The 72,089-nt window shown below is 37.0% G+C and overlaps 3 protein-coding genes across 7 annotated transcripts; 2 read left to right on the top strand and 1 right to left on the bottom strand.

Moving 5' to 3' along the window:
* Positions 1-5,886: 5,886 nt before the first annotated feature.
* Positions 5,887-18,790, top strand: si:ch211-195b13.1 (STKc_SGK domain-containing protein). 2 transcript variants are annotated; one of them, XM_056254540.1, is made up of 12 exons: positions 5,887-5,985; positions 14,168-14,243; positions 15,174-15,281; positions 15,401-15,458; positions 15,549-15,632; positions 15,718-15,849; positions 15,945-16,057; positions 16,171-16,294; positions 17,004-17,099; positions 17,375-17,530; positions 17,619-17,708; positions 18,266-18,790. In XM_056254540.1, exons 1-12 carry the CDS (start codon positions 5,952-5,954, stop codon positions 18,431-18,433), a joined length of 1,239 nt encoding a protein of 412 aa, XP_056110515.1. In that variant the 5' UTR covers positions 5,887-5,951; the 3' UTR covers positions 18,434-18,790. The 2 variants fall into 2 exon arrangements, with proteins under 2 accessions (XP_056110515.1, XP_056110514.1); XM_056254539.1 differs by lacking the exon at positions 5,887-5,985 and adding an exon at positions 13,380-13,531.
* A 7,052-nt stretch (positions 18,791-25,842) lies between these two features.
* On the top strand, positions 25,843-51,428 carry eya3 (EYA transcriptional coactivator and phosphatase 3). Of its 4 annotated transcripts, none has more exons than XM_056254537.1 (18): positions 25,843-25,954; positions 30,752-30,875; positions 31,454-31,503; positions 33,849-33,952; positions 38,607-38,690; positions 38,793-38,859; positions 41,046-41,155; positions 41,758-41,837; positions 42,437-42,617; positions 43,414-43,583; positions 45,619-45,702; positions 45,819-45,908; positions 45,989-46,047; positions 46,219-46,379; positions 48,832-48,946; positions 49,682-49,803; positions 50,393-50,493; positions 51,340-51,428. In XM_056254537.1, the coding sequence occupies exons 2-18, from the start codon at positions 30,843-30,845 to the stop codon at positions 51,418-51,420; spliced, it is 1,692 nt and encodes a 563-aa protein (XP_056110512.1). In that variant the 5' UTR covers positions 25,843-25,954; positions 30,752-30,842; the 3' UTR covers positions 51,421-51,428. The 4 variants fall into 4 exon arrangements, with proteins under 4 accessions (XP_056110512.1, XP_056110510.1, XP_056110511.1 ...); XM_056254535.1 differs by having other exon boundaries at positions 38,790-38,859; XM_056254536.1 differs by having other exon boundaries at positions 38,604-38,690.
* A 3,391-nt stretch (positions 51,429-54,819) lies between these two features.
* Positions 54,820-62,796, bottom strand: LOC130087782 (XK-related protein 8-like). Its single transcript, XM_056254259.1, has 3 exons — positions 62,306-62,796; positions 60,810-61,003; positions 54,820-55,562 (listed from the first exon to the last, which is right to left on the bottom strand). Exons 1-3 carry the CDS (start codon positions 62,728-62,730, stop codon positions 54,820-54,822), a joined length of 1,362 nt encoding a protein of 453 aa, XP_056110234.1. The 5' UTR covers positions 62,731-62,796.
* Positions 62,797-72,089: the final 9,293 nt, after the last annotated feature.

Genomic DNA, 72,089 nt, shown 5'->3' with positions numbered 1-72,089 from the left:
GCCATTGCAAACAAGTAAAATTGCATTCATCGTAATGTTTACAATGCTTATGCACTTATTACTATAAATGAATACATATTTCATTTTAAAACAAAACATGATTATACACACATACATTATTTTCTAAGTGTCCAAGTACATTATTTCCTTAACATAATTTGATAAATTCATGACATACATCACTTAAATCTATAAAACCTATTTAGTTTAAATTAATTTTTAGTACATTTAGATAATACATATTTTATGTTTTGTTATCTTAAACCCCCCAAAATGTCAGGTTGTGTAACTGTCCGCACAAATTAACAGACTAAAATACTAATTTAAATGGTGTTTTAATCATAAAAAAAATAAAAATGAAATTCTATGGCATCATTTTAACCTTTCATATAAACAAATGTTATACATTTCAGTAGATTTATAGCTGATAATTGAAAACCTTTTGTCTAGCAATTTGTATGTCGGGGGGGCACAACTGCAAACATGGCTCTCTTATTATGGTAATTGCAGTGTGCATGATAATGCATTGTCCAGAGGAGCCATAATGATCCTTTTAGATCTCTATCAAATACTGGTAACTGCTTTCAAGTATGGGTAGGTTGGTACACTTTCAGGTGAATTTAAACACTTAGAAATGTTCACAACTGAAACTTGTTCAAATACATTGTTCATGACACAAAAATATACATTACATCAGTTTTGAAAAGATTTTAGACTTTGTTTATTTGTCAATGACCTATATATACACTTTTGCACTGAATTAGCACAATGGGATTTATAAATGTCTAATAAACTGCACGTCAAGCATGTTGTCTGGCCTTTCCTCTATGTTGTCAGACACAGAAAATATGCTCAAGTCAGGAGCAATCTAAATAGAACTTGTGTGCTAATCATACTTAGGTGTATCTGCACTTTTTCCACAAAGACCAACACTGGGAAGTTTAATGTTTATTAAAAATAGGGAGCAAGTAAAGTCTTGCAAAATCCAAGGAGCTGAGACTGATGAGGGTACAGCGTCAGTGCAGGAGTCTTCAGGATCCACCGAATCCTCTTTGTGCTTCTTGTGTTGAAAGAGATAAAGGAAACAAAAACGGGATAAATTATATATAGGAGTTAGTATATAATACAGTTATGGTATTTATAATACCCCATTTAGCCTAGTGTGATTTGATCTAGAACACGGCTTGCTGCCGTTTTAAGCATGTTTTTAATCTTACTTATAAACTTCCATCTCCCTTTCCTATCAATACAAATCAGCTGAGCTAAATCATAATATAGACAGGTAATAGTCAACAGAAACACAATGAATAAAAAACGCCAACCATACGTTTTTCCTTACTCAAATATGAAATCTAAAATAAGGATTTTTCCCCGTTATTGCACATTTAATATGGATTGAAACCGATATTCTCATTTTATCAATTACAACTATCACACTCCCCAATGTTATATTTAACCTCTGTTTAGAAGTATTTCCCTCTTATTACACAACAAAGGATAAACATGCATTAATAGAACGGGTTTAAACATTAATATGCTGTTCGTGGTTTGTTATGCGGTACTAACTTTATCCAATGACCTTTATTTTACCTGATAACGTCCCCTAAAACTACTAATTTAGAGAGCAATAATCAACTAGCATGCTTTAATACAGTTAAACTTACAAGTTAATTGGATTCAGATGTACTGATAATATACAATCTTATTCTTTAAACGTCTTACCTTTTAAAAGTGCATCACAAACGGTCTGTTCTGCTCTAACTCTACCGCGCTGCTGCTACTTCCGGGAACTATTGAGAGGCTCCGCGAGCCGCCATTGCTGTAAAAAACCGTTCCATTGGAGTCAATGGAGTTGTCGCAACTCTCACTCTATATGGCTCTGCCCGCGCCCAAGGCCTGGCCGCCCCCCTTTCCCGCGATCCATTTATAGATATTAGAGAATAGAATAGGCTAGTATATGGGAATTTGTAAATAGGCCTATGCAAAGTACTTTTATTTTTTTAATCCGAAAACTCATAGCCTGCATATAATAAATGATAACTACATTTCGTTAATAAAGTAGGCCTACGAATTTATCAGTGAGGGGAAAGCGCCGTCCGAATTGAATGGTGTGTTCAAACCGAACGCGAATAGAGCGTCAAATACGCGTCTATCGCGTCTAGTTAGACGCTTGAATCTGCTCGAGTTCAAATTTTTCAACTTGCATTCGTGGAAGACGTTCGCGGCAAACGCGTCACCCATTTCGCGTCATTCGCGACGCCCGGCGCGAATGATGCGTCTACCGTGTCTTTGCATTGACTTTGTAATCTACTCGCGCAAATTATTAAATTTGCGTTCGGTGTGAACACACCATTAATGCATACATGCCAACGTCATGGTCATATATTTCGAAGAACACAATAAATACTCTGACTACCAGAGGTGGGAGACTCGAGTCATATGACTTGACTCGAGTCAGACTCGAGTCGCAATTTTCTGGACTTGAGACTTAGGCTACTTGACTAGATCTCTGAAAAGACTCGACTTGACTTTAGACTTGATCCTTGTGACTTTAGACTTGACTCGGACTTGTGCCTATTTACTTGAAATGACTTGTGCAAAAAAAAAATCTCAATTATTGTAATTTTTTGTATACGCCATAAGAGGGAGCGCGGGCGGTAATGCACTCTGTGTGTGCGGGTTGAGGGAGAATAAAGCGTTGAGCGATGTAGCCAATCACAGACATATGTGTTGTTTTCTTGAACGCAATGGCCAATCAGAAGCATTTACGATGGACTCCCCTCACCGCTCAAAACAGACTTTTTGTTCAGTGCTGAATTCTGTATGCTGGCAAATCCTCTAATTATAACAAACAAAGTGTATATATTATGAAACGTCATTGATAATAACAGATGTGTGAGATCCCGATGAACTGTCAGCTTTTTAGGAATTATTAAGGGAGCGCACAGTCATGCCAAACCAGCTGCTTGCTTTTATGTTATAACAATGGTTTGTGTGTTAATGCTTTAATAACAAATAATTTATCAGGAGCATTTATCCTGATGTGTATGGTGGCGACACGTAGGCTAAATTGAAAGTATTTGGATGTACAGAAAAAAATCTATTTGCGGGCGGGAGCGGGACAAAACATAAATGTTGCGGGCGGGAGAAAGTAATATAGAAAGTAGTTGAGAACGTCAGTTACAACGACCCACGTATTAAAAAATAGCCGGGTTTAAATAATTTAAATGTTTAAATTTGTTTTCTTAAAATTTCCATATAATATTTTGTGTTATGCATGGGATCAAATCACCTGGATATTTAGAGTAAGAACATACAAACTTTGGCATACAGTACTAATTTAGAATGCAATATATATATATTAGGGCTGTCAAATGATTAATCACATCCAAAATAAAAGTTTTTTTTACATAATATATGTGGGTGCACTGTGTATAATTATTTTGTATATATTTAAATACACACACATGCATGTATATTTAAGAAAAAAAAAATATTTATATATAAAATATTTATATTTATATATAATATAAATTATATATAAATCTATATACAGTATATACATGAAAATATTTCTTAAATATATACCGGTACAAGCATGTGTGTGTATTTATATATATAAAATAATTATACACAGTGCACCCACATATATTATGTAAAAAAATAAATATATATTTTGGATGTGATTAATCACGATTAATCATTTGACAGCCCTAATATATATATATATTTTTACAAGATGGGAAAAGTTTTATTAATTCTTGTTTACTTGTGTTCATTTAATTTATTTTTATATTAGAGCATTTAAAGTGCTTCTTAATGATATGATATTATATTTTAAGTTAATTTATTTATTTTTGTAACCCATTAGCCCTCTGTGTCTAAATAAAGTAATAAAAGTCCCAGAGTTAAAAAATGTGTAAAACTAGCCTGTGTGCGACTTGGTATGACTTGATGACTAAGTTGCGACTTGACTTGACTTGACAAAGAGTATGACTTGACTTGACCCTTACAACAGAATGACTTGACTTGACTTTGACTTGCAATGTTAAGACTTGGACTTGACTTGAGACTTGCATTTAGTGACTTACTCCCACCTCTGCTGACTACTATAAACACTTGACACTTGATAGCCTATTCAATGGAAGCACACTCGCTTAATAATTCAAAAATACTCTCGTGCAAAGTCACTCATTTCATACATTAACATGTAGACTACATAGGTGTTCGTAACACGTTTCTAATTGTTGATGCAAAATTCGTAGCAATTCTGAAATTCAGTTTAAAAGTTAGTTTCTTGACCAAAAATGCAATAAACGATTGAGTGTACCTTAAGTTAAAAAAAATTAAGCTTACCTCTTTTCAGCGTCTTCACATATGTGCTTCACAAAATGGCTCCAATTTTTGGCTGGAAAGGCATCACGGGAAATTGCATATCACGTGGCTCGTATAGTTACTTAAAATGTTATGCTCGATTTACTTAATTTTGAAGCAATTATTATAGTAGTTGACATGACTTATGTTTTTTCATTTTTTTTTATGCATACATTTAAGTTCACCTAGTTACTTATATTTTTGTGTTACACACATAATTTTTTGTGTTTAATCTAATTACTTTTATAAGTAATGGTTGTTCAGCCAACGAATCGTTTTTTCAAAAACCTGAATAAGAACATTATGAACAATGAACAAAATCCTAATTTATAGTTGTGTCGTCTCTTGCAACAGTTTGATAAGAAAGCTTTAGCTGAAATTGCTTAATGTCCTTCCTTTGATTCCAGGCTGAATTGGTCTGCAGAACGTATGAAGACATAAATATTGAGGTGTCCTAGAAAGGGCAGGCAATAATAAGGATATAATGGTTTCATTAAACTTCCAGTGTGCCATTAAGCCAGCAGTTTAGAAAGAACAGCAGATGCCATTTGAGGTGCTCTATATTACCCAAAAGCCCATTAACATAAAACTATTCTACAGTGGAGATGAATGTGCACTGGGCAGGAAATCAGTAATAAAAGTTTGATTGTCTCTTTAAAAATCTCTGGATCGTCTTCATGGTTTAATGAGGAAACCTTTAGGTAACCTTTACATGTGGAAATGTGCTTCTTTTCATTGAAGCACTTCCACATTTAGTTTTTTTTTTTTTTTTTATAAAGCTGAATGAAATTGTAACCATTTGATGTCATTAGGACATTGGAGGTCTTTGACTAAGTAATATATGTGTAATATTATATATGATTATGTATAATATATTATCCAGTGTATGTAATAAATGCACCGCCGGCCTATTTACACAAATCATCCTGGCCAGGTGTAGCTGCACATTTGCCTGACCTGGCAATTTCTAACAGCAAGAAACTAGAAAAACTTGCCAAGTCATTGTTTTTATTTGTTTTTTTTTATGTAAGATATTCCCAGAGCGTAGCAATGGACCTGGGAAGTCATTAGAAGCTTATGGCACAATTAAACTAGTGTAGAAGACGGTGCAGGTATTGCCCTAGTGACTGCTGTAACCTGGAAACTGGTTTCCCTATAGGGCGGTACCAGGACACTCGTGAGACGAGCTGCTATCCGACACCTGTCGCTTTGTTTTGTTTGCAAGACTCAAGAACAAGGGAGGCTGGAGATCCGTCACCAGTTTTTGGTTTCAGTTATCATTGAACTATGACAAAGACCAGGAGAGCAAAAAGAGAGGCGAAGAGATACAGAGCAAAGAGTGATGAGGCCAATAATTTGCTGATCTTTGAAATTGAAGCGATGAGACCGCCTCTAACAATACTGCAGCACTAGAGAGATTTAGACACACACCTACACACACCCGCACACACATACTTGTTCACATGCAAAATGTTTCAAAATGATGAACTGCTGAGAATACTGCGCTTTTAAAAGGATTTCTGTCAAAGCACAATAAAGAAGAAGGATCTACTTTGGACTGAGAGATACGCTGTTAAATGACGATGAAGACTGGGAAGAAATCATTCATAGGTAGGAAGTTTTTCAACTAAAAACTGACCAGTATCACCCTAGTTGTGACAAAGTTTGTAAATTTTACAGGTAACACTTCACAACACGGTTTCGTTTGTTAACATTTGGTAACTACATTAGTTAACATGAACTAACAATGAATAATAATTCTAAAGCATTTATTAATCTTAGTCCATGTTAATTTCAACATATACAATAGTTAAAATCTGTAGGATATCTGTTAATATTTTTATGGACCTAAGCTAACATGAACTAACAATATACAGATTTTGTATTTTAGTTCTAATAACTAACCTTAAAAAAAGATAAATAAATACTGTGACAATGTACTGCTCGTTGTTAGGTAATGTTAGTTAATGCATGTTAAGTAATGGGACCTTATTGTAAAGTGTTACCATTTTGCTTTACCTTTACAGAGTACTGCTCTGTCCTGTTTAACTATGTGAAATGTTACTTCTAAATCTCCAATTTTATGAGATTTATCAAGATGAAATTATATTTTCATTGATCTTTGAGAAAAGGAGATGTACTCTTTCAGAACCAAAACCTTCTTTTTTGGTTCAAAATGACCATTTATTGAAACTGAGCTGCAGAAACGTGTTATACTGAACTGCATCAAACATATGAATACATCAACATATCACACTCTTTTAGTAAATGGACCATTTATTTATATAAGGGTCAAAAAGAGTAGGCAATGGTCTTTAAAAAAACTGTAATAAAACTTGGTCCCACTTTATATTAGGTGTGCTAACATTTAAATTCATACATTTGATACAATGCACTTATTATGTATAAATACATATTTTACATTATACTTATATTATTAAAATGTACCTGCATGTAATTACATCTATAATTACACTGTTGTATTGTTGTTACCCTTTTAACCCACTCTTGAACCTAACTATACCTCCAAACCTGTCCCTAACCTTACCTGTACCTCACCCCAATAGCAGCAAACATGATTTGATATACAGCATAAACACAATAAGTACATTGTACTTATTCTTTATGTAGGCCTGAGCACATTGTATTTAAAGACACCTAATATACAGGTTGACTGTAAACTGCACTCGCTGTAACAAAGGAATTGTGATGCCGTGCGCCTATAGGGTCATTTGTTTATGCAATTTTTGCAACCCTGTTTCCAAATTTGTGGGACATGTCTAAATAAAGCTTAAAAGCTCTGTGTGATGCTTATGATCATGAAATAAACAACAATATTACATATTACAATATTACATTACAATATTTACATTTAAAACAATTAAAAATAAAGAACTATATGAGTAACAGGATAACAAACAAAAGGATAACAAAAAAATTGGCCTAAATTAAGCCGTCACTAAGTAGGGTTAGATAGTTGAGGACCAAACGCTTGTTTATATGCATTTACAAATATATATTAGTAATGAAAGAACAATATTTACAGTAACTTGTGTAACAGGGTTGAATAGTTGTTCTTGACAAATGCAGCTTACACCTCAATATTTAAAAGAACTATATAAAAAAAATGGAATGAGAAAATGTACTTCTCGTCATCTTGTAGAACAGATCTGAATAAAAATATGTTAGCTCTTAGGTGTCGCAATTTAGAATTTTTTTGTAATGAGAGAAAATCAGGTAACAAGGTTACAAATGCAGGACATTGCTAAATATTGGGTAACACTTTACTTGAAGGGGTGTACATAAGACTGACATGACACCTTCATAACCATGACATGACATATGTCATGAATATGAAGTAGGGTTTATGCATGTTTATGACAACTGTCATTAAGTGTCTTTCGCTCAATAATGACATTTTGAATGCAAATATGACATTGTTTAAGATGTCTTTGTTATGACATCTTGACATAAACCATAACATCATAACCTGTCAGTGTCTTTGTCAACTTGACATTAAATTAAGTTAAACTGTCATGTGGTTGGTTTTGACATTGGCTGTCATCAGTCCGTTATAACTGTGTCATGAATATTTTTCGTGACCTCAACAGTGGTACAAATTGAATTTGTCATTAAACAGTTATAATGGCTTCATGACAGCCAATGTCAAAACCAACCACCTGACAGTTTAATGTAATGTTAACCAGTAAAGCTAAGTGGTTTCTTAAGTTTGATAGTTAATCTGCTATGTCATGTTTATGACAGGTTGTGTTGTCTTAGTAATGTCAAGTTGTCATGACAAAGACACTGACAGGTTATGATAGGTCATAACAAAGACATCTCAAACAATGTCATATTTGCATTAAAAATGTCATAATTGAGCGAATGACACTTAATGACAGTTGTCACAAACATGCATTAAACTTCCTTCATATTCATAACATGTGTCATGTCATGATTTTGAAGAGACTAAAGCTCTGAGGAAAGACACACATAAAATTCCCATGTTAAATGAACCGGATGTTGCGGCAGACTTCTGTATTGTTATGTATTTCTGAGGGAAACTGAATATGAACTAGAGGGCAGGGCTTGATTTTCACACACCACCTCACCATCTCTCGCTGACAGCAGACTGAGGTGTTTGTTAAGGATGTTTTGCCCAAGCCGTCAAACTGACGTCATTAGAAAATAAACACCAGTCAAGGGAAGGAACTTTTTAGATTTCACTAGGGTGGCAGAAGTCATTGGATGTGTATATTTTTCATGCCAGGTTAAATAACATTTTCTCAAATGTGACATTTGCACCGCCTTTATAAAAAGGTCAATTGATATTCTGGATTTTGTTTGGAGTTCCTTCTTTCGCCCTCACTTTTTGTACCTATTATAAGTTTTTCATTTTGCAAAAAGGAAGCAATATTACCGATAAAATCATTATCACGGCACATATTGTGTTTAGTAGATCAGCTTTGCCAGTCCATCCATTCATTCATTCATCCATCACAACAGACATAATCCACTTTAGTCTGATTTAGTTGTCTAGGCTTTGATCTCTTTGGCTTTGTTTGTTTCATCTGTTACCTGGGTGAGCAGGATGCTCTGTTTCACTTTTACATTCAACCTACTTCATGAGCCTTCAACACATAAATACACATGGCTTAATTGTGTATAATTTATCAGCGCACTTTATTCCAATGTTTGATTATTTTTCCCTCATAAATGTCTTGTTTCATTTAGAAACAGGTGTATACATCACATTAGAAAATAAGGTCCCATTTTAAATTAGGTGTCTTTAATGTACAATGCACTTATTGTGTACATACATGTTTTTTTACATTGTACTTGAAATACCATGTAATTACAGCTGTAATTAGTTAATTTCTGTAATTACATCTGTAATTACACTGTTGACCCTTCCCTTAAACCTTAACCAACCCTACCCGTGACCCTCCTCAATAGCAGCAAAAGTGCTTTACAATACAACAACACATTAATGTACTTATTTTTTATATAAGTGCATAGTTAAGGACACCTAATATAAAGTGTGACTGAAAATAAAATTGGTTGTGAATGCTGTTTCATGTTAACTTCAATTCTTACCACTCAGAAAGAGAAACAACTAGTTATCTCACACATATAATCCTTTAAGGGGAAATACAGTAACGTGAAACCCCCAAACTGAGGCATTAATGTCACGAACACTGAAAGATTTCAGCAGACTTTCTGTTATAGCAGTGACTCAATCAGTGTCAATTGTTAACAAAGAAGATTAGCTTTGGGATATAATTATATTATTTAATGATATTATTTGGTGGAGAAAAAAAATGCTTAATCTATATAAATTAATATGTCATTATTTATATTTCTAAGTAACTATTTCAGGCCATTTTCAATAGATTTTCTCTAACACTTTCCAATAAGGTTCAGTTGGTTACGTTATGCATTAGTTAATGAATTACTGTAGGTATCATGAACTAACAATGAACAATACGCTTATACTGTACATTCATTAATTTAGGTTAATGTTAAATAAAATATTTAACAAATTAATTTAGCTATGATTTAATGATTATTTATTTATAATTGAATGATTTTACAACTAATCATTTCTTTAATTTAAATTTCTTTAATTTAAAATTGATATTAAATTAACTTATAATACATGTATAATATTTCAATTTGTATAAATTTACATTAAAGGACGAACATTAATTAACAATCAACAATATATTTATAAACTTACATTAACTGCTAAACGCTGTAAAATAAAAGTTTAGTGTTTTTAGTTAATAATACATAATGCATTAACTAATGTTATTGAACCGTATTGTAAATGGTTTCCATTTCCTCTTTGCAGCTATTTGATAGGCTATATTAAATTTATGGATCGTCTTAATGCAGGATTCACCCCAAAATGGCAATGAAGTGCTCCACCAATGGTACAGGCCTACTAATATTCATGTAACTTGTTTTCTAACTCATGTCGTGTCTCCATTGTAATCAACATAGTAAGCAATAGTTAACAGTTGAAGAACACCCACCTGCAGATGCCTCAATGCCCATTACACAGCTCCCATTGAGCTCCAAACACATTACAGAGAACAATACATAGATGAGGCATATGAAGGATGAGATAAGAGAGAGAAAAATGCAAATAGGGGGAATCACGAATCAATTTGTAAAAAAAAAAACACAGAAGTGAGACATCCAACATCAAGACCACGGGACTAAGCTAATGGCAGGTAGAGAAATCAATCTATTATACATGAGTGTGTGGGCATGACGTTGGCGCAAGAAAAGGCAATCGGCCCTGAGCAGTGAGAGGAGGTGCAGAAGTCAAGAATAAACTCCCCCTTCTCTTCAGATGATTCACTTCCTGCCCACCAGAGTGTGGCAGACGGTATCTGACCGAAAGACACTCGGCCTGTTATGCAAATGCACACTTTCAGTCGACCTGCGTCTCCACGGTAACGTGGCATGTATAGTAACAGGAAATAAATAGTAATAATTGGATCTCTGACAACTATGACAGAATGACTCATTCAAAGGACATTCGGTGAGCAGCGGAAAGACTTTGCCACCTGTGCGCTTGGCATATGAGATACTGTTACAGTAACACGGTTATGTGTAAATATGGGGAGGTTATAGTGGGAGAAGGAAGAGACGAGACGAGACAAAAAAAGAAAAGGTTTTAAAGCTGAACCACCAGATATAGTCACCTAATGGATAATATTGTTGTTTCTCTTACCTAGTATCGGCATAAACAAACAAATATTTACTTATTTGAAAGGGTATTAGGTTATTAGAGCTTTTGATTTGCCAAAAAAACTAGATTGCAAGTAATCATCAGTCTTTTTTCATCAGTACTTACAGTATATTGTGTTTATTTTCATAGAAGAGTAAGACATTTTGGGTATATAAAATATAGGAATACATCGAAATGGCTTGAAATCTTACATCTGTCTATTATTCATCTGCTGAAATACAGTGGAACCTGATAAGCACTATCTAGTATTCCACTGAATAACTTCCCCATCTTTTTGTTATTTGAAACCTGCTCCAGCTGAAATTCCCAGCATGGTTCCTCCTAACTGCTATCTGAAAGATAGGATGTTTGGTTGGATACAAAGCATGTAACTCTTAAGTCAGGTAATGTCATGCCACCCGATCCTGCTTGTTTAAACAGAACTTGGCAAGGCTCCTCATCTACAGGTGATTTTAAATCTCTCAAAAAGAACTTATCCTCTTTGTGTAAAATGAAAGGATTCCAGTGGCATTATGTGTAGACTGGATTTACAGATAGAACAGGTTATACATTCCAGAAGAAGTGGAAATGCAAATGTGCACCAGGGTTATTGTTGTTAAAGCAATATTTCTCTTTTTTATTTAGTTTAACTTGATGCAGGCTACTAAAATGACAAACATAAATATTAAAAATTGATGAAAACTATAGCCGTGTATATATATATATATATATATATATATATATAAGACTAATACAAATTACAGAATCTCAAAAAAAAAATCATTTAACTTTAAACTTAAAAAGAAAATGGAAAATATAAAAATAAACACAGAGATTTTAAATCCGTTAAATCCCCAGGGGGCCGCAAGAGTATAAGGTGGTCTGCAGAAAACTGTATGTTTAAAGTGAAAATATTAATATATAGGCTATGTATAAATCTAACTGTATATAATATAAAAATAATATTTATTTAGTAATAATATATATTTATATAAATACACATTAATACAGTTACATTACATATTCACTGTAAACATGTATATAATACAAAAAATATATTTATTTATATAATATATATATTTATAAATATACATATCACACAGTTACATTATATATATATATATATACACATTCACTGTAAACATACCCTTTTCTGCAGACCCCTTTATACTCTCTTGTGGCCCCCTGCGACCCCAATTCAAAATCCCTGGGTTATATCTTGTCCCCCTCCCTTGACTGACCGGACAAATTCTGTATTATAAGATCGAGGATGGCATCAGGTTATGACACACTTATATAACTTACAGGGTCAGTGGACCACATATGGAGAACAGGCTGAGAACTAAATGATGTGGCTCAGAGTATCGGTTTACGTAGCCTTGATGGCGCAGCCTCCTCACCCTTGACCTGGTCGGATTGCTTGAACATGGTGGCTTGTTCGCAGATGATGAGAATCTGTTAAAACACAGGCTTTAACAGATTAATATTGTACGTCATTCTCAGTAGGCCTAAGTAATGGGGAGAATATTTTAGCACATCTATTTAGCACAGGAATGTCTTCCATTAACCATAATCTCGTGCCATGTGCATGATCCAGCCCTAATTTCACTGAATGCATTTCATTTCTCATTTTTTACTGCTTCACTCTCTTCTTCGTCATTACTGATAAGGATTAGAAGTTAATCTATTACTCTGTGATGAGATGCGGTGAGCCAGCTGTGTAGCAATTTTCAATTGAGAGAGAGTCAGAAGCTGCGACCGAAATCGCCTACTTCCCTACTATATAGTAGACGAAAAACAGTAGGCCTACTATCATGTGACAAAAGCAGTAAGTCTATGTCCAAATTCACAGTAGCTACTGATAAAAGAATAGGCAAAAAGTACCTGGATGACCTTCTGCTTCCAGCGAGATTCTGGTGTGCATATGATACTATATAGAACATACTTTTTTAGCAGCCCTGAAGTAATAACTCATATTCAAAATAAGAACCTACTCGTGTGATTTGGTTCACTTGAATGGAAGCGCTTCCGCCCCCCTTGCATCGCCTCCTACCGGTGAAACAGAGATTCGTGGGATCCCGTGACATCACATTTTGCAAGTCTCCTCGGTTACCCAAGTGATGTCAGAGCCTCGCCTCCACAACCACGTGTTCCGTATAAAAATACGAGTCCAGCGCTGGCGGGGAAAGACAGTAGCGCTGCCCATCCAACAGCCTGCCATCAAAACCCGTTAGTGCGCTTCGTCAAACTCAAACGGTTCGCTGCTGGGAGATCAGCGCGTTGCAATAAAAGGCTTCTAAAGGAATACATTCATCCTGTGGATTTATTCTTATAAAATAATAGTGATGGCAGTTACTCAGGCTGGATGCGACTTGACATACTGCAAGATGAGGGGGATCGTGTCCGTTCTCACCGGTACGTCTCTCTCAACAGATTCGAGTTATTCGAGTTATTTTGTTTGAGTTATGTCTATAAAAGACTTTGCTTATTTGATTATGCTTTAGAAAAAAAAGATGCAATATGTCAAAAATGCAATTAAACAACTGTATTGGGAGAGAGAAAAAATGTCTTTAGAGGTGATAGCCGTTTTTTTGTGTTTGTACAGTCTATTTTAATTAGGTCTATCATTTATTTTTTCTTTAGTCGCATTTAAAAATATATATTGCATGCATTTTTATTCGGGTTTAATTGTTTTTACATTGGTTAAGTAAATTTGGTGGTCGGTGTTTCAAGAGAATGAAAGAAATGATGAAGTATCGTTCGTGATATGTGTACAATTACAGTGAGCAATGCGGTCTGTTGTGTAACACTGACACGTTCTTGACATTAAACCACATTCACACGGATCCTGAATCACAGCATGTATATTAGCTACATGATTTCTGGCATAGACCTGACGTGCAAATGATTATTTTGTGGATGTCGATTACCTCTAAGATTTTTTTAAGGGTTTCCCTTCTCATATTGGCATTTCCTTCAGTTCAAATGCAGGCTGTTAATGACGTCAGCTGTGGATTTCCTTCTGACGTAAATGGTTATTTTTCATTTCAGCTTTTATTAAAGAAAGGAAGATGGGCTTAAACGACTTCATCCAGAAGCTTGTTTCCAACCCTCCCATTTGTCAACAGTAAGTATCCCAACATTTAATTATATGAAAAAACAAAAAACAAAAAAAAAAACATGAGGCTGCATTTTTACCTACAATTAGCCTATCCATGTAGATTTTTGTACAGACAAAACACATAGGCTATTGAACAAATAAGAGCATATATGATTTCTGTGTTTCAAAGTCAGCAAGAAAGTGGTTCAGGAAATTTCCATCATTCATTCACCAAGGCAACACTGTAACCTCTGGTGTAACCTGTAATCCCATCATCGGACTTTAGCTGTACATTCTGCTAATTGAGTAGGTTAATCTGTACCGGCAAGATAAAGCCAAGCACAAGAATAGTGCTCTGCGAAAAGCAGCTGTCCAGGCCGCCGCTTGGCTGCAGTAAGCACCTTTGAGAAAATCCCTAATGTCCCCAGACGAGGATAAGGGCCTGATTCAATTAAGCGCGGCCCATTTGGTCTTATTCAGGTCGGACCAGTGGAAAATTTCTCACCGCATCTTTACCCTCCATATGCTCCACAATATTCATTCATGATGGAAGATGCTGGGGGTGTCCCTCAATAGATTAAAAATCATAATTTTGGGGCAGGAGGACTGATTTTATCTGGTTTCAATAAAATAGTATTTGATCTATATTTTAGTATATTTATGTAATGTAATATTCTTGCACCGATTGCTGCTGTCTTGTCAGGTTACAATTTTAATCAAGTAATTTTGAATGTTCCAAAACCAGAAATGGCCCATCATAAACTTCAACAACACTGCCATCTATCTGTGTGCAAAGGCATTACAAGAAATAAGTCATTTAAAGCAGTGGTTCTCAACCTTTTTGACTGCCCAACACAATATTTGAACCACTCAGTTTGTCTTTTGTTTTTACAAACTGTGGGTTTTAAACAAAGCTAACTATCTGAAATATAAATATTTTTTATCTCTTTTCTCTAGTGATGAGGTTGGTTCATTCTTAAAAATAGATGAAAACCAGAATGAGGAGCTGGAAGAGAATCACCTGTGTTTGACCAATCCCAGGAGCTCTTTGGCTGAAGAAACTCAGTACGTAGTTACTCTTCCCATCTTCTGTTTTCAATCTTTTGTTTGGTTAGTTGGATTTCAGTCAGTCAGGCTGCTTGCTGTTTGCATTACTGATGTGTTTTTTTTAATTTCCTTAACAGGATCCAACCTTCAGATTTTGACTACTTAAAGATCATTGGGAAGGGGAGCTTTGGAAAGGTGGGCAACTTTTCATTTTTTATACAGTCAAGATGTAAACATTTATGTCATATTCTAAACTGAGAATGCTAACTGCGTCTTATTCCACAGGTTCTGCTCGCGCGGCACAAGGAAAGCGAACAGTACTATGCTGTGAAGGTGCTACAGAAGAAAATCATTCTGAAAAAGAAAGAGGTAAGACCTAATGCAATGCTCTCATATAGATGTGAAAGCACTTCGCCACAATCATAATAACAATGACACTCAAAATGTTTTTCAGCAAAAGCATATCATGGCGGAAAGGAGTGTATTAATGAAAAATATCAAACATCCATTCCTGGTTGGGCTGCACTACTCTTTCCAAACCACAGACAAACTGTACTTTGTGCTAGACTACGTCAATGGAGGCGAGGTTAGTAAACAATGCATTCAAAGCCTGAAAGAGGCCATGCCTCAGCTTAAAATAGATGACTGAATTCATGAACTCTTGGTGTTTTTCTTCTGCAGCTGTTCTACCACCTCCAGCGTGAGAGGGTGTTTCTGGAGCCCAGGGCAAGGTTTTATGCTGCTGAGATAGCTAGTGCTCTCGGTTACCTCCACTCACTGCACATCGTTTACAGGTATGCGAATGCCTGCAGTGCCTTCTAGTGGAGAAGTAGTTGAACTGAGTACTCGATTCTGTTCATTATAATGGTGACCATGGGGTCTTACCTTTACCTGTCAATTTTCACAGAGACTTAAAGCCAGAGAACATCCTCTTGGACTGTCAGGGCCACATTGTGCTGACAGATTTCGGTCTGTGCAAAGAGGGACTGGAATCAAACGGCACAACCACAACGTTCTGTGGAACTCCTGAGGTAGGTCATTCATAAACGACTATCTTGTGAAAAAGAAGTGCGCTTAATTGTATTGAACGTGCACTTCAAATTAAAAAGTTTATTTTAAAAAAAAAACTAAAAAAAAAAAGCAGATTATAATATAATAATGAAATAGAGGGCCACACTTACGTGTAGGCTACTTAAAGGGAGTACACTTTCATGACTGTTTAAAGTACACTTTTAAAATATCAAACTAAATGTTTTACATTGAAGTACATTATAAATAATTATCATGCTTTAAAGTACACTTATTTTGTGTTTACTAACATACTAAAGCACATACAAAGTACTTAGAATGTTAACTGTAGTGTTATTCAGTATTACCTTTAAAGTTTAAATATATTAAACATAATAAATTGCAACTTCATCATTATATATATTTTTAAACAAACAAGTTTCAATAGAAATGAAATTAAAGTATATTATAGTTTACCATAAATGCTTCAGTACATTCAGCAGTATTAATGATACTGTATATACATTTCCATTTAATTCCAGTGTCTGAAAACATAGTATTCAGTTCACACTTAAGTGTATTATTTTAAAGTATATTATTTCTGTAATACGTGCTCTTTTATCCAAAGGTGTACTTCTTTTTCACAGGGGAATATAAGATAGTTTGTCTATATTTGACAAGAAATTTGGATTTAAACAGTGGTTTGATTTCTTTCTCTTTTTTCCCCCACAGTACTTGGCACCTGAGGTCCTCCAGAAACAGGCCTATGATCGTACAGTAGACTGGTGGTGCCTGGGATCAGTACTGTTTGAGATGCTGTATGGACTGGTGAGAATACCTTTTGCCTGGAAAATGACTAGATCGGTTGTACACTGTAAAAAATAATAATTATTATTTCAACTTAAGAAGTGTTCAGGCTGCCTTATAATTGTAAGTTTAGTCAACTTGAAATGTGAAGTTGTACTAAGTGATAACTTGGAAATTTGAGTTGACTAAACTTAAAAATTTTAAGGCATTTTAACACTTGAAACAACCATTTATATTACATTGTAGCAGAGGATACATTTAGCAAACAATTCATCTCTCGCACTTTGTTTTTCTAGCCTCCATTCTACAGTCGCAACACTGCCGAGATGTACAACAACATCCTTCACAAGCCTCTAGTCCTGAAGCCTAATGTGTCCAATTCTGGCCGTGACCTGCTGGAGGGTTTGCTGCACAAGGACCGTACCAAGAGACTTGGGTCCAAAGATGATTTTGTAAGTGGAAAAACACACCAGTGCTACTCGCATATGGTTTATTTTCCGGAGATTTGCGATTCTAATTCAAACTTTTACTTATTTGTAGCTGGAGATTAAGTTCCACAGCTTCTTCTCTCCCATCTACTGGGATGACCTCATGGCCAAAAAGATCATCCCTCCTTTCATTCCTTCAGTGGTAAGTTTATAATTTACCTGCATAGTAATAATTTGTAATAATGCTAATACTAAACTTTTTAGTACATTTTAAATCTTTATGTTTTAATAATCCTTTGTTGTGCTTTAAAGAAGTACACTTAGTTTGAAGTGTTGACGTACATACTAAAGCACATGTAAAGTATTGTGGTGTGTTTTTCAATATTACATTTAAAGTTAATATATTTTTAAATAAACGTCATCATTACAAATATATTTACAAATATACATGACATACAAGCAATGACATTAAGGCAATACATCACAGGTGAATAGAGTATGTTTGGTGTATGCAAGTGCTACTAAAGTTTTAGATTCCTGGTTAATCTACAGATGCAAATACATAAAGAATAACAATAAACAACTTTCTTTCCAGTAGTCTACGTGTTATGGAAGCAAAATAGCCCAAAATCGTAAAATTGACCAGTGCATGAAAAAATGGTTTTGCTTGTAGTGTCTTGCCTTAGAGTATATTTTAGTTTACAATAAATCCTTGTCCTTGCATAGAGATGTAATAAATTGTCTCTATTAAATCTACAGAGTGGTCCCACTGACCTTCGGCACTTTGACCCAGAGTTCACACACTTACCTGTGTCGACCTCCCTATGCAACACTGATAACCTGCACATGACCAGCAGCGTACGGGAGGCAGCTGGAGCATTCCCAGGTTTTTCTTATGGTCCAGCGGCTGACCATGCCTTCCAGTAATAGCCTCCGTGACACCATCCAGAATGTCCATTCCAGCATCGGGACAGAAGAAGGACCACAGTGCGGGACACTTAGCTCTTCCAATTTATTTGCAAGTACGACCTGGCACCACAAAGGGACATTGATACAACCCGGATACTCGTGCATGCCCAGGAGGAACATGGGACGTTATAGGACTACAGTAACAACTTCCAGAAAACATGAAATGTGTGCCAATGGTTGCAAAGAGGACCTGAGCTCCTAGAGAGAGAGAGAGAGAGAGAGAGAGCGCTTAGAAGTGCCTGAGAATTTAACTGATGATCTGTGAGAGGAGGGAAACAGGCAAATTAACTGTGGCTGAGATGATGGCACCAGCTACTGGGCGAAATGCCTTCTGCGATCTTTTATATTTGATCAAAATGTCTTTGGATGATGTTTTATTTAATTGCATTTTTCATGCATCGTTGCACAGTGGAGGTAAAGGATCAAGAAATGTACAAAATATATGGATGGCATACACCAACCCCTACCGGTACAAGAGGATACACAGGCTGTACGACTCAAATATCAATACATTTTTAATGAGTACATTTATTATCTTCTTTCTATTGACAAATGTTAATTTGATAACTGCAATATTTATAATACTGCATTATTTTAGTGCGGTTTGGCTTAACTCTGGTCCTACTCAGATTTATATTAGAAGGGAAATTAGTTTAGATTACGAAGCCACAAGGCTTTTAGCTGTGATTATTTGTCTGATTGAATAGAAGACATCCTGTGTTCCTCCTAAAATTAATATTTTGTCTTACAAGCACTTTCTTTCCTTTTTTCTCCAATGCCAGCACTTTTACACAATATGCCAGACACTGTTTCTTGGGAAGGCAATTTTACTAGTGTACATCACATTCTTTTATCATACATTTAGTGAGATGGATGTATGTTTTAAACATCCATTTATCATCACTATCTGAAGCGATCGCTGTTTACCGAAAACACAGCATGTCGATTAGATTGTATTGAAACCACCTGCATCACATATAGAAGTTATATGTACTAGCCCAAAAGGAACTGTCTTTTTTTTTTGGTTCAAATTGTGCCTGTTCAGCTAATTTATGTATGTTGTGATGCATTTCCATGTGTGTCTATCATTCCTGTCAGCATCGTTCTGGGTTGGACAGGGACATGGAATGCTGTGCAATAGAAATGGTGACTTGAAAGAGATGTGAACAATTTGTCATGCAAGACGTTGTTGAGACAATTGAGTGGCATCGACTTAATGATGAAGAGGGGTTTGGATGCCCTCATGAAATGCATCCCTATTTTAATTGTAATATATTTCATATCATTGGACCAGTTATGTGCTATACAATGTTTTTTAGATAACTGCAAACATGGCAATATTGATAATGTTTATTTTCTTCCATTTTTGGAAGTTATTCATATATTGTTTTATATTTTTCCATGTATATTTATTTACATGTCACATATTTTACCTCTAATGATCAGAGTATTAAATTCTTAGATTGATGAAATATTGGAGAATGATCTATTTGAATGCAAAATAAATATTTGAAAAATGAATCCCTACATGTCTACTTATTCTTCACTTTTGTTTTGATGTTTAATTTGTTCACTTAATTTTTTAATTGTTCAGTTTTGGGTTGTGAATCTATCCATCCAGGGTATTTCATTGCCCACAGCCTGAGATGCTGGGATCACGGCATCTCCACAACCCTAAGTGACATGGGAAATAAATGAATGGATGGAGTAAAAAAATGCTATTATGCTCACCAAGGCTGCATTTATTTGATCAGAATACAGTACAAACAGTAATATTGTGAAATATTAGTAAGATTTAAAACAAGTTTTCTATTTGAATATATTTAAAATAAAATGTATACCTGTGATGGATGGCAAAGCTGAATGTTCAGCATAATTACTCCAGTTTTCCGTGTCACATGGTCATTCAAATATGCTGATTTGCTGCTCAAGAAACAGTTCTTATAATCAATGTTAAAAACAGTTGCGCTGCTTAATATATACAGTTTATGGATGGATAAGGTAAATATTACTAGATCTAGTATTATGGCCTAGATCCTAGTTATATGATCAAGGCAGTGTGAGTGTGATCTGTTTGGCATTTTTATGTTGATACGGTTTATTCTCAAAGTGACAAATGATTCCGGCAGATTCAGGGAATTGTTATTTTAGTGCATCTTGATCTTGCTTTTGGCACAGTTAATAATGGGATTATCCATGACAGCTTAAAGGCAGGGTAGGTGATTTGTTCCAGAATTTTTTTTTTTTTTTTTATATATGCTGGTTGAAAGTCCCTTCACATCCTAATAGCAATCACTAAGTTATTTGGCCTAAATGTATTTATATGTATATACTGTATATGTCTGTGGAAAACGTACAGCAATAAAATGTTAGTTCAATCTTTGCATTCGATCCGAATGCAATGATACAATGTCCTACCTGCCTGTCAACGTATGTATTTACATAACTCCGCCATCCTGCTCACACAGACATCAGCGTGTTTTATGCTATGCAGAATTAGACAGACGTCAGTCACAGAGCACCGCAACTGAAACACCAGCCACCTTTTACAGTTCCTTCTGAACCAAAACAACAAGCTTATACTGCGTTCACGCCATAACTACTGTGATTAGGAAGAGATGGAAACCTGTGACGTTATATTCGGAGCGGTTCGTGACTCGAATTTATGAGTTTCAATGGCAACACTATCAATGCCGAAATTAATCTGCAGCAGTCAGGTGGTACAGGTCAGTGCTCTTTAAGTTGTTTATGTTCATTAGTATTGTAATGTTATGTGTTTTGAGACATGAGGTTTTACACCATCTCTCGTGGCGCTTTTGTTTGCTCCATGCTGTACGCATTCATGTGATTTGAAGGAGGCGTGGCTTTGGAGAACCTCTAAAGGTAGGGTGGGATATTATGCTTTCAAATCTGGCTCACTATTGCTAGCCTCAAAATTGCCAACCCTTCTTTTAAGTCAGTGGGTGGGATAAAGTGCAATAAAGTATTAAAGGGGTTGTATTCTTAAAGGGATACTCCACTTTTTTTGGAAATAGGCTCATTTTACAACTCCCCCAGAGTTAAACTGTTGAGTTTTACCGTTTTTGAATCCATTCAGACTTTTAGCATAGCTTAGCATACATCATTGAAGTGGACAAGACCATTAGCATTTCTAAAAAAAAAAATGGCCAAAGAGTTTCGATATTTTTCCTATTTAAAACTTGACTCTTCTGTAGTTACGTGCAATAAGACCGACGGAAAATGTAAAGTTGCGATTTTCTAGGCTGATATGGCTAGGAACTATACTCTGATTCCTGCGTAATAATCAAGAAACTTTACTGCCGTACCATGAGAGCAGCAGGCGTAATGATATGACGCAGCGCCTGAAAAGAGTTCCGTTGTGTTGACGGAGGGTAGCCTATTTTCAGGTGCTGCGTCATATCATTACGCCTGCTGCTCTCATGGTACGGCAGTAAAGTTTCTTGATTATTACGCAGGAATGAGAGTATAGTTCCCTAGAAAATCGCAACTTTACATTTTCCGTCGGTCTTAGTGCACGATGTAACTACAGAAGAGTCAAGTTTTAAATAGGAAAAATATCAAAACTCTTTGGTCATTTTTTTTTTTAGAAATGCTAATGGTCTTGTCCACTTCAATGATGTATGCTAAGCTATGCTAAAAGTGGTACCGCCAGAACCGGAGATCGGCTGAATCGTGAATGGATTCAAAAACGGTAAAACTCAACAGTTTAACTCTGGGGGAGTTGTAAAATGAGCCTATTTCCAAAAAAAAGTGGAGTATCCCTTTAAGCCGGGTGCACACTATAATAGTCCTTTACGATTGTTGCTTGTCAGACTGTACAAACATGATCCCAGCTGTAAGCCATGTCACACTGTGGGTCAGACCAACGGCACAGCGATCAGGGAGCCCTGCCTAAGTTTACGTTTAAGTTTACGGACAAAGATGGCTGATGACATCGCAAACACTGTAAATCTTATATTGCTGTTATCTGGGTGCATTTTGCTAAAGTGGGAGCTCTCCTAACCAAGCTCTTTGGGTGGAGATTTGTGTGATAGCAGATCTGAATTTCCGGATGTCACATAGTCCAGAGCTGATGCAGGAGTATGGGGATAATGGGCTATATGCACGCATAACTTCCGCGTTTGATGCAAGGATGCTCTTGCGTTTCCGGTTGGGGAGATTTAAAGCGGAGGAAAACCGAGGAAAACGGGATTATGGCAGAGTCTTCAAAATGTACTGTCCTCTCGTCTTTGAAACGAAACTTTAATACGTTTAGATGTAATTTTATATATAGTTATGTTTATTTAATATAATAAACAAAGAAGCATAAACAAAATGAGGGGTGTCTGTTTTGTCTGTTTTTGTGACTAACGTTTCTTTAGTATAGCAATAGAGTATAAAAAACAATATAGGCTAAATTCTCTGTATAGCATTGGACTCTACGATCGGCGGAAGTAATCCAGCATCCTTAGACCTTGGATGAATGGATCCAGCATCCAAATACCGCCGTGTATAGAGCCCATTGTGGTGGGAGAAAGAGCATTATGGCTCAGTCTCTCAGGCCTTTCTGAAAAAGTGGAGTTTCTTATATATATATATATATATATATATATATTTATTTATTGTATGTTAATGATTTAAAAATGGTCTGATAGTGAACTTTTTTTTATATGCAGACGATGCAGAAAATAATTGTTTCTCAAGAAAATGTTGAAAATGAATTAAGTAGAGAGATTGAAAGGGTCTCTAAATGGTTTATTAATAATAAGCTGTTTTTACACTTTGGGAAAAAAAACAAATCTATATTATTTGGTTCGGCTGCTAAATTGAAAAAAAGCTCCAGATTAGAGGTAAAGGTTGGTGACTTGATCATTACACCAAAACAGGAAGTAAAGTATCTGGGATGTGTATTTGATAATACATTGACAGGAGAAAATATGGCTGTTTTAGTTCATTCAAAAATATGTAATAGGACAACATTTTTAGCAAGACAGGCGGCTTTTCTAAATACTCAAACTTTAAAAACGTTAGCTGGAGCATTAGTGCAGGCACACTATGATTATGCTGCAAAATTTTGGTTTAGTGGTAGTACGAAGCGAACCAAAAATAAATTGCAGACTGCTCAAAATAAGCTATGCAGGGTAATATAGAAAGCACATCCACAGTTGCATCTAAATGACGAACATTTTAGAGAGCTTGGTTTTTTAAAAGTTGAAAAAAGGGTAACATTTCTTAAATTGGTGTTGGCGTTAAAAATAATAAAGAAAAGTGTTCCAAGGTAGCCTACCTGATAGATTATTACATGTGAAGAAAGTGCATAGTCATTCCACAAGGGGGAGTAGCACTGATATTTATCCTTGTAGATTTAAGGGGGATGAATTCCTTTCTATACTAGTGCTATAGCCTGTAATAATTTACCTTGTTGTATAAAGCAGATAAAAGTTGAAAGTGTTTTTAGAAAGCAAGTAAAAAAATGGCTTTTTTATTATTACTTTAAAAGTGATATAGAGTGAGATGCTGAACTTGATAGTGATTTTTCTCCATTTATGATCTGTTCTTACATTTTGTAAACAGAGGACCACAATGGAATTAAGCCTTTGGCCTTTTTGTGTATTTTATCCTCGACAGTTTTTCGAAATGATGTATGATCCCTCTTTGTACAAATTGTCTGTTTCAATATTGTCTAATAACCAACCAACCAACTTGATGACCCCATGGATCCCAAGGCACTGTTTGGCTTTACGGTCATGGCCATGCACCAACAGTGTCTTGTTCCTCACCAAATGAATGCGAAGGGTTTATAGGGTTTATATATAATATAAAGGGCTAGTAGGATTGTGAAATGAGTTGATGTGATTGATCCTTTAATTTAAATACTTATTTAATAATCAAATAACGACTAATACAACTGTCACCAACGCCACCTCGGATGCCTGCTAGTCAGAATGTGTAACTCCTGTTGTGGACGCGCTCCATGGCAACTAAACCCAATAAATTCACAACGATTTATTAAAATAGTGTTCTCATTATAATATAATGTAACATGACAGTCCCAATCATAGCTATTATAAGTCGTGCATTGCTGTTTGAGCTGTGCACTCTGAAACTGAAGCGGTAAATAAACACCGGCAAACTGAAGCCCTTTGCTAGGGGGTTATTTAACTCAACGAAAACCACATCCTATATTTGATTAAAAAGATATAGCCTACAAAATAAACACAATATTACAACTTTCATTTGCACAAAACAACAAGGCTGCGAATGCACAAGCAAACGTGTAGTCATGAAGGTGTAACTTTAGCCTTTTAAAGTAAAATGTTCCCAAACATAACTCCGGCGAGCTCGCTTCATTTTTCCAAATGTCTGCTTTACTTGTTTCACGGTTGACCTTAATCGACGAAAGATTAGTTTTAGCCTATATCGGTTAAATTAATCGGCAATTAATCGATCGTCGATTAATCGTTAGCACCCTAATTCAACTCATCACCAACCTTTCAAAAACCCTGCACTTGAGCTCTTCTTCCGTCTCTGAGTCCCGTGACAAAAATATACATTTTAATAAAAAGTAGGCTACTGTCAATGGTTTTTAAGGGCTTGCATGGACTGATACGACATGGACTTGCACTAGAGTATATTTCTGGCCTTTTACATCATTATCAAACTGCTAGACCTGCTAGAGATTGTGCCTTCGCTGTTGCAGCTCCATGCCTCTGAAACAGTCCCCTCTCCACATTAGATCTTGACACTTCTGAGTGCTTTACTTCTCATTTGAAGACGTATCTCTACTCTGTTGCGTATAACTGGCATTGGACTTATATTGTGTTATAGTTATATTGATTGTTTAAATGTGTCTGTATGTTAATCTTGGTAGAGTAAGGCTGATGAATAGAAATCATTTATAACATTATAAATGTCTTTAGGCTACTGTCACTTTTACACAATGTAGTGCACTTACTGAATGAAAGTGTTTTATTTTTTAAATCTTACTGACCCCAAATGTTTCAACCCTCAAAAGTTTTTTTATTTGTACACACAGACACACACACGCACGCACACACGCAAAAAACAAATTAGCTTGGCTTTCAGGATCTTTCTGTCATTTCCGTTCATATCTTTTTTTTTTACTATAACAAATAAAACTATAACAAATATAACTTTAATTAAACTGCATTTTATATATGATGCTCTGGGGGAGCTTACAAAGTAAAGTCTAACCCCTATCTCTATGATAGTTTACGAAGCAGTAGTGACAGAAATGCTTACCTCAGCAGAGTCAGCAGCACTCAGCAGTAATCACATTTTTGCAAGGGTTTACCGTTTTGTAATTCGAAGGAGCGCTTGTCGTTTCTGCGCATGCGCGTCGGGAATTGTAGCGACTTCCTGCCAAATAGTTGTCCCTAACAACACACGGCGCCCCACCGAGGGAATTTCAGTTCAAGGAAACATAAAGTTTCCTCGAAAGTAGCACTTGGTGAGATGGTAAGAGTTTCTTTCCCATTTGTGTGTCATGCACTGTGAATTTGAGTGCTTTAATGAGCGGTTTAGTCTGAAATGGTAAGGTCAGTGAGCCGCGAGCTAAATAACACACGTTGGCTAACTGCTCAAACTGTGCTAAACGCTACATGAACACAGCGACCACTGGAAAACAGTTTATGTTTCTCCTCCTATAGTATGTGCGCCAGCAGTGATAACGTTATGCGTGTTTCCGAACATGGCCACATTTAACATGTGTGGTATGTGGACATCTCCGGTGAAATAGACACAGTTTTGGAGAGAAACACAGATCTCAAATCCTTTTGATCTTCCTACCTAGGCAGCACTTTTCGGCGTCATGGGAGCAAAGCGTTGTTTTTGTAACGAAATACTAGAGTAAGATGTGAGATGTGTACTAGGCATAACAGTGTGCTGACAGTACACAATAACGTTACAACATAAACCTATCAAACAAAACACAATAGCAGGAGGATCACAATGCCAGGAGGCTTAGCTAAGTAATGTAAGTTTAAAGACATCCTCAACAACATACACTAAACACACAGGACTGACACTGATCAGCCATCCTTGAGTCAGTCCTGTGTGTTTAGTGTATGTTGAGGATGTCTTTAAACTTAACGTTACAACATTACTTAGCTAAGCCTCCTGGCATTGTGATCCTCCTGCTATTGTGTTTTGTTTGATAGGTTTATGCCGTAACGTTATTGTGTACTGTCAGCACACTGTTATGCCTAGTACGGATACACCAGCTCCTGCAGTCTAAGGATTCTAGCTGAGCTGATCTATATATTTATATCTGACATGGGTGTTTTTCAAACTAAAACTATGTATAGCCTTAACGGGCCTACATAAAAACAAGATTCAAAAATACTAATTGCCTTTTGTCATAATTTCTAAATGCAGGGGAAGTTATAACATTGAATTTTTTATTTTTTATTTTAGGTCAAGTAAGATTTTCTTTTTGTAATAAGAAAATGAAAATAAACCATAAAACCATTTATAATGTTACAAAAAAAATCTATTTCAAATAAATGATTTTATTCATCAAATAATCCTAACAAAAATGCATCACGGTTTTCACAAAAAATATTAACCAGCACAACTGTTTTCAACATTGACAATAATAAGAAATGTTTCTTGAGCAGAAAATCAGCATATTAAAATGATTTCTGTCTGAAGGATTATGTGACTCTGAAGACTGGAGTAATGCCTGCTGAAAATTTAGGAATAACTAATCACAGGAATATATTACTTTAAAAAATATATATTCAATTTTAGTATATAAAAATTTATTTGATCAAATAAATAACACATGACAAAAATGTTACTGATCACAAAAGGTATTGTAATTACTTTCTATTTTAGTTAAGTCATATTATGCCTTTGAAATAGAGTGGTGCAGGACATCACTTTGTTGGCCAAAACACATTTAGCACTTCGGTTTCCATCGTCCCGAAATCAATGGGTTTGTTTGAATGGGGTTTTGGTTAAATGGCTGAAATAGCCATCTGGGTAATTGGCCGAAAAAATTAACTCAGTCCGCTTTTACAGCATCATTATGGTTATAATTGTGCTCTAACAAACTATTCTAACTCAAATGTTCTGGGAAAATGTTTTTAGATAAAATCTGAAAGCGTTGTCAGAAGCTTAGTGATGGTGACGACGTTCAATTCAAGACGTTGAATTCCTTTTATTTGTATTTAGCCTTCATACAAACAAGAAATGTAAAATCATCATCAAATAAACTCAAGACTCTCAACTTATTAATTATCTAATATCTTTAACTTTAAACTATAAAATAGGCTAATTATATTTTTATAGATTGAAAGAAAAGTTGTTCAGCCAGGATAAAGAATATGAAAAGTGCTCAGAGTTGCAGAAAAAAAGTGATCAACAAAAAAACCCACTTGTTGCTGGGGCAGGGACATAAGTTTATGCACAACTTTTGTTTCAACTGGATTGAATTCATTCCGATTGATGAATCTGAATGTAGTGTTTACATGAACGTTAAACATGTGATCGGGTTGATGTGTGCGTTTGTCACAAGCTTCAAATCGGAATAGATTTTTTAAACATGCGCACACACTGTACAAATATACAGAGTTTCCCGCTGTTTGCGCATAATAACCACCATTCTCCTACATTGGTTCTTTATTTGTTTTAAACAGCAGACTTAATATATTCTGGTCATAATTTGAAGACAATGAACATGAACCGTTGTACCTTGCTGCTTAAATTTATCATGCAGTAAAAATGCCCCTACCCGCGCCCAAAACCAGTCGTCTGTGAATAAGAATACGAAAGAACAAGGACTGGTGGGATGTTGTCCTGCTCCACTTCATGGACACTGAGTGAAAAGAGAATTTTAGAATGACGGGAAATTTCAGTCGGATCGAGCTCAATCGGATCGATTAAAGGGATACTCATTCATTTTTGGGTGGAGTATCCCTTTAAGGTGTTAACATGAAGGCTTTTCAGTCAGATTGAGCTGTCAATCCGATTACTAATGGATTATTTGGTTGCATGTAAACGTAACATAGTATATTGAAATACATGAAATGTGTTTAAAAATCATATCACTGTTTTTGAGAAATATTATATTGTGATATAGCCTATATTGATATTGAATTATTGTCCAGCCCTAGCCAGGATACTATGTGACGTCATACCTGCACCACTCTATGCTTTTAATAATTGAACTTGTTAAATTAATTAATTATTTACTTGAATTAATTGTAGATAGCAAACTATTTAAATTAAGTGGACTCCTGCATCTGTATTTTATACATGCATAAGTAAATGTTTATGTGAACATTGACTTTGCTTGCAGATGTATTAAAAACTAGGAGCCTGAAGCTGAAGTTTAATGTCTGATGCTTTTGTATGTAGAGAACTTACTAAGTTCACCCAACATTTAAAATTCACAACAAAGATATTTTTAATGAAATCTGCAAGCTTTTTGTCCCTCTATTGACAGCCTATGCAACTACCACTTTCAAGCCCAAGAATAGTAGTAAAGATACATAATTAAATAATCCAAGTGGTTTAACTTCAATTTAATGAAGTGAGACGAGTGCTTTGTTTGCGGGAAAAACAAACATAATTTGCTACTTTATTTACAAAATAATAATCTCCAATGCGCGTTTACGTAACAACGTCTGCTCTTCACATGCATGTGTCATGGTGCTCTCGTGAACACATGTGTGCATGTGTGTTGTGCTCACGTGACGTGATCTCTCGTGCTCTCGAATATTGTTGACGTCAACAATATTCATTGTTCAATGATAATTATATAGAAAAAAAATTATTTGACTAAATAGTAATTATTGCCAATTAAATTAAAATGCTTAATACAAGTATAATAGAGTAAAATGTTGGTAAAAATAAGTGTTTTCATACTTTTCACGAAATTAACACAAGGAAGAATTATATTAATAAGCTTTCCTCTATTTGCACTAATTATAACAACAATAATTAAAACATTTAATCATTAAAAAAAATGAATAAAATTTGGGTCAATTAATTGAATCCAATTCCCCCTTATGCCATTCCAAACATATAATGACATTTTTTGAAAATGTTTTGAAAAATGCTGAATGGTCACGTACACGACTTGTGTGGAACGATCCGAAGCTCTGCCTATTCAGCGCCAAGGCCAGAAGACGACATTGTAAAGTGTGACATTACAGTGCAATTTTATTGATGTGAATATTCTCTAGAAATAAAAATTCCTGATAAAGCAAAAACATTTTTTGTAACTTTATGTATTTGATTATTCTTTCTTATCAGGTTCTACAAAAAGTCTAGTCACAATCAATCACAACAATGTTTACAATCATAGATGATTCACAAATAATCAAAATAGTTTATAAAACATTATGCGATAAAATTTCTAATTGGAGCCTGTACACTGTCGGTTCTTGCACCCAACAACTCAACAAGATGAAATTTTAAGCTCCTTATATAGCTGAATCTGTGCTGGTTTGTATTGGCTGCCTCCAGCTTTCCCTTTGTTTTGCCTCTAGGTAACGCCGTGATGTAATTGTGACGCCGGCGCAAAAAAGGTCTATAGATGGTTGACCAAATTTCTACATTTATTTCAAAAAGTGTTTCAGATTTTTGGTTCTCTTGTCTTTCCATTTCCACATCACGTTCCTGGGACATTGGGCTGTACGTTGCAAAAGCATTGCTCAGGGCTTCACGTGTTTTCCTAAACATTGTAGTCCCATATTTACATGAATGACGCTTTGGTAAGCGTCTGCTAAATTGGCTCAAGTGTAAGTGAGCGTCTGACCTGCTTTTTCCCTTTCCTGCTTCATATACCAATTATATAAATGCAGTTTAAAGAAGACATGAGGTGAATAAAATTAGGTTAGATCTTATCCTCGCCCACCCTTTGGATGTGACAGCTTGCGCAGAAACACCTAATACCTTCTTGATATAATCAGGAAAGAATACAAGCTTCCTAGTTTTCACCAAATGTAGGATAGTAAACATGTAAGGAGAGGCGGACATCTAATCCAGGCATGTGCGCTGAAGAGTGGGAGGGTACGGGGGAAACATCTGGTGCTTTTGTGGGGCACCTCACGTGCCGGTGCCGAGCTCACCTGCCTCGAGGGTGAGAGTGGGATTAGGCCCCGCAAGCCCCACTTTTTCCCCTGACTTTCCCATGATGCTCAGCACCGTGACCGGTAACACAGACAAATGACAAGGATCAACCCCAGTGAGGTGGAGAGCATATATAAAGATGTCTCACAGTGTTGGCTTATGTCTTTCACGCAGGGCTTTGGCCAAAGCAGCAGCAGCAGCAACTGCAGAGACTGACGGCGCGGATTTACTTGGGTGGACAGTGAAGACGTCATCTTTCACAGCCATGAACGAGTCGCAAGAGGTTCCTGAGCTACCTGTGAGTACACTGCACTGATATCTTTCATATTATCCGTATGACTGAATTTGTTCAAAACACAAATTTCATCATTCATTTGAAAATCTATTTTTTCAAGCATTAAACTTTTTAAATGTAAATATAGCTGTTTATTAATATGTATTGTTATATTGTTTCACTTAATCACACCAGTACAGGAATGAAGAAAGATACATGCGTAGCTGAAAAATAGAATGAATTTCTTCTTGTTTGGCATCAAGACATTTATTTTAGGTGCATTTTAATCGCCTTTTAGCTTTTGTATTTCATTAAAAAATAGCCCTGCAGTCTGACAAAAAGGGAAATTGATGAGGACTTTTCTTGAGTGAACTGCTAAAAAGACTTGACTAGTCGACTTGTTGATTGCAAAATTTCTGTTTAACGTTAATGAAATCAGTCGTTGTGCAAGATTATGTAAAGCATGTCACACTACTGGATGCTTCTGTCACTGCATGAAATGCTTCACATTATTATGTCAAATGCCATCAGCCACTGTAAATAAACACGCTGACGTAATATATAAATGTATGCTCTTTTTCTCTGTTGTTTTGATTGAATAGACAAAGAAAGCTCGGCATGATCCAGAAGTGAATCAGGAGGGTGATTCACGGTAAGTTCATATGCATTTTCATTACAGTGTATGGTTCATTACATGTTTTCATATGCATTTTTATTATAGGGTGTGGTGTATTTCTTATTTGTATGTGTAGCCTCAGCCTGCATATAGGCTATAGCATACTAGTTAAAGGGATCATTAACCCAAAAATGAAAATTTGCTGTTAATTTACTCACCCTCAGGCCATCCAAGATGTAGGTGACTTTTTCTTCTTCAGTAGAACAGCAAATCTTTAATGTTATGAGACAGCGTTTTTTTTATCAGGACAAACTTTTAAGGACTTATTTATGGATCCAGATTTAAAAAAAAATTTTTTTAGCACAATTACATTTAAAGAATATTTTATAGAATTGTATTAATTTTGTATATTTATTTATTTTGGTGTTTTTCATTATATTGGACTTGTCATATGTTGTTAAATGTAGGGCTGTATTCAACCAAAGAAAATCTTGGTCGACTGAAGTCCTGACATTTTCGACTAAAAATCGACTAAAAATTACGTTAGGAAAAAAAAAACCTTAAATTAATTAGCTGCGCACAGTGCGCAGTACTTGGTAGCCTTGCTGTCCGCCTAAATGAATTATAAATAAACATAAAAAACTAGTAGGCTGTTTGCAGTATATTAAATCGTTTTTGACCGAATTATTTTGCACTGAAATAAGTCTGACACACGAGTCTGTCGGCTCTAACAGCGTTGCATCACGTGCACCTGCGCAATATCATAGCCTATGATTTCCGAAGATAGTACTATGTTGTCAACTAGTAATATCATCACACGAACTGTTGAGGAATATGCAACATAATTTAGACAATTATTTTTGTCATATGTTATAACTGTCAGAAACTATCATTTCAGCCGCTCTGTGCATGTCCTCGCACAGGCTGAACATAGGAGAGATCAGCTTCGCGGCTGAGACACGAATAGACTATAAACTTAAAGCTTTTACTCTTAATAAACACACTTTAATAAAAAAAAGAATATTTATTAAACAAACCAAGAGCAGAAACGAAATAAAGTGCATAACTGAAAAATAAAGCATCTTAGGCTCAAAACTAACACAAACAGTCGGCATAGCGCAATCGCGCATTAGGCTCCAAACAAAAAATAACAAAGTTAGGTTATCACACTAAAACATTGAAATATGCAAATTCTGATTTGTTCATATAGCCTACTCAAAACAGACAGGGCAAGCTAACGCAGACAAGTGAGCTTACCACTTTTAGATGATATGTCATGTTTGTCGTCGAGGTGTGGTTGCTTGCACACTTTGCATTCGACCTTTTTCCCGTTATCAATTTTAACAAAATGCTGCCACACTGTCGATTTCTTTGTTGTTGACATGTTAGAAGAGGACTGACTATTAAACGCTCTCACAATTAAATAAATAATATTCAGCATCAAACCTTATAGCCTACTTATCGTTCTCTCTTGGGTTGGGCTAATCCAAAAAAGGTGAAAACAAGGGGGTGTTCTGAAGACAGACTGTTACCTGTGAAACAAGGGTACTCTGAAAACACCCCCATTAGCAGTTAGTGCTTTCCACCTGATGAAATGAGCGCGCCTCAGCGCGGCAAAACCATTTTTTACAGTCTATGGGCAAAACTGATGAAATGAACGCGGGGAAAAAATCGACCAATCAGAATTTTGGTCGAACCAGAACGTATCGACCAATTAATCGACTAGGACAATACAGCCCTAGTTAAATGTTTAATTTGTATCTGCCATGTAATAGCCGGTGATGCTGATATGGCAATAAACTCAAATACTACTACTACTATTGAAACCTATTGGTCCTCTGTGATTCATATAATGCAAGTCAATAGGTGCCATCACTTTGAGATTCAAAAAAACATGCAGACAAAACAAAATTAATACCCGCGGTTCCTGACAATACAGTGAGGTCTTAAGAAGCGAAACAATTGGTCTATGCAAGAAACTGAACATTATTTACAACATTATTTTTTAAGGATTAGACTGCTAGGATGTGAACATGCTATTCTAAGCAGTACAGATACAAGGAACTGGATATAAGATCATAATCTTGCTCTATTACTGTTGTGCCCTTGAGTAATTAAGGGGAAAGAGAAAGAACAAAGAGTGTCTTGTCAGAGTAAAGCATGATGTCCTTTTGGATAATTGCCCTTCTTCAGTCAAAATTCATTATCTTTATCAAAATGTCAGAAAATATTTAGTTTTAGAACAGCTAGCTAGTCTTTTAGCCACTCATGTGAAATCTGGAAGCTGACAATTTTCAAACCAAAACTCAGAGGCTCATTTCATGTTGCATTGTTGTGTTGTGCAACAACAGGACAAATTTCTAAAAGTCATTCTTTTGCAGTGTGGTTGCTAATGACAGCAGTGACTCCCCAAACCGGGACGACTCAACTGCACAGTCAGAAGTCAATTCATATCCACCATCATCTGTTGCTCACTTGCACTTAAGTAAGTAGGTTTCTGCTTTAATTTTCATCATCTGAAATACTTTGTTTATTTTAGGGTGGTAAAAGATGCATGTGTGTGTATTGTGCAGGGCAATAATATCAAATATATTTCATTGATTGTTTATGGGGCTGTCTTGATAACCGCAATATTGTAATACCGCGATACTGTCAAGCCAGCCCAATAGCAGAGGAATGCAAGCAACCGCCGCAACCGTGATGTTCACGTTTTTTCATAATGCTATACACTTCATGCGTGTCTATTGATTGTTAAATAATTTAATAACAAGAGTGAAGAATGTAAAAAAAATCCATCTGACTAATTAAGACTCTGTGTACAATTGTGATTTGTACAGAGGCTCTGATGATTTGCACTAAACAAGCCTAAATAGGCAGTGAGTGAAAGAGAGATCGACTGAATGCGTGCCATTACCTGCGTCTGTCCTTCTTCAGGTTAAGTAATTTATTCGTGAAAAAAATACGTTTGCCATGTCCTGAGAGGAAAGCGATGTTTGTCATAGCTTCCATTTAATGTTTAAGGGTATTTCGCATGAATGGCTTCAATTAGTGCTGCACGATTAATCATATCGCAATCGCTATGTCAAAATAAATATGAAATAAATAAATGCATCATGTGTGGACATGACAACCCATTCTCTCTGAGAGCTGTTTTTCTACTCCGCTAATACAAAGAAGACCAGTCAGTTTCGGTTTAGGCAGTGGCATGTGTGGCGCGTATGGTTATGTCGTGACTTTCTCCAGTGTACAGCGCGGAGAACAGGTGAAGATGGATGCCGAAGAGACGGACACTGAACTGGTGGCCAGAAAAAAATTCTAGCTCTGTTATATGGCGATATTTTGGCTATTAGATAACCGACACTGAGCAGAGAGAACAGGGCTCAGTATGAGACTCATGCAATTTACACTTTTCACACGCTCTCACGCCACACATCAATTTTCTCACGCAGAGAAAAATCGCAAAGCCAAGAGGACACTCACAAGACAGAGCAGGTTACTTTTGATATTAAACAAATTCTCAGCTCTCAGATTCTGTCAATTTTATTACGAAATTCAAACAATAGCGTTTTGGCACTTGTAAATGTGACGTGACAGATCGTGGTCGTGAACCGAACATCTCTTACTCTTTACTAGTTAATAGTAAATAAACACGAATGAGCAATAGGTGTGTTGAAAGATATAGTACAACTTACCGAAATGTTTATGCCTCATACATAATATCGATCAATCAGTGTTTTTCAACTGCGGAAAGAGGTCAGTAACAGCTGGAGAACAATGTCACATAACGTTACATTTACCTCAGGAAAGCCATTTGATAGCACGTTAGTTGGCTAGACAAGTTATATTTAGAAAGGGGAGTATTTTGCTAAATATGTGCACTATATTAAATATTTATTATATTTTTACTTGTATCATTAAAATATTGTAACATTGTAATTACAGCCTAGTAAAAACCACATTATTTTGAGTTGTTATTTTTAACCTTTAATAATAATACCAGCTGACAGGGCTCTTGTCAAATATTATTTTTTTATTTTTTTATTGAGAAAAATTAACATGCATCTACTGTACCTAATATTTATCCAAATTAATCAATATGGAATCAAAATCGGAATCAAATCACAAGATTTGAATTGAAATCGTGAAATTTGTGTCAAGCAATAATAAAAACCGTAGCCAACCTGTCATTGTGTACCATGTAAACATTGTGACATGTTGTCACTAAACTTAACAAAATTCTGTTTAGTTACCAAATGTTTTGACAATCACAATACACATCCTGCTTAAATGCCCCTGTTTGTCTGGACAGAATGTTTAAAATATCTTATTTTCATGAGCATACTTGTTCTTATTTATTGTTCTATTTATTTTATACTATTGTACTATTGAGACAATAACAAGTTTGCAGTAATGCAAAGATGTCATTATTTAATTTGCTGTGCAATTTAAGTTGTTGCTAGTTTGAGTTGAGAAATACACATTTCAGCATTATCACTGTGTGTGCATTTTCCTTGAGAACCAAGCAAACTCATGAAACCATTTGTTTATTATATCGCAATCGTAATATTGACCTCAATAATCGCAATATGACATTTTCCCCAAATCGTGCACCCCTAGCTTCAATGCATTGAATTAATGCTCTGACTGACGGCCTGTCTAGAAAACGCAAAGCAGTGCTTATGCTGGATACTGTTGGGAAATATCAGCAGTCTTAGCCTCTCTTCCAGTCAGATTCGAGGATCGGAACTAACTATTCTACATATAACAATAGCCAAACAAGCTTATTGTCAGTCAGCTTCATGTTCTGTTTTGTTGACCCTTATTTTGACTTTCTGTTCTGTTTCCTTTAGTTCCTGTTTCCCCGTTTTGTTTAGATTCGATTTCATTGGTTACTGATTATGTCCTCATTTGTTGAAATAGTTGCGTATTAGTTTTACATACGCCTAGTTAGGGCTGGGTGATAAAACGGTATCGGTATTTATCGACGGTAAACCATTGTCGGTAACGATATAAAAATGTTCGATATAGCGCTCGATATTTTCATTAAAATGAGCGCGCATCGCCCGTAGATTTAGGGGCTGTTCACATATCGCGTCCAAAAACGCGTGTAAAGCACGGTTGTGCCGCTTTCTCCTCCTTTCCAAAGCACTTGTGCTATCATGGCGTCTGTCCTTGCTATGCAACCATGAACTGCGCTCTCCACATCATGTTGACTGAAGGTGCGTTCTTTTCGACCGTGATTCGTAAGTGGACCACCACAACGTTGCCCAACATCAAATGGCAAACGTAATGAACGAAAACTGCCGCTACTCATTATTTTGTGCTTCACGCTCAGTTTGGACCAATGTCAGTGCAGCGCGAGCCGATCTTGATCAAGCGACACTTGTTACTACAAAGCGCTAAGATCCAGTAAAGAAAGCATTTGAATTCGCCACAGAAGTAATAACATCACTGCAAGATCTAGTGAGATGCATTCAAATGTCTCCATTATTAATGGATCAAACTGCGCTGATGAGGAAACCAGGAGAAACTTTGTGCCGTGAATGAGCTAGTTATAGAAGGCTTTAAGTCCACAAATCAGCAACATTCACCATGGATTTAATGTAGTAACACTAACTGTAACCAGCAATAGTAAAATGCTTTCAAGTACGTCACATGTATCTTTTTTTCCAGCACTTCAAAACTCAAATATTATCATATTTTAAATGTTATTTTTAATGTGATGACCAAAACATTATTTGTTCATCCTTCAAATATTACCCCATTTATAAAACTAAAAGTTTCAAGATGTAGGAAAGCTTACACTTATTTAAAATTAATTTTTCTTTTAATAAATATTTTATTTAAAAAAATCAAGGAAATTTCTCTGCCATTTCTTTCTTTTTGCTGTATCAAAACGTACGGAACCGTGACACCACTGTTACGTTACGTAATTTTGTGAACCATTACACTTATTACAGATATGTTGATGTACCTCAAAGTTGCCTTGATTGCCTACACTTTTACATTGCACACATTTTGTAACATTTTATTTAAGTTCAAGAGTTTCTTTAACACTTACTTTTTTATCTTAACATAATGCATAAAGAAGATATTTTTGTTTACAGTTTATTTTGTTTTGGAATGCTAAAACTAATATAATTTGTTGTTTGCCTTAATAATGTGGATTAAAAAAAACATTGGTTTAAATTCAAACTTTTCAACTTGTCTTTAAAAAAAAGGTTATAAAAAATGTCAATAATTATCGATATCGTACGATATGAAACATTATATTGTGATAATTTTTTTAGCTATATAATATCGCACAGCCCTACGCCTAGTTTACTTTTCTTTTGTTCTACCCCTGTTTATATAGCCTTGTGTTTCAGTTGTTCTTTTTTACATTGTGTGGTTTGCATTATTCTCCTGTCTGTTCATTCAGAGAGTTTGGATTTTTAATAAAGCGGGTTTTATTTTTTGAATCTCAGTCTTTGTGCCTGCTGACCACATCGTAACACTTATAGCAAAAAAAGAAAAATAATCTTTAAAAAATGACGATAATATTGCAAATCACGCTATTGAGCCACTCAAAATTCACGCAAGGGAAATTCTTTCACCGCGACATCCCTAACCATTTACCAACATTGTGAATATTGCAATGATTTTAACACCTTTTTTTATTTGTCCATTAAGTATGAGAGTGATGGGACAGAATTCACATTTCTGATTTACACATCAGGAGCATTTTTTTTTTGCTGAGAATTCATTTTTCCAAAAAAATTTTGCATACTCATTTGAAAATCTATTTTTACAAGCTTTAAAGTTTTTAGTAAAGTACATGTAAATATTGCTGTTTGTTTATTACTATGTATTGTTATATTGGTTCATTTAAATTCTAAAATTATAGACTTAATCATAAATAAAAACAGTGTAAAAAACATACTTTGGTCATTTTTACTGTTTTGCTTCTTATATTACACATTTTAAAAATATTTTGTTGTTATATTTGCTTTATTGAATTGATGGTTCATCTGATTTACATAAAATAACACTTATGTTATTTTATTTTAGATAGATATTGAATATTAAACAACTCTAGTGCACCTACGTGCACGCATTTGACGTGCAAATATAATCCACCCCCTTAATGTCTCCAGCAGTGCCTGGAGGTCAAGATCAGTCAAATCAAGAGACGATTTCAAGATCCCAGGGCTGTGTCACAGAAAATGCATATACTCACAATGGTAAGGCCCATTTATTATATCAGGACAAGAGATACTGTCTTGCTCAGACATTGATTTAAAGCATAATGCACCATTGTTCCAAAACTCCGTTGTTAACAGCAGTGACGTGCAAAGACCTTACCACAACCACAGCCACTGAATATACCTCACAGATCTACCAAGGAAGCAAGTAAGTACTGAAAGTTATCTTAAAACGGGTTAGTAGTTTAAAAAAACAAAAAAATCAGTCATCTGTTTAATAAAACCTGAACTGAATAGTCAAGCATGTCATTTGGAATCAATATGGGATCATAATCGACCCTCTTTGCTTGCTTAAGAAATTTACTTATTGTGCATGTACATAATGCATCAATAATGTTGTTTCAATCCATGATAAGGTTGTTCTGTTATGTGATATATATACTGTATATATAGAAAGCAAATTTTAGGTGTAAAAAAGTTTAGGTCTAATGAAAATTAGGTGAAAGTTATGACTAGGGGTCATAACCAGGGTTTTTCCTGCATATTGAATTACGAGGCGGCCGCCTCCGTCAAATTTCGTGCCGCCTCCGGCTCTCGACAAAACTCGGATAGACAGTCACATACTCAGATACACTTTCTCCACCGTGACGGTTCTGTTGCGGGTTCCCGGCCTGTGTCCGGGTGGGCCAAGTAATAAAAACATTACATTCAAATTAATCGAGGGTGGATGACAGATATTATAATGCGCTGATTTTAATAAAGACACGGAACTCTCATCACGGTAAAACGCAACGATCGAGCGTCACTCTTTTACTTTCGTTTTCAACAACATAAAACCAATCAAGGAAAACTAATCAGGGCATTTAATACAGTAATTATTCAATGTAAATTATTTAATTTGATTGGTAACAGCCTAGTGTCTTATTATTCTGAATGAATGTATTGATTACATTTAAGGATATTTTTAATGAAAGATGGAGCATACATAAAATTAGAGGGAAAATGCCCTATTATAAAGGTATAAAAATTATTCTGATAAGAGATTTTGCCAACAGTGATGTAATGAAAGAAACATTGACAATTTAAGTTTGAAGGAGTAAAGCCTCTGTTTAGGCTATTAAGGAAATGTAATTTTGCCCAAAGAAGAACTTTTAATTTAAATAAATGTTCATTTTAAATCAGCCTACTTCCGTGTGATATTTTACCATATTATCATGCTTAACACTGAGAATTTGAATAATTGCAATGTGATGATCAGATGCAGATATCTAAATCAAAGAATATCATAGGTTCGAGCAGTTGGCGGGTGGATTATTTTTAACAGCGGATTCGAGTGACTCTTAAATGCACCAGATTAATGAATTTATCTTTAAAATGTACTAAATTTTCTTCCTGGGGGGGGGCATGCCCCCGGACCCCCCTAGAGGTACCGAGCTCCACCCACAAAAATACTGTGGGAAACACAGTAGGCTATATGATGGTCTATGAAAAATACAAATTAAATTATCTTATTATTAAAATACATGATCAGGATTTTACTGCCTCCACCTAGTTTTGAGCCAGGAAAAACCCTGGTAACGATACCCTCATGCACGATTCGCTACATATCACGATACTGAACTCACGATAGTCCAAGACGTATGGTAAAAGGTTAACAAAAAAATGTACTGTTGATTAAAATGCTAAATTTGGTATTACATTGGGGGGTGGAAATAAATAGGCTTGGACTCGGTGCTGGTAACCCAAAGCACAGGACAATGGTGACACCTGAATAAAAATATTCATGATTCTGAAGCTGAAAATACAGAATTATTTTAGAAGAATATGCTTTCACTCTGTTACCGACTAGATATATTTAAAATAATATAGGCCACTTTTTACTGGTAACATAAGACATTTGGCACTATCAGGACCCACAAATATTCCCCCATTGCATTATATACAATATATTCAACATTATATATAGTAGTTTAATACTGACACTAAAACCCTGTAAACTTTTTTTTCTTACACAGTAATTTTTATTTTGGTTGAAGTATGCGCAATACAGATTGCCACTTCCAATGACACATTTACATTTGTGTATTGCGATGTATTGTTACACCCCTAGTTATGACATTTTAATGAAAGTTTTTAAGCGCATTTGGTTTTCTTTAAAATAACATGCACAGATGAATTGTTCATAAGACCAGGAACATTATTAAGAAAGTAAATGGTGTCAGTTTTGAATGCATGTTGACTAAGCTCATGCCACATATTGAACAGACTGCGCCTTCATTTGTTTAAGTCAAATAAAATAAAATCGTCTACCCAGACTAAAGTCTATAGCAGCCTCTCTAAGTACAGTGGTGTTTTTGAATGTTCAGCTATTAACTCTCCTCCATTATTCTTCAGCACGGCTGTCACTGCATATGCCAGCCAAGGGGCTTTCCCCTCCCTGGGCCAGTCGACCGTATACAGCGGCTTTCCTCAGTCCGGCCAGACGTACGGACTGCCACCATTTGGTCTGTGCTTCACCCAGTTGCTGTCTGTGCTTTAATTCATCTGAACACTCATTCCACTTAAACTCTCACCCTGCATTCACACTGTACGCTGGCAGTCAGATCAGTTCACGTCTACATTACATCCAGTTCTTAACCTCCCTCTAATCACCACTTTCGTCTCTGCATCCCTTCTCTCCTCCACTCTTTGCCCTCTCTTGCGCCATCTATCCATGCACGGCCTCAGGCTCCATGTGGCCGGGCTTAAAGACCGAGTCGCGGCTGCCCGAGGCGCCCTCTGTTGGCCAGACGGGGTTTCTCAGCTTCAGCTCAGCCTATACTTCAACCCAACCCAACCAGATCCACTACTCCTACCCCAGCCAAGGCAAGCCTGCTACTGCTCTCTGTGTGTGTCTCTACACGCTCTCTGCGCCTCACAGCCTTATCATTACAGGACTTCTAAGGACAAAGATCTGTCCAGCTCCATCCGCCAAAACCTTTTCATTAACACTCATACAGCATTTCATTCAGAAATATTTATCATGATCGCCAATCATTTTTAGTACTGAGCTGTTTACTGCATGTCTTTTTGGCATCCTTTATAATAATAATTCTTCCCCATTCAGGTTCCTGTTTCACTACATCCAGTGTGTACACTAATATCCCCCCAGGAACTGCCGTGACCACAGCCACTGGCACACATCAGGTGAGTGTGGAGGAAGGAACTCAATTCTGGAAAGGACAGAGTAACTAATTTGAGGATGCTGTTGATGCATCTTGGATTAGATGGACACTTTATTTGACCTAAGTTGAAGTCATATTTTGTTATACTGGTTGTCTCACTTTAACTACAATTTCTGTAAGTCTGTAGATGCAATGCTCTGCTCATTTAGTTAGCTGAGGTATGTGGAGATGTCATGACTAATACATTATACAGTGTAGAACAAAGTTAAAAATGCAAAAACACGTTCTTGATCATGACATGTTACAATACATTTTTTTATGAAGTGATTAAAAAAAATAGAAAAAGAAAAAATAGATAGAAACGAATATATTATTTTTCTGAGAATAGATTCTCAGATTTCAAACAGTTAATTATCATTTCAACCAGTACATTTTGACAGACTTATTAGACTTCAGAAAAGTAGGTTGTTTAACATATGGAAATGAAAGCTTGAAACAATCAGTTTGCTTTGGTTACTTTTTGTTGAACAAACAATAACCATGATTTTAATTTATATGAATGCTGTATATTGTTTCTGAAGAGTGGTCGCATTTCTGATTTCCCCTTTTTATTTTTTTTAGGAGTTTTCAAATTACAACTCTCTTGGCCAGAGTCAGTTTTCCCAGTACTACGTTCCTCCTCCCAGTTACCTGTCCGCTGGGCTGCCCAGCAATGATAGAGATGGAGCAGGTGTAGTGGCACCTGGATATCCAGCCATTAAGACAGAAGGCAGTGCCTCTGCAAACTTGCCCAACACAACAGGTGTGTTTATCATTTTCTCTCTGAAATTTGCAGTAAACCTTTTCAATTTAAAACTTTCTATATACAAGTACTAGACTTTTTATAATTATATTAAATATAATTTATAATGGTGTCAGTATTTTTTTATTAAGAAAATATTTTTATTCAACATGGACACATTAAATTGATCATAAATTACAGTAAATAAACGTATAATGTTACAAAAGCTTTCTAATTCAAATAAATGCTGTTATTTTGAACTTTCTCATCATCAAAGAGTCTTGAAATAAAGATTTTCAACAAAAATATTAAGTAGCTGTAAACTGATAATAGTAAGAAATGTTTTTTGAGCAGCAAATCAGCATATTAGAATTATTTCTGAAGGATCATGTGACACCAAAGATTTGTCACCACAGGATTAAACGATTTAAAAATTGAATTAAAATAGAAAACAGTTATTTAAATTGTAATAATATTTTACAATATTATATATTATTGTTTGTACTATCTGTGATCAAGTAAATGCAGCCCTGGTGAGCTACAAAAGACAGATGTTTAAAAAAAACATTATAAACTATTTTAATAAAGTTTAATTAATATATGAATTCATTCATATAATGATTTGAATATAAATAATAATAATGATTTGAATGTAAATAATAATAATAATTTCAATAGTAATTTTTAAGTTTTAATAGTAAATGCAAGCAAAAATGTTGCTCTGTACAGGTCCTTGTCTAGATCATTTTGTCATTGTGAATGCCCCTAATTCTTCTCTGGCTCTCACTGCTGTTCATATTTATGCTCATTCCTCCAGATGCATCCCCAGGTGTGACGCTCCCAACTGGTGTGGCTCTGCCTGCTGGGATGGCCCTTCCCACAGGAGCACAAGACCAGGACGAGCCCAACCGCAAAAACCCTCCTAGCAAAGCTAAAGGCAAAGCCAAGAAACCAGACGGTTCCCAGTCCACAGACAATGACCTTGAGGTAATGCAGCAGCCTGCATAGTTTTAGAGACATATTCTAACCTCTAAAAAGGTATGCCCATGTCGAAACTAAATAGAAACCCCTTGCAACAGCGCTGAAAATTTAACTTTTACTTGCATTGCATTCTGACACAGTAAAGGTTTAGTTCACCCAAAAATCAGTCCCTCCAGAAAAACGCGATTATGCGACCGCTGAATTCAATGCATAATCAGCCAAAGTCCGCATATTTATGCGGGGGTCGCATTTTTCAAATACTCCGCAATTTCGCCGCATAAATTGCTGATTTCCGTGCAAAATGTGCAGGGCTTGCATGATTTCATAACCTCCGCATTTTCGCCGCAAAAAAGTCACATATATCTTAGCAGAAAGTTGGAAAATGTTGCGTTTGCTTCACACAAGAGCAGCCATTTCCCCCTGCTGCCATGGGAACGTTATGAAGTGACTTAATTACGCGACGTGAACATCATCGAAAAGCTGTAAAACAGGAGCACACTTTATTTTTAAAGATTTCATTTATTCATTTTTACTGAAGTTGTAGCATATAACTCTAGTAAAGCTACAGAACTTGTTTGACTCATCAATGTTTTGTAAGTTTGATGTGTTTATTAAGGTCTTGTAACGCGTTGTGTCGGGAAGAAAAATAGGGATAGCTCACAGCTGAAGTTATTGCAGAGGCCAGACAGACTCACGGAGGCGATTGGCATCTCACAACTCGCACTTTATTCCCAAATCGAACTCGTAACTGTCTGTCACATGTTCAACCGTCCACATCGTTACTTAATAAACAAAATAAGATAAAAGAAGCAGCATCAAACAGAAATTACCCGCACACATGGGGTGTTCGAGGTGCATGGCACATACAATATAATACTGCAGACAGTTCAACAGGGAGCGCGCAGCTCTTAAAGGGGCCACACCTTATTTCTACTCGTTACAGTCTGAAATAAAACAAGATGAGAAATTAAATATTTCCAGCACTTTCTGTGATGTAGTATGCTTGCTTATCATAGGAAGTAATAAGAAAGGACTCTTTACATTAAGGTAGTAGCCTAGTGAGAACACGGTGTTGGCGGAATCACTTTATTTTCTCTGTTTAATCAAACCTTCACCAATCATCAAAGTTCCCGCAATTTTTGCATGTTCCCGCAATTTCATCGCAAAAAATTGCATAAATATCCTGCATATTCCATCGCATTTTTAAAGAAAACGGGCCGCGTAATCAAGGATTTTTGCCCGCAACAATCACAAAAAAACTCCGCGTTTTTCTGGAAGGACTGAAAAATGAAAATTCTGTCATTTACTCACCCTCAAGTTGCTCCAAACCTGTATGTATTTATTTCTTCTGCTGAACACTAAAGAAGATATTTTGAAGAATATGGGTGTTGCAAACTCTTGTGGTCTAGGGTTAAAAAGTAACATTGAGATTATGATTTAGAGTGATGGTGATGGCAAGAGACAACACGAAACGAAGTAATGCAAAAGGAAAGTAATTTATTATACATAAGTGAAAATAACTACAACAAAATGTGGGTAATAATAATGATAATGAACATAAACTAAATATTTACAGATCAAAGAAATATCAGATAAATTAGTAAACCCAAGAGAAACAGGGATGCAATTAGTGACGCCAAAGAAAAGAACAGAAAAAAAAACTGTAATTTAATCTCTAACCAATCAATTGATGGCCCCCATTGACTAGTATAGTATGGGGGAAAAACACCATGGAAGTCAATGGGTTTCATCAATTATTTGGTTACCGCCATTCTTCAAAATATATTATTTTGTGTTCAGCAGAAGAAAGAAATTCATACAGGTTTGGAACAACAGGAGGGTGAGTAAATTATGACAGAATTTTCATTTTTGGATGAACCATCCCTTTAAATTGAGCTTGCTTAGCTAAACAGAGGGTCAGCTTTACAATTTATTTATATTTGCTGAATGTACAAAATAAAGTGATTAATCATGAGGTGAACATAATGGATTAGGCAACAGCCAAGTGCAGCAAACATGACAAGTATTTTTCTTTTCTCAGCGTATCTTCTTGTGGGATCTGGATGAAACCATTATCATTTTCCACTCTCTTCTTACTGGTTCATTTGCACAGAAGTTTGGCAAGGTACAGCAAATTGCTTTTTTTGTAATCTTAAAGGTATTTGCAGTTGATTTGTTGATCTTCTGTTATTTTCTCTTTTCACATTCTTGTTGTTTTCTGGGATGGTTTTATTTATTCAGGACCCAGCAACAGTTCTCAATCTGGGTCTTCAGATGGAGGAGTTGATCTTTGAGCTTGCAGACACGCATCTCTTTTTCAATGATCTGGAGGTAAGTGTAGCGGAACACAAGGGTCAGTTTGCTGTCTGTTAGGTTCATGAAAATAACATTTACCTCTGCTGTCAAAACAGGAATGTGATCAAGTCCATGTTGATGACGTTGCCTCAGACGACAATGGGCAGGATTTGAGGTAATGAAACTTGAGCTTTCCAGCAACTTCTTACACCAGCAAATTGCGTTTCACTTGTGTTTTGCTTATATCCTTAAAACACATTTTGCTGTTGTGTGAAAGCTCTTTTTTTGTAATAGTTTTTCGATTAGTCTATATTGTATCTATCTAATATTGATCATTCTGGCTTAGCAACTACAACTTCTCTAGCGATGGCTTTAGCGGGCCCAGTGTGGGCGGTGGTCCGGGTTCCACTGCAGCGGTACAGGGAGGAGTAGAGTGGATGCGTAAGCTGGCTTTCAGATATCGCCGTCTCAAAGAGATCTACAATGGATTCCAAGGGAATGTGGGAGGTGAGAGTGTGTCTCGTATCTCTATTTCAAACCCCGCTGCATGTTCACACAGGCAGGGTCCTCGCATGTACTTCAAACTTCTTAAATTAGGTTTTATCATTATCTTAATCCTCTGGGGTCTGAGGTGTTTTCTGGGCCCTGGAGGTGTTCTGACATGCTCTGATATTTATGCTTTTTTCTGATACTTGTGACATTTTCATGGCTAAAGTCTGATTACACTGTATTCAGCACAAACTCTGCTACAATAATATTTCAGCAGCATGTATGTAAAAGTTTTTAGTTTTGAGATAATGACGTTTATGCGTGGTTTGTGAAAAAAACAAAAAAAAATTGTCACTGAAATAAGGTCATGAAACTCATACCAAGTATTTCTTCACAAGACTTTTGAAAATTGTATCACATAGCCTAGAATATTTGCTTCAAAAGTATGTGAAAATCATCCTGATTACGCATTCAGATAAGTCAATAAAGTCTTGTATGACTTTGTATGACGTGTTTTGTGTAAGAAAGCTTTATGCGGGGAGGCGTTAACCAACCATTAATATTGATGGGTTTGACACCTGAGAAAGACAAAGACCCTCCCCTAATGGCCCTATTAGGTGCTATCAGGCCCTATCATTAGGAGCCTTGCACAAAGCATGAAATTTAAAAAATAATGGCTTTTAGATTGTTTGGATTTATTTACAACACAACGTAATCCAAAGATACACAACAAAGATTTTTCACTTAACCATGTTCATGTACAGAGTCTCCTGTGAATGTTGAAGTCAGCAGGACTCATCAGTGGGGCATCTGGTCCCTGTAAAAAAATAAAATAAACACCTGTGAACATGCTGATATCAAGAGAAACTATAGGGCTGCACGATTTTGGGAATACATTTTAGATTTTTCTGGTTAAAATTATTATTAAATATATATAAAAACACCAAGTTTGCTGTGCATTTGTTATAGCCTATGTGTAGGGCTGCATAAAATAATAACAGATAGATAGCAGGCAGCCTATATATCGTTAAAAAGTACACTTCAGTAACACTACACTAGACAAAAATATATGGATTATCATGTTACTTCCAACATTGGCATTCGTTATGAAATGAGATTGGAGAAAAACACGAAGCCTAATGTTTGGCATGTTTTGCTTTTCAAAACCACAGCGCGTGCAGAGAACGTTTACTGAAGCGATCGAGCTGCTCCAAACTATGAAACAGTATTCTTACCATATTATGAAACATTATTCTTACCATATTATACATATCTACGTCTGAGCAGATATACACAAACACAGTATTTAACAGTAAACACGGGTCTAAACATTATAATATTCACCATTGAAGAATAAGCCTTCTTTATATCATGCTGTGCTTAATTATCGAAGATAAAAACATTCTTGTGTGTACATGTATATTCATTTAGCATTAGGCTTCATGTACTCCAATCTCATTTCATAACATTTTAGTCTAGCACCAGTTTAACTAGTAGCTACAATATAAAGTATATACAACCATAAGACGTTTATTATGTATCTTACCTTAAAAATCGTTCTCATAATCAAATCGTGTTCTTCTAATTCTTCTGTGGCAAATCCAAGGTGCACAGACCAAACACTTCCAAACTCAACGAAAAGCAGAGCAGGGCTGAATAAGCTATGTGAATAAGTCGCGATTCTTTGCTTAGAGGTGATGGGGGCGGTAACAGCTCTGCGTTCCTCCGCGTGGATCATTTGAATTTGAACAGCTCGCACGCGCGTGGGCGGGGTCACATTAGAGTCAATGAGCTCGGGCTGAAGAAACTGTACATGTCGTTGCTTTCATACGAATTACTTAAACAGAGAATATTTGTTTTTGGTATGATTTACATCATTTAAAAATGGAGACTTAAAGCTTTGTAAAGACATAACTCTCACGTGTGGGTGGCAAGTATTTGCTGAGTTACAAATCATTTTATGTCGCGTTTCAGAATGAACTTTACATTGAGAGAGACGACAGAACGCGCATCATGTTTATTTTCTTTATTTTACGAAAAACACAACATTTTGTTTTTATTATTAGTGTACACAAATAAAAGTAAACATTTAACAGTTTTGAATGATGTATAACACTTGCCTGTATCACAAAAATCGACAGAGTTATTTGAGTCTCTTTTGCACTGATAAGAAAAAAAGTGAGCTGGCAATACCGCTGACCCCAGGGGGTTTAAATATCTCTAAATGGTATGAGAAAAGTCGGCACTAAATCTAGTCGGCACTATCAACTTTTAGGACTAAGGAGAGTATACTAATCTAATTTTGATTTTCTTATATTCATTTTTTGTATTTCTCGACATGTGATATTATATTATATTTCAAGACATGTGATATTATATTATACAAAGTCCAGTAGTATCTTTAAATTACTGCATGTTATATATATATTATAATATAATTTGTTTTAATTTCAACATTGCTGTTTTTTAGGTCTGCTGAGCCCAATGAAGAGAGACCTACTGCTCAGGCTTCGCTCAGAGATTGAGACCGTTACAGATGCTTGGCGGAGCACTGCCCTCAAATCTCTCTTGCTTGTACAGTCAAGGTAAGATTCACTAAACCTGCATCTAGGGCTGGGCAAAAAAATAGATTTTTCAATTACCGTATTGTTCAGAATATAAATGTTTTCTTTTCTTAGAAATGCATCTGAAAATATGGTCCTCTTATATTCAGGGTCTAGACCTTTACTTGTCAATTATACACAGGCCGCAACAATAAGGAGCGCAAGAAGTCAGGCAGGGGAACCAGCAACTAAGGAGAGGTTATGATGCCTGGGAACCATGGAAACAGGGGGGAGGCATCACGATGTTTAGCCGATGCCGTCTAAACATCGCGATGTCTGTCAGCCATCACGATGATATCGTCCATCGGCCCAACCCTAAACATAATCCATCTCCGTTTCCCAAAAGCGTCGCAATCCTAAGTAGATCGTAGAGCCTTTGCCACCAATGGTCTCTACGATCAACTTACTATTTGTATTAAATCTATATTCATTGAATCAAATCGAGAACCACATCGATATTCGAAGATAAATAGAATTGAATTGATTGACCTGGAATTAAATTGAATCAGGACATCTGTACCTATTACCCATTCCTATTGCATCTGTCTCTGTTCTCAGAGCATGCATGATTTACAGGAAATCATCAGATCCGCCTCTAGGCATTAAACACTGTGTGAAGTGCTAGAGCAACATGCTAAACCGGTTTCTCTGTGCGGATATGTCGGCTTAAATCAATGTAGTGTACAACGCTAACATTGGCTAATTGTTTGTTCACAGGGGCAGATGTATGAATATTCTGGTCACCACCACTCAGCTAGTTCCTGCTTTAGCTAAAGTGCTTCTCTATGGACTGGGTGACGTCTTTCCCATCGAGAACATCTACAGTGCTACTAAAATAGGTAACCGTTTTGGTTTACCAAAAATAAAAATTCAGACCCTCATGTCATTCCAAAGCCTGATGGTCCACACTTGCAGAACACAAAAGGAGAATATTGAAGATTAAAAAATTGTTTAAACTGCTGTTTTTTCTATACAGTCACCAGGGGCTGTTAAGCTCCAAAAATGTAAACTAAACTACAACCGTATAGACCTTCAGCTGTCAAAACTTTGAAAATAAACATTTCCACATACTAACATTTGACAAAAAAAAATCTGTTGGAATAATAATACATCACCATAGACCATAAGATGTCTTACGTAGACTTGGAATGAAGGTTTAGCTCATTTTGGAGCTTTCATCCACTTTCATCATTATATAGAAGAGTAGTGACAATATTCTTTGAAAATTCACCTTTTGTTTCAGGGTATGAAAAGTCATATGGTTTTGAACAACCATGAGGGTTAATAAATGATTCCAGTATGTTCATTTTAAACATCCTTTCCTTTTAAAATCATTGGTATGAAACTGAAACTGAGCACAAGCGTAAATTTACACATGGTATATCTAACATTTGTTAGAGTAACGCTGAATGACTCGTTTGTTAACAGGAAAAGAGAGTTGCTTTGAACGCATCATCGCTCGCTTTGGGAAGAAAGTGACCTATGTTGTTATAGGGGACGGCCGTGATGAAGAGTTTGCAGCAAAGCAGGTACAATACCAGCATTTGGACATACAGTATACATAATCCTGTCAACGTGATCACATCACAATATAATACCTCATATTATGCAATTGCAAGAGATTCCTAATGATACTGCTATTCAGGTGTTTCCAAACTCTTTTTTTCTTTCAAACTCTATGATCTAAATTATTTACTTAAAGTATACCCTGAGGTACACTACCGTTCAAATGTTTGGAGTCAGTAAGATGTATTTGAAAAGTCCATTATGATCACCAAAGCAGCATTTATTTGATAACAAAAATTCATTAAAACAGTTGTTATAAAACTGTTTTAAATAACTGTTTTCTCTTTGAATATATTTTAAAATGTAATTTATTCGTGTGATGGCAAAGCTTAATTTTCAGCATCATTACTCCAGTCCTCAGTGTCACATGATGCTTCAGAAATGATTCTAATATGATGATTTGCTGCTCAAGAAACATTTCTTACTATCATGGTTGAAACTGTTGTGCTGCCTCATATTTTTGTGGAAACCGTTATACTTTTTTTTTCAGGATTCTGTTCAAAAGAACAGCATTTATTTGGAATAGAAAACTTTTTGACATTTTAACATTATGAATGTCTGTAATGCCGTTTGATGCATGTGTGCTAAATGAAAGTATTAATTTTTTCCCCAAAAAATCTTACTGACCCCAAACTTTTGAATGCTAGTGAATTGTCATGTTTTGACTCTCCCAGTTCAATAGACCTGACACAGTTTCACAAGTGTTGCTTTTTTGTATTGATTTTACATTTAATACATTTTATTGGGCAATTCTCTCAAATTTATTCTACGTATTTGTAATCTAACAAGTTTGCACTATCACTGTTTAGCACAACATGCCATTTTGGCGAATCTCTTCACATGGAGACCTGATTTCCCTTCACCAAGCTCTGGAACTGGACTTCTTATAGATTGAGTTGGAGCTAAGACAAGGATCTCTGTTTGCACCCATCAGCAATCCCATCCACCCATCCTTATCCATCGCATCAGTGGAGCAGCTGAAGTAGAGTCTGGAAAATTAGCGTTCATAGACAAGAACTCAAGAAGATCTGAGACACGACACGATCTCAAAAGCCCTCCACTCCCTCAATGGCAGCTATCCTCCCCCTAGGTTGAACCTTGCACTGGGACAACACCACCGTATGTGCGGAAAAGAGGAAAACACTGTCTCCCATTCTCACTGCATCTTTCTCTTGGAAAAAGGATGTAGCTTTACCATCTTCAACGTAACTGGATTCGCCAAAGGAAAAAAACATGACCAAATGTCTGCACTGACACAGAAACTTAGGAGTGAACTTAGTTCTCTTTTCTTTTTTTCAAACTTTTTAAAGGGCTTTAAAGTCATTTTGATTTGCGCTCATTCCAAAGGTCAGGATATTGGTTCTTATGAGATGGCAGGTTACATGCTTTTAGACGACTCCAAGAAATTATGCATTTTTTTTTCAGTTCTTAAAGCGGATCACTGACCCGTTTAATATCTGTCTTCAGATGGTACCTACAGGGTTTAGCATAGATCACATTTCATTGTTACTGTATGTGTATGAATTTTCCTCAGTTCCAGGGGTCTGCATGCATTTTTACCCTTCATACACACTTAATTTCTGCTTTAAATTTGGCAATATTATAAATTAGAGAGTGACTAAGGGAAACCATAGTTCTTTAAGTATATTTTGTTCCTTTTTCTTGAAAGAATTAATCACACGAAAATGAGAATTGTCATCTTTTGCGTTTCCTTTGTTCCGAACCTGTTTGATTGACTTTTTTTTGTGAAGCACAAAAGGAGAATGTTTACGCTGCTCTTTTCCATAAACTGAAATTTCCCAAAATCACCATAAAATAACTAAAAGAAGTCAAATACGTCTACCATGTTATTTGATTGAAGTCACGTGATGAGCAACCTGCCTAAATCTTTTTTTATTTTATGAATGACTTAAGAGCTACAGCAAAGGGGAAGGCTGTTTGTGTATAACTTAAGTCTATTTCAGTTATGAGACTGAATCAACTGCTCAACTTGGTGTGACGTTTCTTTCCCTGCTGTGTTTGTATGAACAAATTCAATTGAGATTTCAGAGCTATGACAGAGGGGAGGATTTTCAATAAATGGCTTACTAAATTTGAGGCTTTTTTTGATGACTTTTGGATTGCAGAAGCAAAATCCCTACTCCCTTTAATTAAATGGAAAAGAGCAGCAGAACTCCTCCTGTTTTGCGTTCCACAGAAGAAAGTTATATAGGTTCGAATCGACATGAGGATAAGTAAATGATGAGAATTTTGAACACCTATCCATATAAAGGTGTTGTTTTGAGGGAAACTTAAGCTCCTGGAAGTAAACGTCCCATTAGAAATATATCTGTTAAATGTCTATAATGCAATTACGAGCCACATGAACTAATTGCATTCTTGTCCCCTGAGACAAGTCGTGTGGCTGAGTGGGATTTTGTAATATTACCTCTTGCATAAAGCCAAAATTACCCATGGATTTGAAGCTACGGGGCCCCAGCCTGTGACCTTTTTCTTTCGTTCATACGTGTTTGGGAGAACAACTGTGTGATAGTGTGCAATACATTTCTGATCAGTGATAAATGATTGTTTCAATTATGGTTGAAGGTGGTTTTACGAGCAGCTTGGGTTTAATATTCCCGGCCGCTGTGAGATTGTTACTGAACATTACTGAGCCTGAAGAAAAAGCATTTTTACTCAAGCAGCTTTGACAATTAAGAATGTGTACTCTTCATTTGTTTGCGTAGATGTTGCGTGTCTGTGTGTTTCTTTTCCTGTACATATTTATATTGTGCCTTTTAAATATAATCACCATTCAGTAAATGTATTATCTTAAAGGGAATTACTGAGATATGACAAACATATGCAATATGACAAACATATGTTTGTATTGTTTGTTTTGGTGAAGTGTTAACTTTGATTCAAAGGCCTATGCCGTTAGCCGTCATTTTCTTTAAGTTTGGTACTTTTGATGTGCGCCAACTTCACCTCTGCATAAATAAGTTTCCTCCATAACCCAGCCAATCAGATGCTGTTATTCTTTCACTTGAATCTCAAAAAATGCTCTTCTGGTGCTTTTTTTCTTCTTCTATGTCCTACTTTGTTTCCTGCATTTTTCAGGAAAAACAAAACAATGATCTAGTCCCTGTATACTGTCTATTATCTACACCTAATTGAAGATATGTGACTATCATGAGATTTAGGGATTTGTTACTATAATGCATAGACAATCAAGGGATGTAGTAGCTCTATTAGCTAGAGAACAAGTGCTCGATCTAGCCCTGGAATTACGCTTGAGCTTTTAGGTTAGTTGGAGAACCTCTGGCATATTCAAACTAATACTGGTTGAAGAAGCAAATATCTGTACCTACACTGTTTATGGTTCTGTGTAAGTGAAGTTCATTAAATACTTTGTGGCTGGCCTACCTGTTTATCTCCGACTCAAAATGTCTTTAGCATACTTTTAAAAAGAGTACTTATTACAGAAATAATTTACTTTGAAAGAACAATATAATGTGTTTGGACGCTTAATTGCATGTTAGTTGCAAGTAAATGTTTTATTGTTTAAATGTGTATTAAATGCAGTTATCTGAGCTTTAGGGTGCTTTTTGACCCACTTACTAAAGTACATGTATGTCAATTCTTAATTATTGTTTTTGAAATAAGGATGAAAAGCACTATCAAATGTACTTTTAAAATATATTACCTTTAAATGTATTAATGTGTAACACTCAAAATTATAATTTAGTTTACATGTTCTTTAGTATGTTAGTCAACACCTAAAAATAAGTAATTTAAAGCATGACAAACACAAATATTAAAGCATTTTTGAAAAGTAAATGTGTATAATGTTAGTCATGAAAGTGTAGTAAAGTGGACTTTTATTTTTTCAATATCTGTAAGTACAGTTTTTTATGTATTTAAAGTACTCTAGAAGTGCACATTCAGTACAACTAAACTGCACTTTTACACAAGGGATATGTTTCAAGAATGATCTAGTTTACATCCACAGTATCTGCGAAAAGAAAAATAAATAGTACATTGCTTGAATTGGTAGAGTTGGATTGAACAGAACTAATAGAATACTTTATTCCAAGGTAGAAATAATTTAATGTTTCAAGGACTTTTTCCTCTTCGCAATGTTTGTTTTTCTGCACTCTTCTATATAAAGCCACCAAAACAGACAAATGAAAATTTCTTAAATTAACATTGTCAGTATGTTGTTTAACTTTGCTCTTCAATAGTCATCCAGAATTATTAAGTTGGTATATTGACATTGCATCAGTTATTATATATAATTATATATAGAACTAGTAGTAGAAATTAGCAGCCATGTTCATCCCCCTCTTCAGAACACCAGTGACAGGTTCAGGTTGAGCAAGAGCCCCATCTTTAGGTTGAACAGGAGCTCTATTTTCAGATTCCATATTCATGCGATAATATCTTATATTGTGTCTATTCTTCTGATGTTTACTGGGCTTAACTATTTTCTGCTCATCACAGTTAGGATGGAACCATGTGTAGTATATAATTTTCACAAGAATTCCAACAAGGTACAAACCTAGTAGTGTCGGGATCACTATGTAAGGATTTAAGGAGCTCCAACAGCCTGTATACTCAAACACCTTCCAGCACCAGAAGCCCAGCAGCATCATTGTGTCCAACCCCATGACACCATTATAGAGAACAGTCTTTATTTTCATGCTTCCTGTTGATACGTTAAACCAGCTGAAGTACCAGATGAGTCCAACACAAGCTCTGAAGAGACATTCCCAGCCAGGACTTTCCATGTGATCTGTTTTTTGGCTCCAGACCCCTAAAACCAGCAGCATCCACAAAGACAGGAAGTGGGCTATGATGTAGCATGGCAATACACTGCAAAAGAGTGCCAGAGCGGTTACACGGGGAATGATCAGCAACAAGTTCCACAGAAAGTAGACGCCAGTGGGGATCCAGCTCATCTTGCGTTTTTCTTGAAGAAAGGAACGCATGCTGCGGTGGTACAAGGCTACGGTAAAGGCTATTGCAGCAGCTGATGAGAGGATTTTTAAACCTGAAATGAAAAAAAAAAAAAAACATTGCATATTAATATCATACAAGCAATAGTGTTCTTCTGAATATATGAGTGAGATGCATATAATCAGCTGATGCTGAGACTCTGAGAAACACACATTGGCACTGCCATGTCTGGAATTAACAGTTTTTTATTCACATATCAGCGCAGACATAGAGCACATCAAATATGGTAAACATGCTTGACACACAAGAACCAATAAGTAGTGATGGTGAAATGAAGTTTTGTGAAGCACTGAGGCTTTCCCCTAGCCTGGAGACAACCAGACCATTCTCCGTTGTAACTGAGTTATGGTCTGGCAAAGCGTCATAGACAAATCATTTCCAGAGGGGCGTCACCAACGGACGTCGTGGATAGACCTAAAACCAATCAGAGCGATGAAGGAGATGACGTATGCAGAGCGGTGGAGAAACATCTCCGAGTGTTGTTCTTTGCTCGGTTTTTAACAAAAAGGTAACGTTCAAATCGCTTAAAACAGACGCGATAGCTGATTCGAACGAGTGATGTTCGACAGCGGCATCCATCTTTGTAATGTAGGCTACAAAATCTGCTTCAAAATCCCAGCGCTGTCGTCATCGTGTAAAGCCCGCCCCAACGTTTCTGATTGGTGCCTCGATTTCGACGGATTGGAAATGGGTTTGAATGAGCTCTTTGCCAGACCAGAGCCCGTCTAACGGAGAGCCTTGGCACTTCCTATTAGCCCCATTGTGTATCATATTGGTTGCAGTTCCATTAGAATTCCACTGGAGGTGATCGCGGACGAGTGCAGAATGAATGGGAGTCTATGGAGCTAAACGGCTAAATGTATCTCTTTCTCCTGGTTGTCGTTGAATCAACATAGATTTTATTGTTGATTCTGCAAGTTCAATATAGATTATAGGCCAAAAGTCGAATGAACGAGTACTTATGTCCTTTCGATTTCTTACAGGTTAGGCCCTTGTTGGCCGGAACACGCTAGCATTCTGCTATTATGTGACGTCATCACATTTTTGAACGGATTTTTAGAACAGATAAGTGAACTTAAAAATGCCATTTTCAGCTGAGTGTATTATCTTAGCCCTCCCTTTTGAATGCAACTTTCAAATTACTTGACAAAAAATTACATCCTAAGAAAAGGGGATTTCTGGGGGTGAAACCCCATAGACTCCCATTCATTCTGCACTCGCCTGCGAGCGCCCCCGCATGGACAGAGACGTGTTACTGCAGCCAGTCCAGAAACCGGAAGTAACCAGCAGTGCCAATTCTCTTCAATTGGCTTTACAGCTGCACTACTTCCTGAACTTCAGCCAGCTCCTTTGTTTCCTGTCTGCCATTATTGGACAAACTGATTAATCCAGGTGTGCCTGGCCTCAGTAACAATAATCAGGCACACCTGGATTAATCCGTTTGTCCAATAATGGCAGACAGTAAACAAAGGAGCTGGCTGAAGTTCAGGAAGTAGTGAAGCTGTGCATAAAGCCTATTAGACATTCTCTGGCCAGACTAACTTTCAGAGCAAATCTAAATTAGCCTGAAGTTGTCTGGGTTTTCCCAGGCTAGCTTTCCCCTCAAATGTATCGTAAATTGGTTCATTAGCCTACTCGAAGCTTTTCAACACGGTGCACACACTAACGACATCTTGTGGTGGAAAAGCTACCTTTCACAATTTTTTTATTTATTGTTTTATGTTATAAATCACTTTGTGCTTCTCGTAGTGGATCAGGCACCTGTGAGAAGGCGGATATCACGGGATTCACGCCCGTGCACCGTATTGCTAATAAACTGGATGTAATTTAAGTTTTGTTGCTTTTATATGAAAAGAAATATAATGAACAAGACACCCAAAGTACTTATTTAATTCCATTTTAAATAGGTGTAAGACTGGAAAACTGGTTGGAGAAACTGTCTTGACCACATGGTCTATTGAAACAAAGGAACTTGCTGAAAATTAACATTTGACCTCCCCCTCACACAGTCTCACCTGATTTACATTTCCTCTCTCTCTCAGTCAGTAACACTAAAAAACGCACACAAGTATATACATGGTTTAATGTGAATGATTATTGTGTTTAGTATCATTTTAAAGGTCTCAGGGTGGCTGGTTCAGATGTCTCATTCCAAATAAGTAAAACAAAAGGTAATAAGGTTTTTTAGAAGTTTAGAGAAACTGGCACACAAAGAAAGGTGGACAAATGGCCTTTCTCCCCTACCCCCAAAATAAGGTGTAACCTGAATGCAAATTACCATTGAAAAGAAGTTCTGGCTATTTAATGGAATGCAGCAAGGAATCGTGGCTTTTTCTGTATTTCAGATAGCCCGTGAGGATTAGCTCATGTAGTTCTTAAATGTTGGGTTTGCATCTATTTCTCTAATCCTAAAACATTTGATGATTTGCATTGATTATCTTTCAATTGATTATGGAATTGTTATAATACATTTACCTGACATAATAAATTGTAATATTTGATTATTCTAACAGACTTTGACTTTATTTTCATTGGAGTTAAAAGGAATAGTCAAACATTAACGTATATTTAAAAATGCACAGATATCATTGAAAAACACTTTCATTTTATGGAGTCAGATGAAACGAGTTAATACATAAGATAGAATGTATTGCATTTAATTAAAAATCCCTTTGCCATGGAAAAGACGGAACACTGCGTGATACCTTCACCTCTAATCGATGCTGCCATTGGATCGAATTAGACGGACATACATAGGCCTACGTGTTTATCAATCTTTTTTTCTTTAATACAGACGTGTTTTTATTTAAAATAATAATAATAATAATTTCATCACATAGATCGCACTGTCAGAGAGTTTGGGAATATCCACACATAATTTATACACATAAAACATGATATCAGAGTTTTAAAATCAAACATTTTAAAAGAGAACAATACATCACGGTTATTTAAACCAATGAGCATTAAGCTGTGTCGTCAGCAAGTCGTTTCCCATCGTGCTTTTGATCAGCGCAGACAGTTGGGCCCTGTCCCAAATGGCGCACTTCATGCGGACTTTCGGTCTCGTGGACTTAAATTGCGCGTGCTCGCCGAGTCTACGAGTCCATAGGCCGTCCCATTTAGCACTCTGAAGTGTGCTCAGCAGCGCCCCCTTTGTACCCTTGAAGCGGTCTTCCGCGAAGCCCGCATAGATGCAGGCTCCACGCACTTTAACTACCCAGGAATCCTTGCGAAAGGCCAATCAGACAACGGATGGGAGGAGATTTGTTAACATGTCTGAGAAGAAAATATTTAAGTGTAATTATCATTACGGTTTTTATGACAAGTTTATACAAACATTATGATCATCAACCAGTGGTTGATGTCTCAAACATAGGCTAATAATAGCGAGCTGAATAATACGATCGCATTATGATTAATTAAATAAATAGAACAGAATGTCAGGGCTTTACTGAGTCATATGTAAACACAACAACAATAGGCAGCATATTTCCCGAACCTGTAGCTCCTGTCCATAACAACAATCAGACCGTCTTCCTGTTTCCGGCGTGACGATCAAGTCTGTCCCAAAAATACCTCTCAATGCGCCCTCGCGGACTCGCGCTAAGGGCCCTATAGGTCTGCACTACATGACGTCACCGAAGTGTGGACTCTGAGGAAGTCCACAAGTCCGGAGTGTGCCATTTGGGACAGGGCCTTGGTGGAGAGCAACTGCGCGCGACTGCAGAATCCGACAGGTGAGGAGAGTTTATTGACATACGTCGGCATCAGAGCCGTTGAAAAACAGAGTTGCGACACTCCCATAGACCGCCATAGGAACTTTGGAATGCGGAAGTAACGCGTGTCGTGGAGCAGCCAATAGTTCCAAACACTGATAGTCCCAGCATTGAGCCAGGTGCGCGCACGGCGGAGAGGGAGAGAGCGAGAGACTTTGCGTGTGTGCGCATCATGACACAGAGACTTAGGCACCGAAATCAGCCACCGAAATTTTCGTTCTTATTCGGTCTGGTTACTACCGTTTACGTTGGAACCGGTTCCCTGTTGGCACCGTGTTTCGGTACCCAGTCTTTCCCTTGGCAAGCCACCTTGCCACCCCTGGGGTTGAAACATTTCACCCTGCGGGCTGGACACCCCAGTGTTTTCCATATGCAGCCCCCCTCGGGTCATATGTGTATTCTGTAAGTATTCTGCTTCCCAGTGTACCTTGGTATTCTTTCGTCCGTGCAAGTCTCACGACAGGGAGCTTCGACTTACGTAGGGCACTGGAAGACAGCCGAGTGGCGTGATTAGACTGGGAACCCCATTCGTCGTCACGACATATCTCGTAGTGACTACAAAAAGGAACGTCTCGGTTACGGACGTTACGTTTCCCTGCCACTTTCGCAGTACCGCTGGAACAGCATGAGTTCAGTCTCGGCTCCTCAGCAAGTAACATTACTGCATGTTGCCAGCATACTTCCTTATATACCCACGAGGCGGGGTGGAGTTACGCTATACAAAATCCATAGACCCATGGCATTTCTTTGCCATTGGCTTGTTTTGTAATCCTCGAAGTTGATAGGCTTTCTAAGTGAAACCCCATTAGTCGTCACGACGTAACGTCTCCGTCCCCCACTCAGGGAACGAGGGTTACATCCGTAACCAAGACGATGTTGCTGCAAGAGGGTGGGGAATGTATTTTGATTAAAGACTATGAGTGAATTAAAAATATTAATAACAATAATAATAATTTGCATGGATAAATCGTTTATAATAAATACGCCAATATTCTATAAAAAAATATGATTTGTCAAATTTGATTTCATGGCTTTCAGTGTGTAACGGCCACCGTGTGTTAAATAGTGTTTATGATATGAATGTTTATATGCCTTTAAGATGACTTCTTCTATGGCGTACGTTATTGTATGCGCGCTGTTCTGATGTGAGCGCGCACGCAGAGTGAGAGTGAGAATGCTCGCGAAAGGAGGAAGATGACCGCTCTATCGCTGACTGCTGTTTTACTATCTGTTTACTTCTACTTTGATTTGTGACGTGATTTCAGAGTCTTTTTCTTTTCCCTGTTAACTTTCGCTCTTTGTCATGTATGTGAAGAGTGTGTTTAACTGAAAGGAAACTATAAAAGACTCGTGGGACAACCAGTGTTCGTTTGCACTGTTTTTCCTAATCTTCATCTGGGCAGACTTCAAACTCTGACGGACGTTACAAGTGGTTCAGAGATACATAAGAACTATAATCTGAAAGAAACAAAGATTTAAAGTGTTCTAGATTTAATACAGACCTGTAATAAGCTCCAGCTCTCCTCTCTGTAAGTTTCTACACATCATAAGTATGAGTTGTGGGGCACTTTCAGAAAATGCCTCAAAGAGACGAAGCATCTGAAGGTCCTGGTTCAGCAATACAGCCACACCCTCTGTGAATCTATTTGTTTTGTTACGAAAAAGTATTGTGGAAATCTCTATCACCCCAGCATACCTGTGAACACAAGGTACATGCATACTCAAGCAACACTTAATACACCAAAACTTTACAATAGCCAACAGAAGCCACAATTTGGATTTTGTTCTACCTTATGAAGTACTTGTTTTATTTAAATGTGTAAACGCGTTGACTCCAGACCAAATCAATTGATCTCAATAAGGATTAAGAAATAGCTCTGATTAATTTTGATTTAATGGTCACCCAAAAATGACTTTCTGTCATCATTTACTCACCCTCATGCTGTTCTTCGAAACACAAATGATGATTTTTCTTATGACACCAGAACAAACCTCACTGATTATTGCGGAAACTGAAACGTGTTTGCGAGAACAAAACTCTGTTTGCCATATTTTATGTGCTCTATGTTTGTTGATCAGTGTTTAAATGGGAATAAAAGCCTAAACTAAAGCTGTATATCATATAAAGGGTGAGTAAATTATGAGAGTTTGGGTGAACTATTTTAGGGGTTCATAAATTTATAGATAAAGTGTGCTTTAGTTGTACTGAATGTTCACTTTTAATTACAAGTACTTCAAATCTTAAAAGAATATAAAAATAAATAAATAAAATGGTATATAATATATGAAATAAAATGCCACTCTTAAGTAAAGCTAATACATTTTCATGACTGTTTACCGCACTTTAACTTAAGTACACTTTTTGTAATAATGTCTTGTAATAAGAATAAGAGTGCACATTGTAATAATGTCATGATAAAAGTTTTACTAATTATGTTTTAAAAATGTTGTGTTGTGCTTTAAATAAGCACACTTTTTTGATGTTGACTAACGTGTAAAGAACATGTTATAATTGTAACTGTAGTGTGTTATTTAGTATTTGATTTAAAGTTAATATATTTGAAATATTGCTAAATTGAAACAATATCATTACAAATGTGTAATTACAAATATATTAAAATACATGACATTTAAGTCAATAGAAATTACATTAAAGTATACTGTAATTTACCATAAACGCTTGTCAGTACATTCAGCAGTACACTTCAACCATATTTAATAAAAACAAAATAATTATGAAATTACATACAAAGCTGTATTTAAGTCCTATTAAGTGGGTCAAAAAACAAACAATTTGCATTTAAAAATTAAACTATTATGCATTTTCATGTAATTGCAATTAACATGCAGCGAATCATCTAAAAACATTACATTCAGTTTTATTTATATTCTTTTATAGTATATTATTTCCATAAAAAGTACTCTTTTTAAAAGTATGCTAAAGTGTAGGCTAATTTTTTTCTATTCGAGGAAAATTTAAAACAAATCTGTCACAGACCTGAGGTAGACTCCAAGCTGAAGGAAGTGGAGTGGTTTGATCAGTTTATGCCCGTTAGCAAATTTCTCAACCTTAGTCACAAGCTTAAACTTAGTCTCCTCCACCTTAGTCTCAAGCTTAGTCTCCTCCACCTTAGTCTCAAGCTTAGTCTCCTCCACCTTAGTCTCAAGCTTAATCTCCTCCACCTTAGTCTTAAGCTTAGTCTTCAGGAAATCTGAGTACCAGACCCAGCTAAACACCTGTAACAATACTGAAGAGCCCAGCAGCAGAAAGATCATCACCGCCATATACACATATGCCCCTTCCTGATAAAATAACACAACAGTCCAAATGTCCAGCGCTATATCCAGCAGGAAAAGAAAAAATCCCACTAATGTAAACAGGTATTCCAATAAAGAGTACTTGAAAGGGAAGCTTTCCTCCATGATTGATCCAGTGTGAAACCTTTACAGCATGACAAAGTAAATACAACTACCTCCTTTATGTGGATATATATACTGCTAAAAATAACTGAAAGAGAAAGTAAACTTTACATCCAGACATAAACTCCTCCCATGTCATGTTTTTGAATGATTATTCATATGTGAGATAGTGAGGGAAGTCACTTAAGAATGTGACCAGACTCGCACAAAATTGGTGGGAAATCCCAAATAGTTGCTATAATCCTCCAAATTAAAGGGGTGGTTGATTATGATTTCACTTTTCTAACTTTAGTTAGTGTGTAATGTTGCTGTTTGAGTATAAACAACATCTGCAAAGTTACCATGCTCAAAGTTCAAAGCAAAGGGTGCTATTTTCTTTTAAGGAAATTGCTTTTAATGACAACAAACGGCTTGTAGGGACTACACAAGCTTCCTCCCGGGTTAGTGACATCACTAACCCTAAAATTTACAAATACCTCGCCCCCAGGACACGATTTATAGATTATCAAGACAGAATATGCTAATCAATGACTATAACTACACATAAGCTACATAAATTCATCAACTAACCATTCAGAAATGTTGTTTACATGTTGTCACTTCTTCTTGAGTCTCTCCATCTTTATAACTCCGGATTAAACTAACATTTTAACATGGTATATAAAAATATATGCGGGGTGTTTTGAGTTAAAACTTCACATACACACTCTGGGGACATCAGCAATTTATTTTACATCTTGTGAAAAGGGCATTATAGCACCCCTTTAAAGTAAAGAGGACAAGACAACCTTTAATTGCCCAAATGGCTGTACTAACGAAGCTATAATACCTTTTTTTCTTTTCTTTTTCTTAAAAAAATACCACTATATTGGAATATTTATTATAATTTATATCCACAATGCACGGTTTCTTTGGGTGGTCATTAGGGGTTACTATGCAAAATTAAGTGTTCTGAGTGGTTTACAGTCAGGGCTAGGAACTGATTCCATGTAATCTGGATTACACAATCAGATTCCAAAATCCATTTGATCACTGGATTTACAGGAATCATTTCACTTTTAAGAAGTGTTTCCTCAACATTGCAACATCAGCTCCCACTGTAAAAAGTGAACATGTGCAGTTGTTGCGTCAAGGAGGCATTGTATACCTGATTCTACAAATTATATGTTCTAATGTTGTTGTAACATACTTCAATCAGTTTTATGTAACATAAAACAAGGGAATGCTGTTTTACCTTAACTGAGTTACATTGACTCAACATACAATTTTTAATGAAGCTCAGGATGGACATTTGACACATGCGCACCAGCTCCTTGCTGATCGTCGAATTTTGCTTCAATGAGAAATTGTGATTTTGGGTTATTTACAAATTATGTTGCATCAAAGTAAAAATCGCACTTGACAGCTCTACTCTTTAGCACAATGGTAACCACAACATTTAATGAACACTTAACAGAAACAGAACTTAACAGAAACTCCTAAATGCTCATCATAACTGAACATTAACATAAACTACCAACATCTTTCACTTTCCTGAAAAACACTTAAACGCTAAATTTACTCTACTAATGCAGTCCCATGCAAAGCATGCTGGGTATACGAGCGTATGGGACGCTCAAGGGGTTCAGAATTAATGCAGTCAAGATGGTGGTGTGTAGTTTCCGGTAAAAGAAACACCCGATGGAATCCCAGTTTAACTTATTTATTCAAGGGAAGTTGGTATATGTTACTTCACAAATGTGTGGTCTGTAATAAACAAAATAGAAACAAAGAAAAACAATTGTAATTATATCAGTAAATGATATAAACATTCAGGTATTAAATAATATATAAATGAACATACATGGGTTAACTGCGTGCTGATTATAAATAAAATAAAGTAAACAATGACACGCATATTGCACGATCGTTGCATATGCTCAATATTAGAGCAGCGGTAAACATACAACATGTCATCAAATTCGACATTTTCAAACAATATTGAACAAACAAATACTGATCTGTAACTAGGAAGAGACTATAATATCTTATAACCTAATATAATGACAATCATTTTTGAGCTCAAAGTCTAATACGAAAAACGGTTCGGTTTCACTTTGTGACGCAGTTTAAATTGCATTCATTTTACGAGCAAATCTCGACATTCAGAAAAATAATATTAACGCCAAAGGGAAAAATATATATGAAAACTCACGCGTAATCATTTACGCACTGAGAAAGAACATATATATCGCTGAATAACAGGCCAGCCGGCCTAATTTGTAACTCAGCTGCCGATTTTGCATGTCTACACCTGGCTGAGCGCTGTATAATACCAGTCACTCAGGGGGCGTGGTTAGGGCTTTCTCACACAGCCGCCCCCAAATGTGTGTAAGGACATTTGAAACAGTGAGGAACCCTGACTAATTGGTAGGCTCAATAGAGTCATCATCAGAGAGTTTAGGGAGTGGGACTATACGGGATACAGGTCTCACATATGTGCGATTGTGTACCTTAACTTCAACTGTTCTGATACGGCCATCAAGTCCAGGAAAAGTATTAGTCACTTTTCCTACTGGCCAACATGCTCGTGGAAGTTGTGGGTCCACTATCAGTACCACCTGGTCTAGACCAATTTCTCCTCCATCCTTTCCCCACTTCTGTCTTTCTTGCAGATTCGGAAGATAGTAATGGATGAATCTAGACCAGAAATGGTCAGCAAGTACTTGACTATGTTTCCATCTTCTGGTTCCCAAAAGATTACTTGAATCATAGAGTACTTGTGGGAGTGAAGAATCGTGGCGGCCCATTAGGAGAATGCTAGGCGTAACCGGGTCCAAATCCGACACGTCTGAGGACACGTATCCCAAAGGCTTGGCATTTAGGATACCCTCTACCTCAATAAGCACGGTACGCAGTACTGTTTCAGTCACTGTTTGATCCTTCAGTACAACCTTTAGGGCTTGCTTTACTGACTTAATTTCCCGTTCCCAAGCTCCCCCGAAATGAGGGGCACTCGGGGGATTAAATCTGAATGAAATCTGTTGTTCTGCAAGTTGTTCCCTTAGTTGAGGCACCATGGCGTCATATGCTGATCTCATTTCTTTGTTTCCTCCAACAAAGTTGGTACCGTTGTCGGAAAGGAGCTCGAATGGTTTCCCTCTCCGAGATATGAATCTGCGGAGAGACATCAGAAAGGCATCTGTGTCAAGGCCCTCTAAGAGATCAAGATGGAGACAACGGGTGGTCAGACATTTGAAAACTATTCCCCATCTTTTCTCTGTTCGTCGGCCGATCTTCACTGCGAATGGACCAAAGCAGTCCATTCCAGTGGAATAGAATGGGGGTTTGTATAGACGTAGACGTGCTGGTGGGAGGTCAGCCATCTTGGGTATACTAGGCTTGGCACGCCATTTCCGGCAGTCCATACACATGTATTGATGCTTCTTGATAGCTTCCCTTCCTCTCAGAATCCAGTATCGTCTTCTCAGTTCGGCAAAGACTCTTTCTGGCCCAGGATGTAAAAGGGAGGCATCATAGTCCTTGATTAGAAGCTTGGTTAGGTTATGTTGCGGATCAAGCACAACGGGATGTATTGCATCCAATTCTATATGATTAGCATGTCTGAGTCTCCCTCCAACCCTGATAAGTCCACTGGCTTTATCATACTCAGGTGATAAGGATGCTAATCTGCTGTTGGATGGTAATGGTCGCTCAGATGCGAGAGCCTTGAAATCCTCAGGAAATGAATCTTTCTGAGCCTGTTGTAGAAGGAGCTTCTCTGCTGATATGTAACCCTCTGAATCATCTGTTGAATGAGTGAAAGATGTAGCCGCCCCATGAAGGGATGTCACTGTAGATTTGAGCAATTCAGTCCAAGTACTAAATTGGTTGACATCAGGAAGGGGAACATCTGAACTAATGCACGCATGCAGGCAAATTGCTGATTTTTTCAACTCTGCCTCTGATTCAGGTTCCTCTGATGGTAAAGTGGGCCAACATGACTCTGGCTGATGCAGGAAATGTGGACCATTAATCCAACGGCAAGGTGGGGCTAAAGCCTTCAACGACTGGCCTCGTGTTATAACATCAGCAGGGTTGTTCGCTGAATCAACATACCTCCAAGAATTAATATCGGTGAGTGACTGAATCTCGGCCACTCGTGTTCCCACGAAGACTTTGTATCTGCATGATTCAGATTTAAGCCATTGGAGGACAGTGGATGAGTCTGACCAGAGAATGACATTATTGATGTCCACAGTTAGTTCTGCTTGAAGGATATTAGCCACCTGCGCTCCGGTAAGTGCCGCACTCAGTTCTAGCCGAGGGATCGTCATTTGCTTCCGAGGTGCCACTCGAGAACGGGCTAACACAAATGAGACATATACATGTCCTTCATTGGTTTCTGTGCGCATGTATGCCACTGAGCCATAAGCCCTCTCAGATGTGTCGCAGAATATATGTAAATCCCGATTGAGGATTGCCCCATGGCCCTCAAATGGAGTGTAACACCGTGGGATTGCGATCTGATTCAAACTTTGGAGCTCTTGTTGCCAGTCTTGCCATCTGGTCAACAGACTATCAGATGTGATTGTGTCATCCCACCCAAGATTGGTCTTCCACAAATCCTGGACCAACACTTTGGCTCGGGTAGTAAACGGAATTAGATAACCCAGTGGATCATATTGAGATGCCAAAACTCTGTATACATTACGCAGAGTGGGTTCAAGGCATCCAGATTGGCTGGGTTTGTAACTGAACGAGTCTTTGAGGCAGTTCCACAGTAGCCCGAGTGTACCTTCCAGGAGGTCAGTGCTCTTCTGTGATAGCCAGAGTTCACTATTCTGTGATCTTACTTCAGAAGGAAGATGCTGGATAACTTCGGGTCTGTTGCTGGCCCATTGATGGAGCTCAAACCCACCGGTGAGCAAGAGTTGCCGTAGGTCGTCTACTAATGCTCTAGCTTTAGCAACAGTTTGAAGGCTATGGAGACAGTTGTCTACATAGAAAGAGTCTTTGACCGTTTTCACCTGAGCTAGGTCCACTTGTGGGTGGTTCTGAACAATTTCCTGGAGTGCATATATGGCACAGCACGGGCTGCACGTTGTGCCAAATGGTAAAACTTGCCATTCGTAGACCCTAGGCTGTTCTGTCCTCTGCATGTCTCTCCACAGAAAACGCACTACAGGTTTATCACTTGGCAAGAGGCGAACCTGGTGGAACATGCCCTTTACATCTCCGCTGATGGCTACAGGGTATTCACGAAACCTCAGCAAGACACCAAGTAGAGACGGACCGAGAACGGGCCCAGGCAAGAGGATGTCATTTAAAGATTGGCCTTGGTATGAATACGAACAGTTAAAAACAATTCTGTCTTTGTTGTTATGCGTCACCATATGGTGAGGAATGTACCACGACTCCGGGGATTGCTCAGCTTCTTCCATTGATATCTCTGCCACATAGCCAGCTTCTTGAAGTTTCCTCATTTCAGAACAGTAAGACTCAGTTCGCTTAGGGTCTTTAGATCAGGTAATGTATAAGTGCGGTCTGTGCCAGTTTGTAGAATGCCTCGGCTGAAACAGTACTCAACGAACCCATCGCGATATGATGGTGGCATCTTGCTTAACAAGCGATCGACGTGGGAACCACAGCGCAGCTCATATCCGTTTGGGCCCTCCAACGTTCTAAGCATCCCTACTAATGTTTGGATAGATAGGGAAAAAGAATCAAAAGCCTCTGCATCACCAAACTTGACTAATGGTGCATTCAGTATGGCACCTAATTCGGACTGGACCAGTTGACGTGGTTGCCCATATTTGTCCTGCAGCGCCTGTAAGGAGGTTGTGTATGGCCTGGGGTCGTGCATGTATGCTTTGGCCAACTGAAGAGCACTGGGGAGTTTTAAGTGACTTAAAAGGACCTGGTATTTGTAATGTTCACTTAAATGCTGTTGGTTATTCATTACATTGTCTAAGGCCATTTTCAGTAGTGCAAAGTCACTTTCCCGGCCAGTGTCGAAGTATGGGATAGCTGGCTTTGGGACACCATAAGCTGAGGCAGCTAACATTTCCAGACCAGATGGTTGGGCTGGGGAAGGGTACAATACTGCTCGACTATGATAAGCGTCAGGTGGGGGAACAGGGTGCGATAATGCTGTCAAATGAGGGCTAGGATTCATGGCTTGATAAGTCTGAGTATGTAAGGGAGCCCCTAATGTTACAGGAACTGTAGGTGGAACTATAGGCAGGACACTGACAGAGGGTGTCTGACTATAAGTGACAGAGGTATCTGAGTAATGGTGCGGCCTGGCCACCGCAGCCGGGTTAAACGTTAGGGGAACATCATTATCTGGCCTAAACATTAAAGTGGGCTGTGCTGCAACTAACGAAGCAGATGACCTTATAACCATGTTGGGTTGGGTTACTTCAGCAGCTGAGGTGACAGAACCGAATGGGGGTTCAGCTACTGAAGCAGTAATGTGTACAGCGGGTGAGTCAGGGTGAGGCATAACTGATGACGCAGTGGTAAAATTAACAGGGCAAGGGGTAGAATGACGAGGCATTAATTCAACTGATGACTTAAAATCATTGGTAACAGCGACTATGTGTTGTTTGCTTACCTCTGACAATGGGTCAACAACATGGCTGAACTGTGAATCAGAAACATTAACCTCTTGAGATTCCTGTTTAATAAGTCCACAAACATATTTAGCAACCTCAAGCTCATTTCGTACCTTTTTAAGGCGCCGTCGGGTCTCTACCTGCTTAGCTAGCAACTCTCTAGCCTTAGTGGCTTGTTCCTGTCTATACTGCGCTTCTCTAGCCTGAGCATCAAGTCTCTCACACTCTTTATCTACAATGGCATCCTCTTCAAACTGCTGTTGAAGTTCTTCCAAGTCCAGAGTCTTTAGCCTTTCCTCCAACATTGCAGCGTGAAGATCGGAGAGTCCATGTTTGGGAGATCTGCGTTGTGCTTGGCGACTGGATCTGGATGAAGTACTGGAAACCGTACCAGAAGAAATGGATCTAGACGGATGTCTTGATGACCTGGATGGTCTCTGTGAAGACGAATCAGCAGGAAGTGGGTCCGGGTGCAGGTTAGGCGGGAGCTGGACATCATAATCGGCCAGATGAGCAGGAAGGTGTCTCTCTCTTGGAGGGCGAGGTCGGACGACGGGCTCAGTTGCACTGGGATTTTCAGAATCCATCTTGAGGCAATCCGGCTCGAAGGACCATATGCGAGCGTATGGGACGCTCAAGGGGTTCAGAATTAATGCAGTCAAGATGGTGGTGTGTAGTTTCCGGTAAAACAAACACCCGATGGAATCCCAGTTTAACTTATTTATTCAAGGGAAGTTGGTATATGTTACTTCACAAATGTGTGGTCTGTAATAAACAAAATAGAAACAAAGAAAAACAATTGTAATTATATCAGTAAATGATATAAACATTCAGGTATTAAATAATATATAAATGAACATACATGGGTTAACTGCGTGCTGATTATAAATAAAATAAAGTAAACAATGACACGCATATTGCACGATCGTTGCATATGCTCAATATTAGAGCAGCGGTAAACATACAACATGTCATCAAATTTTGAAGAGACATTTTGAAACAATATTGAACAAACAAATACTGATCTGTAACTAGGAAGAGACTATAATATCTTATAACCTAATATAATGACAATCATTTTTGAGCTCAAAGTCTAATACGAAAAACGGTTCGGTTTCACTTTGTGACGCAGTTTAAATTGCATTCATTTTACGAGCAAATCTCGACATTCAGAACAATAATAATAACGCCAAAGGGAAAAATATATATGAAAACTCACCCGTAATCATTTACGCACTGAGAAAGAACATATATATCGCTGAATAACAGGCCAGCCGGCCTAATTTGTAACTCAGCTGCCAATTTTGCATGTCTACACCTGGCTGAGCGCTGTATAATACCAGTCACTCAGGGGGCTTTCTCACACTGGGAACTACAGACTCACTGCCCAGGGCTGTGTTTCCCAAAAGCATTGTGAGCTAAGTTGATCGTAGAGACCATTGGTGGCAAAGGCTCTACCAAAACGATCTGCTTAGACTTGCGATGCTTTTGGGAAACAGATGGACTATGTTACTAACTACAATGTTTTTTCATGTTACATGTTATTTGGAATCATTAACGGAATACATTTAGTAAGTAATCTAGCAAGCTCTTTTTTTTTACAGTGCATTGCTGAGTGTATTTGGTGGTTTAGGAGTGTGTTTCTAGGATATTTTCAGTGGTTTGCAGTGCAGTGCAGTCCACTCCCCTCCCAGGTGTCTATGACTTGATACTCTTAAAGTATAAACATGCAGTGAACATTCAGTATAAATCTGTGTTATTTTTCGATCATCCATCCGGTGAAATCATCATCTCCTCAATAAGCTGCACAATTTGTGGTCTCATTCAATTACAAACAAGTTATGCAACAATGTTTAATACTTAAGGTTTAATGTTTTGTTCAAATGTCTAACCTTAAGTTGAACAACAGTAGTAATGCTTGCCTCAGCAAATACCACTAGCAATACAATTCAAGTCAATTTATAAAGCGCTTTTTACAATGTAGATTGTTTCAAAGCAGCTTTACAGTGATAACAGGAAAATAATGCAACAAAGTTTGTAAAAGGTGTTGTGGCAAATTCTCGATCTTTGGTTCAATTCTTCAAAGTCTGGTTCAGGTCTCAGAAGAAATCTTTCAGAGTCGAAGTTTCAGGTCTCAGAAGAATAACTTTATTGAGCAGTTCAACAAAGTGAGATGACGGCCACTCATCTGATCTTTCATGGGCCAGTGCTCTAGTCTTATACCTTTTTCTTATCTTTAGTATTCAATTAGCGTTTGTATTAGTATCTTTTTACACCATGGGCATCTGTATTAGTATCTTTTCACATAATGGGCATCTGTATTAGTTTTTCTTTTCACACAATGGACCTCTTGCTTTTAGCAGTCGTTTACTCAATGGACATCTTGTTTCAGTATCTTTTTCTTGGTGGTACATCGTTACATTGTATACAATATGTTTCTCTTCCAGTGCCTCCCAACACCTGCATCTGTGCTACAAGTCTTTTGGGTACTTTTCCACTCTCTTGTCCATGTCCTTATGTGCCCTATCCTCACATGCCCTGTGACCTAGTTTTTCTGCTTGGCATTACAGCATTCAGACCTGGTTTTCTCTAGCATTACAGCATTTTATATTCAGACCCATGTATGAGACATGTATGAGACAAATGAAATTCCCCAACACATCCCCCCTTTGGGACTTTCTCTAGTCCCACCTTCAAACCGTTCTTACCCAGGGTGTGTGCTCATGAACAGATCTCTCTCTGCATTACCTTTCAAACATGGCC

This window comes from Rhinichthys klamathensis, unplaced genomic scaffold (genome assembly GCF_029890125.1).
Source record: "Rhinichthys klamathensis goyatoka isolate OS25496 unplaced genomic scaffold, OSU_Roscu_1.1 h1tg000111l_1, whole genome shotgun sequence".
NCBI classification, from domain to species: Eukaryota; Metazoa; Chordata; class Actinopteri; order Cypriniformes; family Leuciscidae; genus Rhinichthys; species Rhinichthys klamathensis.
Note: the sequence above shows the minus strand (reverse complement) of the source record. Positions and strands in the feature narration are given on the sequence as shown.

Coding starts and splice junctions, on each gene's coding strand:
- si:ch211-195b13.1 (XM_056254539.1), top strand. CDS start 13,462: ATGGCAGTTACTCAGGCTGGATGCGACTTGACATACTGCAAGATGAGG. Junction 16,058..16,170: donor TCACTGCACATCGTTTACAG/GTATGCGAATGC, acceptor CAATTTTCACAG/AGACTTAAAGCCAGAGAACA. Junction 16,295..17,003: donor CGTTCTGTGGAACTCCTGAG/GTAGGTCATTCA, acceptor TTTCCCCCACAG/TACTTGGCACCTGAGGTCCT.
- eya3 (XM_056254534.1), top strand. CDS start 30,843: ATGAACGAGTCGCAAGAGGTTCCTGAGCTACCT. Junction 45,703..45,818: donor TTGCACAGAAGTTTGGCAAG/GTACAGCAAATT, acceptor TTATTTATTCAG/GACCCAGCAACAGTTCTCAA. Junction 48,947..49,681: donor CTCTTGCTTGTACAGTCAAG/GTAAGATTCACT, acceptor GTTTGTTCACAG/GGGCAGATGTATGAATATTC.
- LOC130087782 (XM_056254259.1), bottom strand. CDS start 62,730: ATGGAGGAAAGCTTCCCTTTCAAGTACTCTTTATTGGAATACCTGTTT. Junction 61,004..62,305: donor CAGCTTGGAGTCTACCTCAG/GTCTGTGACAGA, acceptor TTGTGTTCACAG/GTATGCTGGGGTGATAGAGA. Junction 55,563..60,809: donor AGAGCTGGAGCTTATTACAG/GTCTGTATTAAA, acceptor TTTTCATTTCAG/GTTTAAAAATCCTCTCATCA.